Source organism: Trachemys scripta, chromosome 7 (genome assembly GCF_013100865.1).
Source record: "Trachemys scripta elegans isolate TJP31775 chromosome 7, CAS_Tse_1.0, whole genome shotgun sequence".
In the NCBI taxonomy this organism is placed as follows: domain Eukaryota; kingdom Metazoa; phylum Chordata; order Testudines; family Emydidae; genus Trachemys; species Trachemys scripta.
In genome coordinates this window covers 93,209,771-93,280,481 of record NC_048304.1, presented here as the reverse complement: position 1 = coordinate 93,280,481, position 70,711 = coordinate 93,209,771, and the positions used below count along the sequence as shown (strand labels likewise).

The following is a 70,711-nucleotide window of genomic DNA, read 5'->3' as shown; positions in this document are numbered from 1 at the left end:
GCGGAGGCCGGGGCAGCTTTCTGTGGGCAAGGGGCAGCACCCACGTTAATGCTGCTTCCTGCCCCTACCTGGGGATTCCTTCCCTTGCCGATCCCTGGGTTCGGGATGCTGAACCCCCAGTGCATCAGCCGCAGAGGCACATTTCAAAGAAACTCAGAAAGGTGAATCTCAGAGTTTCTGACCCCCTCAAGCCCCCTCCATAGATGCCTCCCCAGGAGGGGATAACCTGGCTCTTTAGCTACACTGTAGCTCGGTATATAGATATTTTGTGGAGGTGGAATCCTTTTCCGAAACGAAGTTGAAACAGAAGACCTGGTGGTGGGCTCCTTGTTTGCTGGAAAGAACAGCACTGTAGCCACTAGATGGAGCAGCTATATTAAACTGAATGATTACCAATGAAATTATTTAAGGCATCAACGGAGCATTGACAATGACAAGAAAAGGGGAAAATGGGTTTTTAAAACTCCTCATTTTCTGATCGGTTACATTTGAAATGTAATCGACGTTGTTTATAAATAACTATACATTTGGCTTACATACACTATTCATGCATTTTAATCTCTGTTAGTGAACCTCACCCTCAAACCAGGATTCACATTCAGGGAAAATATCAGACAAGTTCTAGTGGTTGAACATTTAAAGAAAGTAGGGGGGACCTAGATGGTCATGTAGGTACCTAGATTAATAGGCAACTAGTTAACTACATATTTTCAACACAAAAGAGTCAGGGTTGCATTTAGTTTAAGTTTTGGGTGAAATAATTATTTTATTTGTACCAGTTAATGCATCTCTCATTATAACTGCCTAGATATACTGCTCTTTCTAATACCAGTGCTTTAGTTCTCTTATTACTTAATCTTAAAGGCTCCTTCCTGGGTTATCCTAAATGTATCTGTTGCAATTATCACTCATTCAGTACAACCTATCGCTGTTGTAACTATGCACACAACATCGATTATACAAACAATGGGAGAGAGTGAGTGAGCCAGCATTTCTTCTTCTCAGGGTCTTTGGAGACTGCTATGGTGAAAATATGTATCTTACAGTTGGAATGGAAAACATCAATACTGGGACACTTCTTTACTTCCTTTATGAGAAAATACCAGAGCCTAGGGATGGCTGTAGAGAAGTCTTTATTTCCTGCTACTGCAGACTTATATCTGGACTTAAGATGGATGGAATTTGGTATTTGGGTGTCAAGAGTCAGTTATGAGTCCAACATGACCCAAAAAGCTGCAGTTTTCTTAACTGCTAGGGGAAAATGATGGTGTCAGTCAAGGAGAAGGTGAGGTGATCTCCAGCCCTTGAAGAATTCCTTCTCTCAACTAGCACCTCTTAGGTCTTGGTTCAGGTTGAGCCAACTATCCTTTTTCCAGGTGCCAGTCTCCTTGATACACTGGAATAAATAGCACCGTTGCACTGAATGAAAAAGAAACGGAGTTATGTGTCATTGGCAATATTTCTTGCACTGCAGCCTGTCCGTTTTACAGTGTCCTGTAATGGTAATACACAGGTGTTAAATAGGAGCAGCAATAACAGAAGGAATTTATGCATCACAACTGTTGGAGAGGGGAAGCAGCTGCCCATCGTGACTCTAAAAGGAATAAGAATAGCCAGCTTAGTGCCATTTTGTTGACTCCTGCCACAAGAAGTAGCTGAATCAACATTACTTCATGTTTGACAATTTTGAAGGTGGATGACAGATGAGAAAGTATCAATATCATAGTTTGCTTCTGTATGTTGCCATAAGAGGTCTGTCCAACAGTATAGCCAGTGCTATTGGTGTGCCAATCAGATGCAGTCCTGAAAGATGTTTTAAGGAATTTCCTTTGACATAGCTGAACATGGAAAAGCTGTAGGTATTATTTCAGGTTTTCTTGAGCTAAGTTTAGGGCTGAATTTGGTTTAGTTTTTCTTCTTGCATTTGTGATGAATTCAAGACTTGCTTTTTAATTATTGAGTATTCATATTGTGGTAATGCTCAGAGGCCCGTCAGGATCTGGGCCCTATTGTGCTAGGTGCTGTACAATGCATAAAGACAGTCCTTGTCCTGAGACACTTACATACAATGTAAAGCCCTGATCAGGTAAACTGATCTGTATTTGTAGCCCCACTGACTTTAATGGGGCTTTGCTTTCTGGAGCAACTTGCAGGGTCAGGGCCATAAACCATGGCCCAGATCCTCAGAGGTATTTAGGTGCGGGGGGGGGAGGGGCAAGTAGGGCAATTTGCCCCGGGCCCCACAGGGGCCCCCCGAGAATATAGTATTCTATAGTATTGCAACTTTTTTTTTATGGAAGGGGCCCCCGAAATTGCTTTGCCCCAGGCCCCCTGAATCCTCTGGGTGGCCCTGTTTAGGTGCGCAACTTCTATTGATTTTAACTGGCTCTGTGTGAGAAAACCTATGCCTCTGGATGGAGCCTCATTTTGTATGTTGCTTAGGCCTTGATCCTACAACTGCTTTTGTTTGGACAGACCCCAGTCTCTGTTAAAACACTTGTGTTCCAGCACTGTTAGCCAAAAACCTCTAATGTGTCCTGCTTCCACCCTTACCGACCCTAAATCCCTCCTGGTGAAGCCACGTTTCCCTTCAGCTAAATTAGTTTTTGTGATCTCAATACTGAGCATAGTTTGGGCCAGGTAGTGCATTTGTCTGGGACTCTCCATGCAGATTCCGAGGGTGCTCACATCCAGCCACGTACCCTGAATTGTGCTGGTGCACTTTCAACAGACAGCTCATGGCAGCTAATGTGAGACTTGCCATAGCTCTGAGTTTAACCCTTCTGGCCGAGCATTTCTTATTAAGTACTCCTATCTCAGTAATTCACTAATTTCATGCTCCTGTTCACCATAGCAGTGCCCTTGCTTGTTTTTGTTGGTGCAGGATGAATTTTTTGTGGTGGTAGAACTTGTCTCCCAGAGATATAGCACCTTCACCATAAGTTTTGCCTTTTCTTGTTTTCAGGTGAGATGCCTCCATAACAGTTTCTGGGTAACTGCACCTGTGTTCTCCCATCCCCACTGTGTAGTTTACTTCAGGGGTTCCCAGTCAAGTCTCAGCTCTCATCTGTCGCTGGGCAGGAACCCTAGTCCCACTCCCTTCTGACCAGATGGTTTTAAGGCTGCACTTACACTGTGATATTCCCAGCAAACCAGTCTGTCTAAAGGCTACCGCCTGTGCTTTGCTTTCTCGTCAAGGGCTATGACCAGGGTATTGCAGCCATCACAAGTTACCACACAGCTCTTTCTAAGCAAGCCATGGTGGATAGAAATCAATGATTTAAAAAAACTTGATTTTTTAAATTTAAATCAGATTTTTTTGATAAAATGTGTCTTGAGGGAAAAACCTATCTAAAGATAGACACATTATAGCTCAAAGATATCTCAGCATGGAATAGGGATTATCAATTCCAATTCTATAGTATGAGACAATATATTCATGCAATGTTTAAGAAAAAATTTGTAAACGAGTTCCAATAGTTCATGGATTAGGGACCCAATCTAATGGGGTTCCAGGGGTTTCTGTATAGATTATTTAGGTTAATCTTTCTATCTACCCAATGGGACTAAGTGCTCAGTCTAGAACAGGGCTCAGCAATCTATGGCACAAAGGCAGCACGCGAGATGATTTTGAGTGGCACTCACACTGCCCAGGTCCCGGCCACCAGTCCCGGGGGCTCTGCTGCCATCCTGGTGTCCTGGACGCTGGCCCCCTGTGACACGGGGTCCTGTCCGTTGGCCCCATTCAGCCCGCTGTCGGCCCCGGGTCCTGGCCACCGGTCCCAGGAGCTCTGCTGCTAGCCTGGGGTCCTACCGCCAGCCCCCTGCCACCCGGGGTCCTGTCTGCCGGCCCCGCTCAGCCTGCTGCTGAGTCCCAGGGGCTCTGCTGCCATCCTGGGGTCCCGTCCGCCGGCCCGGGGCTCTGCTCCTGGCCTCAGCTTGGGGCTCTGCAGCTGACCCCAGCTGCCTGGGGCAGTGAGGGATGCAGACAGGGGCAAGAGGGGGCTCAGTTTAGCACCCCACCTTAAAAATTGTTCCAGTGCCACTATACTGGGATATTTTTAAGTCCTGATTTGCTGCTTACATCACTATCACGTCACGTGTAACAGTGCCGTCTGCCGCATTTATTTTTCCACTGTAAGTTGAGGGGTACATTTGACAAAAGCAAAGTTAGATGTCTGTTCATTTCAGCCTTCTTGGACAGACACATTTGGATTTATTCAAAAGAAGGACCGTGCTGTTTGTGCTTTCTGTTGTGAAATTGTTGTTTGTCGCACATCAAGTGTTTGATGACATTTACAAACGAAGCACGGGCAAACTTTTCTTGACAAAGCAGACAAGACTGAATCGATCAAAAAGGCAGTAGCAAGATATGAGAAGCAAAGCAGTGATTTTAAATGCTTAAGTGTAAGTAAAAATCAAGCCACAGAAGGAAGTTATAAGATTGCACAGGTTTCAGAGTAGCAGCCGTGTTAGTCTGTATCGGCAAAAAGAAGAACAGGAGTACTTGTGGCACCTTAGAGACTAACAAATTTATTAGAACATAAGCTTATATGCATCCGAAGAAGTGGGCTGTAGTCCACGAAAGCTTATGCTCTAATAAATTTGTTAGTCTCTAAGGTGCCATAAGATTGCACAGTGCAGTGCAAAAAAATGGAAAGCCGTTTACAGATAGGGAATATATAAAATAATTTTTTCTCAGAAATTCTGAGGTTTTGTTCAATGATTTGCCAATAAAGATGCGTAACTAAAATAAAAGAACTGCTTGTCTCTGCCAGAACAGTTGAGAGATGCGTAAGTGAAATGGCAGAAAACATTAATGAAAAGCAGACGACTGCATTAAAAGATACAACAGTGTTTAGCATTGCAGTTGATGAGAGGGTGGATATAAATGATGTCCCACATTTTGCAGTTGTTGCCAGATATTGTGCTTCCGATGAAATCCAAGAGGAACTTTGTTGCCTAAAACCCCTGCATGGCACTACAAAGGGGGAAGATATAGGGAAACTTTTGTAAACCATTTTGAAGAATGAGGAGTTGACATCAGAAAAATATTTTGTATGACAACAGATGGTGCTTCTGCCATGGTCGGAAAACAGAAGGGATTTGTAAAGTTACTTGAAGATCAGATTGGCCGCCTGACAGTCAAATTTCACTGTATCATCATCAAGAAAACCTGTGTGCTAAAATTTCAAATTCAGAGCTTAATAATGTGATGAATACAGTGGTGCAAATTGTAAATGTCCTTGTTGCTCAATCTGCTTTGACTTACAGTTTCAAGCACTGCTAGAAGAGATGGACAGTGCTTATAATTCCACTTCACAGCAACATTTGGTGGCTAAGTCGTGACAAGGTTTTGGTGCGCTTTGTAAACTGTTTTGATGCAATCAAGGCCTTTTTGTCGGAAAAAGGACAAAACTACCTTGAACTGGATGATGACAAATGGCTGTGTAAGCTCATGTTTCTAACACCGCTCACCTAAACGAACACAACCTACATCTCCAGGGTGCAGGGCAATCGGTTCTGGATCTTTATGAAACCTGGAAGGCATTTGTTGTAAAACTTGCAGTTTTTTCTCGGGATATTTGAACTTCGACCTTCCGCTACTTCCAACACATAAAAGAGCTATCGAGACGTTGCACCGTCAATGTCGATGATTGGAATGTACATGCAAGAACTGGAATCAGAATTTTCTGACAGATTTCAAGATTTCCAGTGATTTGGCCCGAAGCTTTCTTTTCTAATTAAACCTGAAAAGTTCAACGGAAGCGACTTGGATTTGTCTTTATTTCAGTGGATGGGTGTTGAAGATTTAGAAATGCAGCTCATTCCGTTAAAAAGCTCAGAATTGTGGGCATCAAAGTTTGGAGATCTGCTGAGTGCACTTGAAGCTACCGAGAGAGATCATGGGGCCTCTGTTATGACCTGCTGGACATCCCTGCCAGTGAAATTTAACTGTTTGAAGAAAATTGCGTTTGCAATGCTTTCAGCATTTGGATCCACATACCTGTGTGAACAGGTATTTTCACACATGAAATCTATCCTCTGTCCTTCTTGGAGCCCGTTAACAACTGATCACTCAGAAGTCTGTGTGCATCTTAAAGTATCCAAATATGTGCCAGACATTGGAAAACTCAGCAAGGAAAAGCAAGGGCAAGGATCACACTAAAATTCATATGCTTGTTTTGTTAAAGCATTATATGTTTGCTGTTGAAGAAAAAAATCCAGAATACATAATGTTGTTGTTTTAGTTGAATAAAACAATTTAAATGTCTGTCTGGTGATGTTCTCCTCCTAATACAGCACAAGAAAATCCTCCAAATATTAATGATTAACCTGCTGAATTGGAGATAGTTCACCTCCCAATGACTTCATAAATATCAGCTTCAGTTACATTTGGTGAATGAAATAATCAAACAATCATTCATTTTCTGATATAGCTGTAAAACTAATTTTTCAAATTTGTTTTCAAAATAAATCACTTTAAAAAGGTATAGTGTGTACCTTCTAAAAATGAAACCTACATCTATCTGAGTTGTGAAGAATATGTATTAAGATTATAACAACCAACAAGAATGCACTTTTATGTAGAAATCCATGATTAAATCGAGTCTTCCTGACTAGTGATTTAAATCAAATCCATCCTGAAGCAAGCCCATTTATTCTTAAGGTAAAAGTATTACAGAGAAAACATCTGAAAACAATAAACAGATTTAAACATACATTAAAGATACCAGGAGTCACCTATCATTCTTAGGGGCCCTAGTAGGCCAAAGACTTTCCAACCCTTCCACAATGGGTGGGGCCCCTCTAGGACAGAAGGTCTTGTCCATTTGCTGGAGTAGAAAAGATCTGGTAACAATTCAGGCTCATCCTTTTATACCAAAAGACCTTTCTTTATTTCTTAGTCTCTAGAAAACCCACTTGAACTAGCTGTTTAGTTTGTGATTGACTTTAATAACCCCCCTTCCCGACACACACATTATTTTTAGTTCCTGGAGGACCTGTGGTTACCCTCTTCCTGGAGAAAAACACAATCATACTCATATATAAACCATTCATAAATTAAATACAATGGCCCCTAAAGATACTGAATGGGGATGTGATATCTGTCACAGCTGTGCTGCCTGCTGCAGTCAGTATATGTAATGTAGTCATCAAAAAAGTGAAAAATTCATTTCACATTTGTTTAAGTTTAGCAGATGCTAACATTTATTTTGAGAAGAAGAAAAGAAACACCAAAGAAATGAATGTTTACCACTCTGTTTTACTACCACAAAGTGGTGGTGATTTATTTTCACAAAGCCAGTAAAGAAAATTGCAGCTGCAACATCTCTGCTACAAGTCAAACAGAAACACGATGTGCTAAATACTACATGCTGGGAATAGAAATCCAGGTTCAAATAATAGTTAGCTTCAGAATGTAATTCAGATGGTGGTAAAATATGTTCAACATGTTTACAACATATCCTCCACAGGCTGGAGGGACATTTACCTATATCTTATTTATTATTCCCAGCACGCGAATGTTCAAAGCAGCAATAACTTACCAGACCTTTATGGGCACCAACGGAAAGGAGATGCTGATTTTGAAAGGAGAAAGAGTTGAAAGGAAAGAATAAAGAAAGAGAGAAAAGAATAGGTAAACAAACATGATATGAAGATGGACAGAATGGATCAGACATGGAAGGAAAGGAAAAAAGGGATAAAGAAATAGAAGGGAAAAAGCAAGAAAAATTTTCTGTTAATCGTACTTTTATTTTTTTGTACATCCCTGACACCATCCTGTATTTAAGTTTGGGGGGGGGGGAGTGGGATGGTGATTATTTTGTGCATTTTTGTCAATTTGGTTGCCCCTTTGCTTCAAGTGGTTAGCCAGTATTCAAGGCCTTATTGGGTTGTTTCCATTAGAAGGAGAAATTGATGATATGCATCAAATATTTCTTTGGTGCAAATCTGTTTATTTACAAAGAACAGCTGTCAGTTTCCTTGCTCTCAAATTCCAAACCTGCCTTTTCAGCCAGTCCTGTGCCCCAAGGACCCCTGCTCGCTGTCAGGGCCACTCGTACCCTGCATCTCTAGCTTTCTGCCTCTCAGATATAGTCACTTGCAGCTGCAATTAGTCATTCCCTCAGCCTCTGCATTTCAATCATTCCCAGGAAACTTCTTGGATGTTGTGGCTTCACTGTGCTCAGGTTTTTCCATGCGGCCCAGTGCCTTGGGTGGTAACGTCCTATTGTTTCTAGTTATCTCACTCCGTAAAGGGGTTTAATTGCTTCTTCCACTTAGCCTGAAAAAAAGGTGGTTAGCCTACCCATCAGCTTTAATTAGGTATGTGATTGTCTATTGATTAAAGAGTCTCTTGATGGCAGCCATTAACATCTTCCATCATAGCAATATTAATCCTGCTGGCTCCTCTGTATTCTTTAGTTGTCAAGTAAATGCAGAAAAAGACAACAGCTTTGATTCTCATTGGATGGAGTGGAGAGTAGGGGGCCACAGGGAGCCAGGGTTGGCTGCCTGATTCATAGACGCCCAGCCCTGGCACAAGACAGGGCAGCAACATATATTATTGGTGTGAGATCCTCAGGGACCTTACACCAGTGGAGGATCAGCTGTGGCAGAACTCTGTCCCACCATGCCCATACCCCTTCCTTCTCTTTACACTGGGAGTCAGGGCAGCTAGTGCAGAGGCAATGGAATCTCCTCTAGTGACTTTCCACTGGCAGAGAGTTCCTCTTTCCTCCACATTTTATTGTTTTTAACTTATTTAATTCTGTCAGATCTCAGTATCATAATCATCTAGTTGAGTCAGGCTTGGCACTACTGAGGGGAAAAGGGGACATTGCCCCCCCTCCCCCCATGATCTTCAAGGGGCCCCAAAGCTATTGTCAGAAAGGCCAAAATGTGCACAAAGTTATCCAATGTTAAGCAGCAGAACGACAGCATATTGCAGAGGCTTCATCCTTTACATATAAGCCCCTTTGTTTTCAGTTTAAATCAATTTTTACTGAAAAAATCCTGGTTTTTACAAAAAGTATTCATTTTTTTCTGATTTTCACCCTACTGTTGTATCATTCAAATATATAAAAAAATTACTTATTTTGTTAGGAAAATACAATACATTGCATGAGATAAATGTATTACAATAATTCATTAGTCTGTGTGTATATGCAAAGCTGCCTGTTGAAGTAAGGCTTAGCCTATTAGTCTAGTGTATTAGTCTAGAAGATACACACAAACGGGCAGACATGCAAGCTCTGAAGCACATGCGCATCTGAATGTACTGATGAATCTCATGGCCATCACGTACACATTTCAAGTAATTAGCAGATAATGGTTTAAAGATCTGACACACTAAAATGGGAAGAAAACAAAAATCTGTACCAGAATACATTTCAGAACACAAGGAAGTAGCTAAAAGTTCTAAAAAGACCCCAAAATGGAAGAAAAGAAGTTGAGTAAATGCACTGCAAATGGTGTTGCCCAGTTATTAAATGTAAATATTTATAGGCTAATAGTTCTAAGTCTACAACAGTAAATGTTTATTCAAATGAAAAGTTTTATTTGGGGATTAGAGAGATATTGTTTTCTTAAACTCAGAGGTAGCATTGTGTTTGGAGTTCTGTTTTAATTCTGCAGCAAACCACATTGAATTCCATTAATCAAAGCATTAATCTACTGAATACTTCCCCCCATCCCGTCCTTCTGTCCACCAAAATAAACGCTGATATTTACCCAGAAAAATTATAAATAGTTTTTGCCACTGATTTTCACCTGTTTTTGTTGTAGCAATAAATACTGATACATTTCTGGGAAAAATTAAATAAAATAAAACCCCCAAACCAAAGTACCTATTTATATATTATAAATCACACCAAAATACTGACATCGTAGCCAAATTTTACTTTTTAAACCCAAGATTTTCCAGGGGTCTAACTAGTCTCTGGACTCCTGGAAGGTTAGTTGTTTTTTAAATAGTGACATCCAAGGCCCCAACATACCCACTTGCGCCTCCCAGTAATGGGACCCTAGAACTGGCCCTGAGGTCAGTCAAAACAGTGAGAAACTTCCTTTTACAATGTAGAATCACACCAATGACTACTAAACTCTTGCTGGATAAGCAGCCTGCAAGAACTTAACTCTTCTCTGGGTGCAACTGTAAAGAGGGCCACCACAGCACAGAAGCATTGCTGCTGAATGGATCCATCACTAGGCTGGGCTCAACACAGCTCACATTTCATCAGGAGAGAAAGAAACACACTATGACAGTGATTTCAACCCCGTGGGGGTCCACAGACTATATCTAAGATATCCAAAGGGGGTCATTCAAAAGTTTAGGGGTCTGCAAATGCAATACTGCATGAGGCCATCCCCAGCTATTTAGTGAAAATGAATGGAGCAGGAATTCCTTCAGACTCTGGTCAAATGAATCAGCCTTCAAGCAAATTAGGAAAGAAAGGCTAGCAACGGATAGAGTTCCTATGAGGCACAGGCAAGCTCAAATTCAATGATAAATCTGCTGCAAGAGACGTTGCTAATGATATTTCTTGTTAGCTTCTCAGGTTAACTTTGCTCTTCACCTCACAATGCGCATCCCACAGGAATCTCAGCCCTCAGAGTACAGGGTACATCAGCCCTCCCAACACGCCTGGGTCCTGCTATTTCAAATAAATGAGCTCCTTAAGATTCTTCTTCCTTCTGCGAAACCTCGTGGGAGTGCAAAGCCTGGCTCTCCACATCCCCACGTCCTCCCGGGACTGTGATTTCAGAGGTCCCCTGGTCCCACACGGAGCATACCACAGTCTCAGTGCCAGTCTGGGGCTAGGGCTAGGATGCGGGCAGTTACTCATCCCAGCCTGCAGTCCTAAGGGCCCCCTCCTTTTCCTCCCACTCTCCCCTCGTCTCCTCCTACCCCCTTTCATCGCCTTCCGGCCCCTTCCCCCAAGCAAGGGTGGCGGGGGACGGCGCAGAGGGGGGCATGCCCAGGACGGGTCCATAGCTGCCGGGGTCGCGGGCAGAGCTGTGGGCAGACCCCTGTGTGACCTTGCTCTGCTCCGGCTCGACTCGACCCTCCCGCCCCAGTTCAGAGGGGCAGGCTACTGAAGCCCAGAGGCAGCTGCGAGCGGCTGCAGGCGGGCGAGGGGCGGAGCAGCCAGGGAGACTCAAACTTCCCTCCCCGCAGCTCCCGCAGCAGGTAGCTAGGCTGGGCGGGGGCCGGCGCGGCTGTGGAGGCGGCAGCTGCGGGCGAAGAGCAGGCAGCCTCCCGGGTCAGGAGGGAGCAGCGGGCGCTGTGGGGCGCGGCCTCCCCGACGGCAGCGCTCAGGGCAGGCTGACCCCATGGCGAGATGCCCGCCCCCGCGGAGCGCGGCCAGCGGCGCGGAGCCGGCGAGCGCAGCGGGGCATGGGGAAGTTGAGGCACCCGCCCCACCTCTGGTGGCAATGATCAGCTAACCGGGCTGAGGCGCTTCTCCCGCGGACTGTCGAGCGAGCCCCTGCCCGGGTCGCGGGGCGAGCCCCGGAGAGCTGGGGGCTGAGCGGGCTCGGGGACCCTCCCCAGGACCCAGCGTGTTGGGAGCCGGCGGCTTCATGGGCAGCACCCGTCAAGATGGTTATGGACATCAACAGCAGTCACGTGTCCGGCCCCCTCCGAGCCTTCGCCCTGGAGGCTCCCCGCGAGCTGAGCAGCAGTGGGATGGTGGCTGGCTCCCTGCACCCCCGCTGGCTGAGGATCATCCAGGATGTCACCGCCAGCCCCAGCCCCGCTTCCAGCCTGGCGGCCGACAATGACACTCGCTGCGGGGAGCAGATCCTCAGCTACGGCAACATGGAGAAAGTTGTTATCGGGGCCATTCTCTCCCTCATCACGCTGCTGACCATCGCGGGCAATTGCCTGGTGGTGATCTCCGTGTGCTTTGTAAAGAAACTCCGGCAGCCCTCCAACTATCTCATTGTCTCCCTGGCTTTGGCCGATCTCTCGGTAGCGCTGGCCGTCATGCCCTTTGTCAGCGTAACGGACCTCATTGGCGGAGAGTGGATCTTTGGCCACGTTTTCTGTAATGTCTTCATTGCTATGGATGTGATGTGTTGCACTGCTTCCATTATGACTTTGTGTGTGATAAGTATTGACAGGTGAGTGCAAAAGCGGAGATGCCAACATCTCGTGTGTACTTGTGCTGTGTGTCTCTTTCTCTCTTTGTCTGGAGCTGAGACAAGCAAACCGAGTGAATGCCCCCGTTTGAACACTACAGTGGCTAGGAGAAAAGTACAGAGTAGAAACATGACTCAAAGTTATTTAGCTTGATAAGTTAGCAGAGAAGAATCTTGAATGCTGACTGCAGCTGGCAGATATGTTGTATGGCAATTCCACCAGGGGTCTCTTTTGCTTGCTTATTTTTCCTTGGGAAATAACAGATATTCTCAGAGGAAAAATTGATGGCATTTTTAAAAAGAAAAAAATCAGTTCAATCATAGACTAACCTATTTTACACCCGCAGCCTATCGTTGCTAACCTACACACAGGCAAATACATGTGAAAAATGTGGACACTAAAACCGGGAGAGGGTATGTACTGACTGCACGACAGCTTACTAGTAATTTGTTTCCAATGTTTAAATCAAGTTTATGAGTTCGATTCACCCCGAAGCTGAGGGAAAGGCAGCTTCAGGGAGCCTGCTGTGACTCCCTTTTTCTGCACTGGGCCAGCCCTGACATAAGTTACAGCAGGCTATAAGCTGTTGAAATTTATGCCTGTGGAGGATCGACACAGTAGGACCAGCCTCACCCCCACCAAACTCCCTCCCTCAGTATGCTGCCTGTGTGGGGCAGCAGTTGGCTCCAGCAACTTTACACCAGCTGGGATTTCCTCTCCACCCAGTGGTTTTGCCAATGGCCATTTACAGCCCTTGTGCTATCTGAGTAGTGCAAAGGGGTTAGAGCAAAGGAGAGGATCTGGCCCGAAGATATTTCATAATTTTATTTAAACTATTGGGAATTTTGCTGCTATTGTCAACAAAAACATAGCAATTTGAAACCTTGAATTAAAAGCCAGTGGATTTTATTAATCAATATATATCAGTAATAATTGCTAGCATGGATAGAGCCATAGGAACTGCCTTTTTGAAACAGAGAAGTGGTCCATTTATTTCTGTGTCCTGTCCACCCGACAGGGGGTGGCAAAGGGGCAATTGCCCAGGGACCCGGGTGATTTAAAAGGGCAAATTGCCTGGGCAGGCAGCAGGACTCCTAGGTACACACGACCGCTCCGGAGCCGGGCCCCACACTTTGGGGGGCCCTCCGGGCCGGCGCGGGGTCGGTCCTGGAGGTAATGGATTCATCACTTCCAGGCCCTGCTGCCCCTAAGGACGGTCCTGGCCCTGGGGCCCGGAATTCCTGTCAGCGGGCCTGGTCCTGTCTGACAGTGTACCAGCTGTTTCAGAGGAAAGTGCAAGAATCCTGCAATAGACATGTATGGATAACCTGCCCTCAGGAAAGTTTTCCTCTTGACCTCCAACAATCAGAGGTTGTCTTATAACCTGAAGCATGAAGGTTTATATCTCATTCAAAACTCTTGTTTATTAATATTTGCTGTTACAATTGTGTATATTCTTGCTAACGCTGTATTGACCAATCCTTAGTAGAGTCCTCCTAAGCTCTTGAATTCAATTATATCTTGTAGAAATGAGTTCCACATACTCTTTAATGTTGAACAAAAAAGTATTTCCTTTCATCATTTTTAAACTTGCCATCTTTAAATTTAATTCTTGTGTTATGAGAATGGGTGAACAGCAGTGGCTGACTTAACCCCCCCCCCTTTTTTTTTTACTATTCATTGCTTTGTATATCCTTTTATCCATTTCTGTGGCAAAGAGTCCCAATTTTTAAGTTTTTTCATGACTCTAATAATTCTTGTTGCCCATCTCTGAACCTCACATGCCAAGTAAGGCTGTACCATTGATATACATAATTGCACTGTGATATTTTCAGTATTATTCTTTATCCTGTTTCTTATACATCCTAACATTTTTGTTTGCTATTTTTGGCCAGTGCTGGGTATTGGGCAGAGGTCTTCATTGAGCTATCCACAAAGATACTCAGGTCTTTTCCCTGAGTTGTTATAGTTACCCTAGTGATAGTGTTATAGTTAAACCAATGATAGAAGTTATACACATGTATCAAGGGGATAATATATCCTTTTAAGATAGAATCTGGAACTAGAATTACAAAGTGATTGATTTTTAATGGACAAAACAATGAAAATATTCTCTCATTTTTTACTTTGCTTATTCCTTGTTTTGTATATTAATAAACAAATACTTGTATTAAAGCAGGATCTTTTGGTTCTTAAGGAGTTCATACTTTCCTGCCGCTTATTTCGAACTTAAAATTATAATTCTCTGTGAAGCCTGATGCCTTAACCTCTGTTTACTTCAAATCTGTTATACAATCATGAGTTGTGATGCTGTAAACTAAGGTTGATGTCAGGTAAGGAACAGCTGCAGATAAATCCTTAGTGAAATCTTACTAAATGTTTAGTAACAACTGAGAAAAGAGAAATAAAGAGATGAGCTAGAGTAATTATTTTTAATGGAGTTACACTGGCATAGAAATGGATTAACAGTGGTGAATCAGGTGCAGGTTTTTTCAAGGTAACCATGAGATATTAGCGACTTTTTGGAGATGTGACGATGCATAGAATATTTTCAGCAACTAGTAATGACCAAAATTTTAATTTGAACAGCAAACTATCACCCTGATACCACTGATCTCATGCTATCTCATTTACAGTAGAATTACCCTTTTTCATTTGTGTAAGTAGAAAGCCCTTCATTTTTGGGTGAGAGGTGCATATCACTGAGTAAAACTCTATGTGTATAGTTGCAACTTGCAAATCACATGGTATGCATTATTTAAGTGAGTCAAAGAACTTTCACAAAGAACAATGGATTTGATGGAAGTGCCTGTATATTTGACCTTGCTTTAGAGGAAAAAAGCCTTCCATCCTACCCCAAAAACCTGCTCTGTGGAACAGTGTAGGGAGCATACACAGTAATCCAATTAGCTTCCCCTTGTGGGAAAAGCAAGAAGCAGGGCTTGGAGACAAAACTAACATGTTGGGCATATCATTTTTGCTTTTCTTTGTTAGAACTCTAAGCAGAAATAGCTCTTCCTGCAGCAAGTCATCTTTCCCAGAGATGAGAATCACTATCAGTCCAAGGAAAATCTTGAAAGAACTTAAGTATTTAATGAAAGTAAAAACCACAGTTTCAAACAAGCCATCCTTTTCAGTGAGACCCAGGGGACAAGGTTTGCAGTATGTGTGTGAAATTCACTCCACACACAGGGTCAGCACAATCTTCTGTACCATTTAAATCTCACTGAAAGCCCTTGTGTGCTTAGGCCTCATTTTCAGTTGTGTTAAGCAAAAGCCCTGCGAGATGCAGTCTAACACTTTTAAAGTCCTGTTGTAGCCTAGTGTGGAGCCTACACCATGGCCAGCTAACATGGCTTCAAACTGGTTAGCCTGCATTGTAATGCCTCTTTTCAATCTGTTAAGCTAATTCAGTTGAAAAACACACCCTTTTTGCCTATCGAGAAATACCCTCTGCGTGTGGTGTTCCACAGCACCATGCAAAATCCTGAAGTGTTCATTCCACAGGACCACAATGCCTTTCAAGTGATGGCATTTTATAATACCTAGCTCAATGTATTTGCATAATACTTTACTGACATTCAGAGACAGTTTGTTGAAGGAGAGTTTTGATGCATATCAAATAGAAGGCTAAAAGGAAATATAACTGAAAAGGTGATGGAATAATAGACCTATATGCACTTCAGTGATAGGCAATTTGCCTGTCTTACTAAAGATATGCAAGGACCGTATCCAATGCAAGATATAGTATCCAATTTGTTTTTCCACCCTCTGGACCCACTTTTCAAATATAAGGATGTCCATACTCGCCCTGGCTACTCAAATTGACACATGAGCACATAAAATGGGTATTTATTTCCCTAAGTGCTGCTTTTAGAATTCAGATACAGGATTTAATGATGCTCCATGCGGTTACTGAGCATCTAAAATGAAACCCAGACTTTGTCTGAAGTACCTGAATAAAACAGCTGGTAAATGTTTATGCTCTAGGTTGTATTAATGCATCCTATATTAAGACTGTGCAAAGCACTTATTAAAATGTTAGTATAGTGATCACTGACACTTTACAGGCTCCACAGGGACTAGGTCAAATTAGGAAAAGCACACTCTGGTGAGTATCTATACAGGACTGAACTTAATGGAGAATCTAAGGTAATATCCTTGACAATATCAAACATTGGAATTTTAGGCTTTTTGCAGGCCGTATCATCTCTTCTACCTTCATAGGATGAAAACCCCAGAGATCCTCATCAGGGAGTGCAAAAGTGGGCAGTGCCACCTCTATGGCATCCACCCTATATCTTGTGGAAGCTCTTCTGTAGGAATAGGTATCTGCCTATAGGATGGGGTGGGCTGGGTCAGAGGTGGTGTAGGGTGGAACTGGGGAAGTCAAGCATCATTCTTCCACCACTAGCCCTATGGAGATTCCAGAGCTAACTTAATATACTCACAGAGTCAATGTTAACTTTGCTAAGCACCGCATCTGTGATGTAGGAACCTGTCTGAGTGGGAGTTTTGGGGGAAGGTATGGGCTGCAGAGACTTGGCAGCATGGTTGTCCTGCAGTAAGAGGTAACCTTCCTTAAATAATACCTCTTATTAGTTGCTTTCCCCCTAATGTCTTCTCTTCTGGATTTTTAGCATATAGATTACACAAATTTATATTCCCTCAGATTCAAAAGTGAGCAAAATTCAGACGTGATGTGTAAGAGGTATAGGCTACACCTCATTAACTGGGTACGCGTCTAAGGGGAGTTTAAGTTGGTGTGGCTCAGGCTGAGGTGCCCAGTGAATTTTGCCCAATATAGCTGCACAAACCTAATTTGGGAGACAGTTAACTAAATATCTACATAAGAAGCAGCAACTTTTAGTCCAATTGAAAACCCACTCAGTTGGTTCCTTTCTAGAACTACTCTGGCTTCATGATTCTTTAGAAGTTAAATAAATACTATCATACAAGAAGAACTGTAATATTTTAACCAAACCTGCTTCAGTCATGCATGCTTTCTGGAAGACCTTTCCAATCTTTATGCTTCATCCAGCATACCATGAGTATTCTAAACTTCCTTTAAGTCACTGGGAATTTGGGGTATGCAAGTAATGCAGAATTGGGTTTTTTATTGTCACCAATATATTTATACTTGAATAGAAAAATCTCTCCTTTCTAACAGAATTCTGTTCCTTCCTGATTCATTCATTAACACTATAAACAGATATATGTGATTTTGCAGTTACTAAGGCCACGTCTATACTAAAAAATTAGATCGACTCAGCTACATCGCTCTGGGGTCTGAAAAATCCACACCCCTGAGCGATGTAGTTAAGCTGACCTAAGACCCAGAAGAATTTTTCCATCAACCTCACAACTGCCTGTCAGGGAGGTGGATTAACTACAGCAATGGGAGAACCCCTCCTGTCACTGTACTAAGTGTCTATACTGAAGCACTACAGTGGCACAGATGCAGCTGTGCTGCTGTAGTGTTTTAAGTGTAGACATAGCACCTTGGAGGACTGAGACCTAAGGTTGAGTGTCCTCAAATCCCACTGCAATCAAGTTGCCTTAGAGAAGAATGTGGATTTGCAGCCATTCAGCATGTCGGATAGCTCAGTGGTTTGAGCATTAGCCTGTTAAACCTGGGGTTGTGAGTTCAGCCCTTGAGGGAGCCATTTGGGGATTTAGTTGGGGATTGGTCCCGCTTTGAGCAGCGGGTTGGACTAGATGACCTCCTGAGGTCCCTTCTAACTCTGATATTCTATGATGTCCCCGGAACCCCATCATGCCTGGCAGGATCAGGCACAAGTATGGGAAGAGCAATATCACTTCCATTTACACTGAAATTCCTGAGAGATCAATAACAATGTGAAAGGAATTAAAGAAAAAGTATATGATGGAGTAATTTCAATTATGGTATATATTTCAGCAGAATCAACTCAAAGAATTAGCTTTATCCTAAACATTATTACCATCATAAGGGCTATTCTTTCCATTTCTAAATCCTTTAAGGAACTTACTGGTTCTGAGTCTGTAAATAATTTATTATCTAGCTGATTAAATATACGGCAGTGATGTCATGCCTTAAATGGAAAAGCAGCTAGACATTTCCTCTTTACTTTTGCCATGTAGTTTACAATTTTGTTTTTTCTAATGTAGTCAATTTAAACAGAGCCACTATCGTTCTTTCTCTTCCAAGTTGTTTTATTTCTTTTTAAGCAGAATTGGTAGGGTACTGTTTAGAAACAATCTATGCCTGTTCTATTGTTTATGCTGAAAAGACAGAGCTCTCATCATGTTCTGTGCAACACCTGTGAACTATTAGATGAAGAAACTAAATTTGAGTCTGAGAGATGTGATTACTTAGACTGTAAGCTCTTTGTGGCAGCATCTGTCTTTTTGTTATCTGTTTGTACAGTGCCATTGTGATTCATGAGTGGAGTTCCTAGGTGCCACTGGACAACATATTAATAATAACGTGAAGCAGATAAACTGGTAAACAAATGCTCAGTTTCGTGAATGATGCCTTTCAAACTTCTGAGGTAACTGCACCACCTCACAGAATGGCACCAGTATATGCAATTCATCCCAGCGGGTGGTACTTCTCTTGATTTGTTTACTGGTCCCAAGATCTGCAATAAATTCTCCCGCCTCAATGATTTGAGTTCCTGAATGGGGCTTAGTAACAATCCCTAGCCAGCCATAATACAGTCCCTCACAAATATGCAGATAACCTCATTCCTGAAGTGTCATTGTAACATATATGACAAACACAGGCATATCTTTAAGAATAAGGTTGAGATCCTACTCCTACTGAAGCCCCCAGAAGTTTAGTCAATGACTCTGTTGGGAGCAGCATTGGGCCCTAAAGCATAATCTGTGTCTTGTGATTGCACAGGGGAAGGTGAGAAAAAAATTAGGGATTAGGGATGCTTAGTAGCTATTCTTGTCACCTGTCAGCTACATTTAAGTACATTAGTTACTATAAAAAAAACAGACTACTCAGAATAGGGAAAGCTGCAAATTTTCCTGCACTTAGAGTCAAAAGATTATTGGGAAGGCTTGAATGCTGCAAAGTAGGTGGGATTATTGGATCAATTGCTAATGGACATTTTCAACGACATAAATTTTGGATCTCTACTTTTCATTGAAATCAGTTTGTTGCATTTTCCATCTGAAAGTAACTACTGATGCTTGCTCCCACATGGATATATATTGTGGCTTAAATTTTAACAAGTGATTAGTGATATCAGGTGCCCAATTTTTGGGTGTCCACTTCAAAAAGGGCCTGGTGTTCAGCACGTGGGTACTGTGCATTTCTCACAATCAGGCTCCTTTTAAAGTGGCTGAAGCTGAGCCCACAAAATTACCTTGTCATTTTTGAAAATTTAAGCTTATGCATATTAAAAAAAAAAAGTTTGTTCCCCAGTTCTTTTACCAGTCTGAGAGAAGGGAAGATTCCAACTGTTGCTCAGTGCCCAGAAATTACTTTGATGTTAAAAAGAGGAATATATTTCCAAATAAAAAAAAATTGCACAACTTATTTCAAATGTCAGTCAATTTAAAGAATGTGTGTAATTCCCGGAGACATTGGAAATGGACTCCCCTCTTGGTAGTCATAGTAAAGGTTTCCATGAAGACAGACTGAACGTTTTCTGACTTGACAAAAAGGCTGTGATTCTATAGAAAGCTTTTGGGTTTTATTCTTTTTAAAATATTTTAAAGTGTAGCACAGACATGTCTTTTGGAGCCTAAGCATCAGATGGAGACTTCCATAAATACAGGCACTGAAAATGCAGGAAATATTCAGATGTGTATAATGAAATTAATCGGTACATTTGCATTGATCTGTATTTTCTTACAGTCCAGTAAGTGTTTCTTTAACTGAATCAATATTATTATGGTATGGAATATCAAGCCATTTCTATGTTTGTCAGTTTATGAACGGCAAAGTGATTATCTTCTATGAGGTTTGTATAGGATAGAAAAAATTGCTACAGTTACCAATGGTGAACTGCTCTATCACAGTGTCTTACACAGAAACAGAAGTATTTCCACAAGGAAATAGTTATAAAGCTTTTATTGAATAATTTTCTACAAAGACATGACTAGTATTCATGTGGAATTTGGAAGTTAGGTATGGTGATAAATGTTTTACCCCTTTAAAGGAGTTCACTGGTATTGTTAGGATTATTCTTGCAAATGCCACATTGTACCATGGAACTTTATTGTGGTAACTTCAGTGAGATCCAAGTAATAGAAAATCCAGTATAAACAGCATCTTGGTATTGTATATGTGAATGTGTTCTTCAGATACAATGTGTTAAAATCCTGAGGTTTGTGGTAGGTTACTTTGGGCCCAATCCTGCATTCTTATGTACCTGCAAATTCTCAAACTGTGCAAGGAGTACAGGATCAGGGCCTTAATGATAATAGATATTATTGGGACTCCAGGCATATTTTAAAAGGAACAGTTTCCTTATGGCGTGTACAGGGAGGTTTCTAACAGCAGTTAGTGCCAGTATCATATTGCACGCTTGACGTTACTATGGGTCAGATTTTGCCACCTTAGTCCATGACTAATTGTAGTACTACTTATTAATTAATGCCCAACCTTATTACACAGGAGGGCCACATAAACCTAAGTACAACCTTGTGTAGGCAGCACAGATTCTGCACATTTTAGTAAGATTTAAAGTCACCTGTATTGATTTATATTTTAAGTTCATCTTGTTTCATATGTATTTAGACATACTGTACATAGAAACAACCTATTTACACACTTGTGTAAACATGACAAAATGCTAATGAATCAGCCATTAGTATATTTTGTTGAAGCAGGCCGTGGGTCTTATGAAATACTCTGTTGGGCCGTGTACAGCCTGTGGGCTATAGGTCGAGCACCCCTGATAATGTGTTAGAGCCTAACTCCAGCGGGAGGAGTTCTAGGAGTTCTACCTACAGGCAGTAACTAGGTTGATGGAAGAATTCTTCCATCGACCTACCACTGGCTATATGGGTGTGTGTGTGTGTGGGGGGGGGAGTGGTTAGATCAACTGAAAGTGTGGATTTTTCACACCCCTGAGTTACACAGCTGGGTAGACCTAACTTTTTAGTGTAGACCTGGCCTAAATACCACAAGCTGGTTGGGTCCCACTGAGCTAAGCGTTCTACAAACATATAATAAATGACAGTCCCTGCCTCAGAGACCAATTTAAAAATGCACGCAGTAAGATAATATCCATAGTATCCAAATAAGGAGGCACATTCTGTCTCTGTATATTTGTTACATCACCTGTGACAGCTTTTCTGATGGATGCCATTTATTTTGTCATAAACAGCTATTTGAAACAGCTCTAAACTGACGGAAATCAGTAAGCAACAATGGGCCTGACTCCATCTGCTCTGTGCTGCTGAGCAGTGGAAAGCTGCACTAAAGGAACAACCAAAGATTCCTCCAACAGAGGGAAATCGCGGGCTAGTTTTGTGCCACCCACTTCTCACCACTCTTTGTAGGGGGCTAGTTAGAGGTGAAGAGGACCAAGGAGAAGGTGGTATACACAGAGTATGTGGTGCTCCACCTGATCGCTGACTAGCACAATGGTTCCAAAGGATTGCTGCAGCTGGTATAATTTAGAGCAGCCCTTAGGCTGCCCTAAATTACCCCAGGAGCTGATTTGGTTCCAGCATGGCCCAGAATCTGGGTAGTGGAAAAGGTAGTTTAGAACCACCTCTCCCCCACTGTGCTAAGTTAGGATCTTGCCTGCTATGTTTGAGTTTGGGGATCTCTGAAAAACATTTTGCAGCTAAAGGAAAAGCTACACATTGAATCTTTCACTTTAATATTAAAGGAGGCACTTCAGTGAGTGTAACCTGTCAAAAGGCAATTGCTACTTAGGGAAAAGTCTGAAATGTGATTACAAAGACTGAAGTCTGTACAATCAGTTTACAAAGTGTGCAAATTCTAAAGCATTGCTAAACTTTTGTAATTAAAAAAAAATAACGACAAGTGTTTAGGAAAGTGAAAACAAAAAATTCACCAGTTGTAAAAGCTGCTACTTCTACTTTCTCCTATAACTTCAGAAAGCAGCAATGTGTTTCAATGATGATTGTTTTGTAATAGGCCTGTGTCTACATAATATAAACAAACATATATATCATCACATACTGTCAGGAGTAGAGAATGCTCAGGCAGCTCAAAACCTTAGTGAAAGTTCTTGCTATTATGATAGAGAACTCCCCACTAGAGAGAAAGTTAGATATGTCAGGACTCAACACTTGGAGGTAGTGCCTTGTAGAAGATCTCACATTTTGCACTTAAATACTGTTTTAGCTGATTACTAGATGTGATCTACCCTTCTCGTAATGTGCTGGAGCTGATGAGCTGCAAACAGATTTCTGTTTCAAATGTTACAGAGATGGTCCTTTTACAAATGCTTAGAGATTGATAGGTAACTGAACAGGTTAGGGGACTTCCGATTGCTGTTTGGAAGTGCTTGAATAGGGCAAATAAGAATTCTGATATATGTACCCAACAGTCAAAATTAGCAGAACTATTAACAATCTCTCAGCACAAAGATTAAACCTTCCCCATGATTTAAAGCTGACACACTAACTTTTGACCCACATTTGGACAGATTACAGAAACTAGACACAGCTACATTGGGGTAATAGTATCTTGACTCCATTTTGACGGGAGTGTGTGTATTTAGATATCATACCACATGTGGGAATTATTTACAATGAACTTGACTCACCAAAACCAAACACAATGAAAGTTCAGTCAGAGGAGTGAGTGTACCCAAACCCATCTCTGTTTTGGAGCTCCTGAGATTTCACGGGAGTATTGGCCATCCCAAGTATTTGAGGAGGATGGCTGATGTAGATTGGTTCAATTCAACTCACCGTTCCCTTCAGTCCATTCTCTCCTTTGTCCTTTTGAGACAAAGATTTTGGAGCTGGCTGTCAAGGCCATAGGAACTGTCCATTTTCTTGCATCTCCTCAGAGGAGGGAAAATGGGGACTTTTCTTTCCAGAAGAGAAAGAGTTAAACCAAGATTCTTATTCACTCTCCTCTTCCATAAATGTCTCAGGCCACTAAGCAGTCAGCAGAATAAATAGTAATTCTGATCATTCTACTTGCCAGTCCACAGTTGGCACATCCAAGAGAATGGCTGCCTGTCTGGCAAGTTCTCAGTGTCCCAGTCCAGGCCTGCGTGATCCCATGGTAATGCTTAATCCTTTATAGCAATGTTGCAAATCTGAATAGAGAAGAGGCTGCTGGCTGTGCATTTAGGCCCAGCACAAGTACAAATTGTGCTCATGGGAAGGAGGCAGAGAGGGAGTGGAGCCAGAGTTGGACCAGAGACAGAGGGGGAAGGAAAAGTCTGACATATTTCTAATGGAGCGCCAACATCAGGTCAGCAAGAAGTGCCAATAGGGCATATTGGCTATATCAGTTTAATTCAGTCCCTGAGACTTAGAGCTAGATCACAAACCTCATGTGAATATTTGCTCTCCAAGACAATAACAGAGATAATGCAGAACATCTAATTTTCCTTCTGTGTGCTGCAGGGAAAGCTAGATTTAGTAAAAGAAGAGAATTTCAGCCACCAGAGATGGGCAGAAAGGATTAGGTACCTATGTTTTACTTGTCTCTGTAATTCTGAGGACTCCTGTGAAAGCAGTCTATAGGCTTTCTGATACATATTGCTAAATAAGTCAACCTTTGAGTTTTGAAACTGAACAGTTTTCATTTTCTACAACCATTTGAAATGATTTTGCCAAAATTAAAAGTCTCCCTTTGTACATAAAACTAGTATCATCATAAAGCCCTGAGTGAAAAATTAAACAGATAGAGCGGTAAAGTTACAAGATCACTTACAGCTGATTATCACTAACAATTAAATAAGGAGTCAAATTTCACCTTAACACACACAACTCCTGTTGACTTTAGTGGGAGCTGCAGGCACATATCTGAGGGAAGAATTTGGCTCTGTCCGGTTAAAATATGTCAAAGGCTTTGGTTGTTTTGTCAGAAAATTTCACACAGGACATCAATTGTCCGGTACTCTTTGTATCTGTACATGCAAAGATAATTAATCATTTCCACCACTAAAAAGTTCCCTTGGTGAGGAATCCATAGAGATAAAATTACAAGCAGTTGCAGAAATATTAAAATAGAAAGATAAATCAGAAAGTGAGTCATATCTCAGCAATAACCCACATTCCTTGGCTGGTGTTCAAGCAAGACTGAAAGTGCTAATAGCTGCAGTAGTGCTAATATACAGAACTGACATCTTAAGAGCATTTTAAGGAAAGATAAATCAGTGGATCTAATCACAAGGAACTGCTGCATGTAGACAATCAAACTGCCTTGGAGCAGAGGGATAAGATTCATGAAACTATTACAATTATGCATTGATATATTGCAATTTAACTGAATCAAACAGTTTTACTACCTGAAGAGATGAGTACTCAAACAATAATAATTACTAGTATTTGACTTAGAAAAGTTTGCAAATAACTACCTTTGGGCTGGATAATGAACTATAAGCCACAAGCAAGGAGTAGTGCATCGTTCTGTTGTCTCTGGAGCAGACTGGGAGGCAGACAGTTCTTGAGTCATATTCTACCACTTCCTACTGGTCTCCCCTGCTACAAGGGGGAAATGCCCAGCCCTAGGCCTAAACCTAGCACAGCCTACTTCCCCTAGTGCACTAGTGTAACTCTGCAAGTCGGCACATTGTGTGAGGCAAAGCCAAGGCTCTGCTCTGTCCCTAACCACTCCCGCCCATGAGCAGGGGAATGTGGCAGGTCTGCAGAGCCTACTCTCCTTTTTTTGTACCTGTGGAATAAAGAGTCATCACAAGGGAATCAGGAGGTGATATACACCCAGTGCTTAATTTGTGCCAGCACTTGCCAGGGCTGAACCCCAGCACTTCAAGCCTTGGCAGTTCACAGCCCCAGCATCTCTGGGCTTGCTGTGTCAGTTATGAAAGTAAAAAATTGCTTGAGCTCTGGCCTCTCTTTTATGACAAATTAAGCACTGCTTTCACCCACTTATTCCACTGTGTAAGCCAGGCCACAATTTAGCCCACTATGTCGAAAAAAGACAGTGGCTAGAGCTATGGCATGCAGGGCCGGCTCCAGCACCAGTTCAGCAAGCAGGTGCTTGGGGCGGCCAACGGAGAGGGGCGGCAAGTCCGGCTCTTCGGCAATTCGGCGGCGGGTCCCTCATTCCCTCTTGGAGTGAAGGACCTGCCACCAAATTGCAGTCGAAGAATGAAGTGGCGGCAGTGGAGCTGCTGCAGATTGCAATCGCGCCTTTTTTTTTTTTTTTTTTTTTTTTTTTTGCTGCTTGGGCTGGCAAAAACCCTGGAGCCGTGCTTGATGGCATGGAAGAAATCTGTATCCGAGCTTTCTTCATTACAACAGTTGTGTTAAGGCAAATTAAGCACTGGTCATGGCAGTAGTTACAGTGGATCAAGAGAAGAAGGAGTGCTCATCTCCCACCGATGGGACATCCGAGAGACCAAAAGCTCCCTAGGGAGGCCCCAGCTGCTCTCACTTCAGATTCTTCCATCTGCTTAATCCTCATTTCACCAGCCAGTGAAGACGCAGAAGAGAGGGAACTGAACTTCAGAAGCCTGCTGTGATCTACACCAGCCTGGGCCTTAGGCATACAACTGATCCAAGAACCAGGAACCACAATCAGCTTTGTAGCTGCCCCCTCTGTGAGCCACACCCAGCTATCACTGGGCACTGCTCTGGAGATAGGCCCCAGTGTTACATAGTCTGGGGAGAGAACAGTTGCAAATAATGAATATTTTTAACACAGCTTTTAATGGGATATTTTAAGATAAAAAACTTATTGTTAAAGCACAGGATATTTTGGTGAAACCTTTTGTTATTCTGAGCCATGAAAATGCTCCTAAGATTCAACCTGGGAGATACACCATAGTTTCCTTGAGGTGATTTCTTTGTTGCCAGAAGCCTTAGCATTGAAGCTGTTTAAATATATGAAGCATAAGCTAATGTATAACTTTTAACCCAATTCTACCACCCTTCTTCCCATTGAGTAGTACTTGCATCTGGTGGCTTCTTGAGACTAAGGATGGCAGGGCTTGGCAGAATGAGAAAATATTTTCTTTAACATTTTTTGTCAACTGCATCTACTTAAGTAGCTGCATTCTGTGGTATGGCTGATTGAAAACTGCAAGACTGAGGATCAATCCAAAAAGCGCAGCTTTCTTTAATGGATAAACAGATCCTCAAAACTATTTACCTACAAAAGTTTTATTGGCCTTTTGATTTCCAGGGGATTTACTTTAGTAACTGCAATTTACACAAAAGGGTGTTATGCATGAAAATCATCTACATATCAATGGAAGAAACTCCCCCCAAAATGATCTTTGTCCTCATTTTTCAACTGATTTTAAAAGCTATTAAAAGTACACTATACTGCATATTCCTTTGAGACAGCTGAAATTCATATAATTAATTGTCTAATGCCATGTGCTTGAAAAGGAAGTTTGCACAATGAACAGAAGTGCATGCTGTTATATTTCAGTTTATAATGAAACTTGCAACGTGCTGTCACCATATTAAAAATGTAAACCTTCAAATCATGGTGTGACTGTTGCTAAATATTGTGTATCTGGCAGCAACATATGCCAGCAGGATTCTCCAAAAACAACAGTCCTCCTTTAATTGGGTTTCTAAGTAATTTTTAATGCCTTGTTTGTTGGTAGTAGAACTAGACAATTAAATGGGTTGAGAAATGGAGAATAGTGCAGAGAAAATAGATGATCCATGATCAGTTGTTCATCTGTGCAGGGAATTACATGGGAATACATATGCCTGAACCAAGAACAGCTGGTGGTGTTATTTTGATGCAAAGCGCTTCTTTAGTAGCCTATTAAGGTGTTGTTTTGATATTACAAACAATATGGCTCCTGCGGTTGTAAAGATGCACTTTTTGCGTTAAGTTCCGGAACATTAGTTTTCATTTTAAAAAATGTCTTTGCAGTTGGAGAAACCCATTTTTAGCACAAGTTGCTTTAGCAACAAGACTAATTGCAAAATGCCGTTGTCCTGAGTAGAACAGCTTTATTATTTGCTACATTAGTTTGGTCACTAGCACAAAACAAGCTTCATTTCTTCAGAGATTATGTAATTTTCTAAGCGAATTAAGATGACCTCAGAATATTCATCTACACATAAGAAAACATAAGAACTAGGGTCAACATTTCCAAACCTGGGTACTTAATGTTAGGCTCCCAAGCTCATAGTTAGACACCTAAATAAAAGTGGCTTAGTTGTCAAAAGATGTTGAGCACCAGAAGCTCCCATTGAATGCAATTAGATTTGTGGGTGCTCAGCTGTTATGAATATCAGGCCACATGAGTGCCTAAATATGAATTTAGGAGCATAACTTATGATACCCAGGTTTTGAACTTCTGTCCTAAAACTATGAGGGGAACTATTGAGAACTGAAAGTACAGTTGCCTTTTACTCCTGCATAGCCAGTGCCATCAAGGCCAACAGCTCCTGAAGATTGCCAGCCCAGAATAGGAAGAGAGAGGACCCACACCCACTGCTTATCAGTGTGATATGCAACCACCTGTGGTGGGGGGAAGGTGGGCAGCCTTCTGCTGATCCTCTATCTACCCCTATTGCACCCATGAAGGTTGCTGCAGCAGTAGCCCTCACAAGACAGGTAAGAAAAGAGATGGGAGAACTGGGATTCTGGGCCCTTAAAATCCCAGTTATCTTTGAGGACATTGTAGGGCAGGCTCTCGATCTTCAGTTGCTCACAAAAGGCCTTTCCTCTTGCAACTGACAGCTCAATTTTAGAAATGTCAGCTTGCTGCATCACTTGTGCAACCCATCCCACCTACTCTTCCTGGTGATCACTCAGTCAGTGGAAACCTGTCCCTAACCTTTCTCATATGGATGTCATTCCTCAGGGCCCTCAGCTAGGGTAGGGCAGATTCTCAGATGCTGCCTAAGGAAAGAAGTCAGTGGCTATATAGCACCCCTGCTCACACTCAGGCTATGACTAGTGTTTGTGGGCACAGAGCATGGATGGCCTGGAGCCCAGCAACCTCTGTCACATGGAGCTGGCCCACATACAGTTCAGTAGTAGTCTAAATTATCATTTTGCACAACTGGAGTCACAACATGGGGCCAAAACCTATCCGCCTATGTGCAAGCCCCAGTCCTACAAGATTTAAAGCAAAAAAGCAGCTCTCTGCTCCCAGGGCCGGCTCCAGGCACCAGCCCACCAAGCTTGTGCTTGGGGCGGCACCTGGAGGGGGGCGGCGTGGCGCGGCACTCCGGCCGCCGGGGAGAGCGGAGCCACCGTGGGTTCGCTGCCTTCCCCCGGCGCTCTGGCTGCCGGGGAGAGCGGGGCTGCGACTGGGCTCGCCGCCCTCCCCGTGACGCTCCGGCCGCCGGGGAGAGCGGAGCCGCAGCAGGCTCGCTGCCCTCCCCCCGGCGCTCTGACCGCTGGGGAGAGCGGAGCCCCGGCCGGGCTCTCCGCCCTCCTCCCAGCGTTCTGGACGCCGGGGAGAGCGGAGCCCCGGCCGTGCTCTCCGCCCTCCTCCCGGTGCTCTGGACGCCGGGGAGAGCGGAGCCCCGGCCAGGCTCTCCGCCCTCCTCCCGGGGCTCTGGCCACCAGCGGAGCCGTGGCGGGCTCACTGCCTTCCCCCCGGCGCTCCGGCCAGTTGGGGAGAGTGGCCCGCGGATGGGCTCGGCGCCCTCCCCTGCCGCGCTCCGGGGGGCGGTGGGAGGCTTTTTTGCCTGGGGCGGCAAAAAAGCCAGAGCTGGCCCTGTCTGCTCCCCTACGAGAGAGGCCTTGGCTACATTTGCGAGTTACAGCGCAATAAAGTCACCCACAGCACCGTACCTCACTCCCCATCCACACTGGCAAGGCACGTACAGCGCTGTGTCTCCCTGGCTACAGCGCTGCAGGTTCTCCACCGCCCCGAGAGGAATAAGAGATGCAGCGTAGTGGCTACAACTCCCAGGTGTCAGTGTGAACGAGGAGTTAACTTGCTGCGCTGTGATAATCCTCTTATCAAGTGGCCACTCTTTTCATTGTTGTGATCGGCTCCAGGAAGTACCAGAGAGAAAAAGCAAACATTTTGCTGTTTTCTTTGAGTGAGTGAATGAGAAGCAGGGGGGCAGGGGGGTTGGAACTTGCAAGGCAGCGTGCTGACACACTCTCAGCACCCCAAAACCCACTCTCTCTCCCCCCACACTCCCTGTCACACTCCACCCCCCCTTTTGAAAAGCACGTTGCAGCCACATGAATGCTGGGATAACTGCCCATAATGCATCGCTCCCAATGCAGCTGCAAACGCTGCAAATGTGGCCATGCCAGTGCGCTGTCAGCTGTCAGTGTGGACAGACTGCAGCGCTTTCCCTACTCAGCTGTACAAAGGCAGGTTTAACTCACAGCGCTGTACAGCTGCAAGTGTAGCCATACCCAGAGGGGGAAGCCAGCTCTGGTAAGCTTCAGGTACATACTATGATTTCACCTCTGTGCAGTTCTGTATAGTGTCATGTTGTATTGTGGCATTTGGGTTCTTTTGGAAAATGATTCCAAGTGTAAATATATGTAGGAAAAGGAACCTGGGGAAAGGAGTTCACCCTGAGCTGTCAAGTAGTGGACCCTAACTGTGTAGGAGCCCAAATTCAACAAGAGAAGCAGAAACTTGAGCAGAGACCAGAGACTGCTGGAGAGAGCAGAGACCCTGGACCAGAGTCTTGCTTTTCCTTTAGGTTTCTTCCCCAGATTTGCAGCTTGTGTGGAGCTGACTTTGTAGAACTTGACCTGGCAGTGGTAGGCCTAGGGGTGTGTACTTCCCTTGCCTGCCGCAGACGGGCTAAGAAGAGCTGTCTCAAGGTGCTCACTTGGCCATTCTGAATCTAAATGGATTTGTGAATGAGATGTAGATGGGTGGGGGGATTGTTTTGTGAATAAGCATTCTGGGCGGTAACAATCTGGGCAATTAATAACTGGAACTGTAGGGTTGGCTGTATCTCCAAACACAGTGCTTGGGGTTTGCTTATGTTGTCATTAGATGTTTATCTTGTTTCTCCCAAATAAAAGGAGTTGCCTAAGGATTCCTGTGTGCTTGCAAGCAGGAAAGAAACAGCTGTAGAGGTGACCAGGCAGGATCAAATGTGAAGTTCCTAAAAGCTGGGAGCAGAAAAGGTTTCATATGGGAACTTGATCCAGTCATTTCATTTATTTTAAATGGAACTCCTAGGGTACGTCTATATGTACAGTGCTGCAGCGGCGCAGCTGTCCTGTTGCTCTCCTGTTGGCATAAAAAAATCACCTCCACGAGCAGCATAAGCTATATCAGTGGGAGAAGCTCTCCTGCCACCATAGCACTGCGCACACGAATGCTTATGCCAGTGTAACTTATGTCGCTCAGTGGGGTAGAATATTCACACCCCTGAGCAACATAAGTTTTGCCGACTGGCTGTAGTGATGGGCTATGTTTACACTACAGCCTTAGACTACATTGAATGTGGCCCTTCCTACTATTAACAGTACCCAGGAGAAGGGCTACACACTGAAGTCATTTAGGTTATATAGGTGTAAGTGAAGGGAGAACTACGTGTAAGCATATTGCACGTGAACACAGGGCCGCCCAGAGGATTCAGGGGGCCTGGGGTCTTCGGCGGCGGGTCCCGGGGCGGAAGGACCCCCCGCCGCGGGTTTTCAGGGCACTTTGGCAGGGGTCCCGGAGCGGAAGGACGCCCCGCCGCCGAGTTGCCGCCGAAGACCGGAGCGGAAGAAGCTCCGGGGGCCTGGGGCCCACAAGAGTTTTCCGGGGCCCCCGGAGTGAGTGAAGGACCCTGCTCTAGGGGCACTGAAAAACTCTTGTGGGGGTCCCTGCAGGTCCCAGGGCCTGGGGCAAATTGCCCCACTTGCCCCCTCCCCCCTCCCCGGGCGGCCCTGAGTGAACAGCTGTGTAAAAGTAATAAGTGATAGGGAAATAAAGTGAGGTTTGCTTCAGAGATGCCATGGAGGTGGTAGGTACATGCTTATGTTGATACTGAAAATTATCTGATCAAGTATGACCTTACCTTTGCAGCATTCTGCACCACATCTGTAGCATGAAAGAGGACCTCCCTGCCTCCTCCCCTACCGTCATCAAAACATCAGTGGGAGAATAAATAAAATAAGATCTGTAAATGGAAAAAAAAGTTGCTTAACTGAGCTACAGAGGAGGAGGAGATGGCTTATAATCTTCTCATCAGTTCCCAGCGAAGGATTTTACAATTGAAAGTACTGTAGGTAAATAGTGGTTGGAAGGTCTTAAATTGCTGCTGCACAGGCAGCCTGACATCTTAAAACTGTCACTTTTCCTCCCTCAATGCCTCTCTTCCCTCCCGCCCATTGCTCTTTATTTCTTTCTTGGATTAATATTCCCCCACTCCACTGGTTTATTATAACATGTAGGGATTTGTTATTGCTGTTGTAATTCAGTGGTTGGTCCTGGTTGAGTTAGGAGCTGACTTGCAGTTGTAACAGCATAGAATATCAGAGTTGGAAGGGATCTCAGGAGGTCATCTAGTCCAACCCCCTGCTCAAAGCAGGACCAATCCCCGACAGATTTTTGCCCCTAAATGGCCCCCTCAAGGATTGAACTCATAACCCTGGGTTTAGCAGGCCAATGCTCAAACCACTGAGCTATCCCTCCCAAAAAGGCTTAAAGCTGATCACAGAAACTTCAGCTGAACCACATTCCACTTGGACATGTTTTGACATTTTCAGAATGAAAATATTTCAACATCTTGTTTTGAAAAGACAATGTAATACTTTTTATTTTAATATAACAAGTCAAAATTGAAATAAAACATCTAAATCAACCTGAAGCAAAAGTTTGTTTGAATTTTCTAGAGGAAATTTTCAGTTTTTGCTCATATTTGGAACAAAGCCAATTTTTAAAAATCCACCATGAAACAGAGCTTCTGTCCTCTGCACTCTGACAAACCCAATCAGACTATGCCTTTGGTTAAAGTATGTATCTACACTTCAAGCTGGAGCTGTAATTTCCAGCTCCAGGAGACATATAGAGCTAGTGCACTTTCTTGAGTGGGGCCCATGGCTGTGTCTATGTGCTGGGGTGTGATTCCCAGTTTGCATAGGCAAACTCTCCTTGAGCTAGCACACTAACAATAGTAGTGTAGCTGCAGTAGCATGGACACAGTGAGCAGAAGCACAGGCTAGCTGCCCCAAGTACATACCTGCCCGGACCCTATGGATATGTACTTGGGGCGGCCAGCCTGTATTGCTGCTTGCCGCTGCCTCTGCTACCACAGCTGTACAGTGGGGCTTCAGGCTCGGTGCTTCTCCCTGCTACTATAATTCAATTAATAACAACACCTTTAAAACAAAGGTATGGAAACAGATATACCCTATCACTGCTGCCATCTTCCCCTCCTTCCCACAGCCAGGGAGGGGCCGTCGTTCACTTTTGAAAGAAGAGAGATTTTCTAATTTTGAAAGTGAGGCTGTGACTCATATCCCAGCTCCCCTCTCTGCAGCCCAGGAACGACTACTTCTTTTGTGTGCCAAGGTAGATGATTAGCAACGTTTGAGGAACCAAGTCCAGATTAGTGAGCCAGTGGGTAGCTTCAGGAGTGATTTGGAGATGCCACTGGCAAATGACCGAAGCGGACATGGATTTATAACGTGGTCCATAGTTTGCAACTAATGTCCACATTGACAAGATGCATTGTCTCATCTTCCAAAGGTGTAAGAAATGACAGCATCTGTCATGCAGTGTTCTAAAACGATTCAGCGTATGCCATTGTTTCCTGGGTAGGTTGAAGCCTGGAAGTTCATTGATCAGGTGTTTGTCTGGGACATTTGCATTATCCCAGAATACTTTTCAGTGTGTCCCAAGACTGAATGAGGACAATTTAAGAGCCTTAGCCTGATCCCGAAGAGATTTGTGAGATTTCAGATGTGTCTTTAGAACCTTCTGGAAGTCCTCATGAATTGGTAAGTTCAGGTTGGCCATGGTTTGATTGTACGCATGAGCTGTGTGTCTCTCTGGATCGTGAGAGTGGGGCTGGGGGTGGAGAGAGTCTATGTGCCAGAGTGGACAACCTTTGAACAGGAACCACCAGTGGGAATGAGGCTTTCAAAGGCTTTGCCTCCCTTATAGGGAAGGACCCTCAACTATGCTCCTCCAGCCTTCACTGCCATCTTCTGTTCAGGTTGACATTTTACAGCTGTAACTCTCACACACTACTCATTAGTAATACTATTGCCTGCCTCGCCCCCAAAGCAGGAAATGGAACACACACACAGTTGCCTGATGCCATTGATACCCCTGTTTTCTTGTACTCAACCCTACCTAGTATTATTGTTACTATTATAATTATTTTCATTGTTATGCCACAATGCTTCCAGCACATCCATGACTACAGGAACAGACTATTCCAGCTCTGTCCATCCCTGGGACTCAGCTAGGTCATATTACCAAAGGGGTCCAACAGGTACGTCTTGCTCATGGAATTTGGCGAACCAGACAACCTTTCCTCTATTCAGAGCATCCCATGACACAACACACTACTTCACCTATCACAGTCCAAATAGGGAGGAACTGTCCAAGAAGACAGCAGAGTAGATATAAGAAACTGGCTACCAGACATCTACTACCTATCCATTACACAGGACCATTATCTAGGTAAGGGCCCAAAAAAGGCAGCACAAAGCTACCTGAACTAAAACAGATGCTGATCAAGAAAGACCTTTTGCCATCAAACAATACATGACATTCTCAGTGATGATGAATCTGATGTAGTATGTATCACAGAAACCTACTTGATGACACCACAAGTCCTGTGCCAGGCCCACCTTGTCTACCAGGATACTCTGTTCATCCCAGACCCCGTTTTGTCCCCTAGACGACCATTTTAGGCTGTCATGTGGCATAAAGCAGCTGCAGTGAAAAGGAGAATCAAGCCCCTTGTTTCTGTTTCAGATCCATGACAAAACTTTGCCTCTTTCTTCATGACTATGTAGTTTTCTGAATAGTCTCTTGGGAGGGACTTTGTCAACTTACTTGGGCTTTCAAAAAGCCTTTATGTCAGCTGGTTTCCCTGTATCTGCTGTTTTGATGACATGGTCAAATCTTTTTAATAGGTTATATATATATATACTCTTATTATATGTTCCATTCTATGCATCCGATGAAGTGGGCTGTAGCCCACGAAAGCTTATGCTCAAATAAATTTGTTAGTCTCTAAGGTGCCACAAGTACTCCTGTTCTCCTCCCAACAGGGACAGAGCAGCAGCAGCAGGAACCAGTTCCAACCAGCTGCATCAGCCTTTAGGAAATTCCAACTAGTAGAGGCAGCTGCAGCACATCTCAGCAACATCTCAGGCAGGGCCGGCTCTAGGCACCAGCAAAACAAGCTGGTGCTTGGGGCGGCACATTTTTAGGGGCGGCATTCTGTCGTGGGCCATGCCGCCCCTAAAAGTTTTCCCCAGCCGCCCTAACTCACCTCTGCTGCTGCTGCTTGCGCACCGCTGCTCGCCCTCCCTCCCAGGCTCTCAAACCTGGGAGGGAGGGGGAGACCCCGAGTGGCCGCGGCGCGCGAAACAGCTGATTCACGCGCCGCGGCCGCTCGAGATCTCCCCCTCCCTCCTGGGTTTGAGAGCCTGGTCTCAGGAGTACATCAGACTTGTCCTCTGCTCCCTACACTGGCTTCCCATTGCATATCGAGTCAAGATCTACATCCTTATCTTTAAGTTGCTCAATGGCCTTGGCCTCACATATCTAAAAGATCACTTAAAGCTCTGGGACGAAGATCATGGCTGACAACTGTGCATCTCAGGCATGATGGATCTCTACCATCAGGGTACAGGTCATCTGTGCAGGAGACAGAATTTTTGTGGGGGTTCAGTCAGACTGTGCAATGAACTCCCCCAGGTTGCTGAAGTGTTATGTCTGGAGGCTAAGAATTGAGCAGGGAGGGGTGACAGGCAAATTGGGCTGACAGGAAAAGGGAAAATAAAGGCAAAAGTGAGCTGGACTGGGAAAGCACATCTGCCAAGATTGGGGTAAAAATGAATGAGATTTCAGAAATTATGTGAGAGATAATAAAAATCAAATGAAAACACACTGCAGTACCTTTATTCTCAGGAGATTATAAATTGCCTTAGAATGAAAGCAGAATGAATGTCTCCAAAGGAAGTGGAACGGTAGGTCTGCAGACAGAAATGAAGAGGGAAACATACAGAGATAAAAAAAGAAGAAATATAAATAGAAATACAGGACCAGCAAGAGACTGAAATGAAAATGGAATGAAAGAGATAAAGGAAGAATGAAAAATGAGTTAAAGTGAAGCATATACAGAACATACAATGCAAAAAATATAAAGCAGTAACTGCTTTCAGAAAAGAGTAGAAGGAGGACTAGAAAAAAAAGAATAGAAACAAATAGAAAATAACACAGAAAAACTCGGAAATGGAAGAGAGGGAAAGAACCATAAGAAAGCTGTAAATATGTGAAGAGAAATTTTATTTAGTATTAACATAAAATATTTATATTTATTGATTTATTTAAAAAAGTTTCTATCAGTAAAGGTTTACATTTCTTTGGATTCTGTCAGAACTAACCAGAACCTCAAGATTGGATGTTGGGAATAAAGAGTCGGAACTTTGTCAGTCTCTCTCAGTTTTGGTGCTTGCATATTAGTAACAAATCTATCCCACTTCTGGCACTGGGAGTGAGCGATTTTTCTGGGAATAAACTCCCCTTTGTTTTCAAAAGGAAAGATGCTTAGGCTCCATTTGCAATCTAGAAGAGTAAATGAAAATGTTCACCTTGGTACAGAGAATCACAATTGTTCACAAATATTTAATTTTCTCCATGCTTCACAATGAAAAATTATCACTTAATATTTTAGCATGAGACTAGTAAAGACTTGTACATAAAGTGCACAATATATAAAGTCTAAACTGTTATACGTGGTGAATAATGAGCTATAACACTTTTTGTAGTAAAACTAAGCACTTTCATGACACCTGACATTTAGCAGGAAGAAAAATTAAAGGATTAGGTTAAGTAATGTAATTAGGGTACAGAATTAGGCCGGTACTTTAGAGTTTGGGATTTTCACAGACTACCTCTAATTCACTACATAAAAAAGATTGTTTAACTACAGGGAATATGAAATCAGAAAGTTTTAGCTTTAGCAATGAGTACAGTACTCTGATTTTGGCTAAAGAACCAACCTTACTAGCCTGACATTGCAAACATTTACCAATATTTAGTCTGAGTTTTTAAAGTCATGCAGTACCTACAGTTTAACCAGCAAAATGCCCCCTTTCTAGGAAGGAGAGTAGAATTTCATTCTTTACTTCCTTTGGTTCCACATTATTCTCTTCCTCTTCCGCCATGAGCGGACAGGGTAGTTATGTGGTTTGCTAGGCTACAGCCAGACTGGCCTCAAGATTCAGCCAGTGTGTGTTGCAAAGAGACTTATGAATCAATACTGTAAAACTAGAAATCAAGCCAATTCCTTTCCACATCCCATCATCCTATTTATCCCCCTCCCTCAAGCTCATTCTAATTTATGTACATGTGTTAGCACTGAATGTGGTAAAAATGCCTGTGTAGTACATGGGTACTGCTATTACTGTTAATGAGCTTATGTGACTAATTGAATGCAAATCAAAGATGCAGTGTTATCCTGTGGTTTGTGCATGGGTATAGAGATCCAAAGACTTAGGTTCATTACCAAGTTCTGCCACTGACTTCAATAAGCTTCAGCAAGTAACACATCTGTGCCTCAGTTTCCTTTTCTGAAAAAAAATGGGTAAATTAATGCTCACCCACCTTTTGTAAAGCTTTTGGGATCTTTGCATGAAAAGCACAGCGTAAGTACACAATACTATTATTTTTTAAATAAGAAATTTGAAGGCACCAGCATTTAATAAATAAAAGGTGGTCTTGTAGGATACAGCAAATGTGGATTCAGTTCCTGGTTTAGCTACAGACTTCCTGTGTGACCTTGAGTAAGTCATGTTTGCTCTCTTTCTGCCTCAATTCTTCATCTATAAAATGGGGGTAATACTTCCCTGCTCCCCTCCTTTGTCTCTCACATCTACCTAAACATAAGCTCTTTGGGGCAGGGAGTTCTCTGTTACTATGTGCATGTACAGCAGCTAGTACAGGGGTGGGCAAACTACGGCCCAGGGGCCGCATCTGGCCCTCCGGACGTTTTAATCTGGCCCTCGAGCTCCCAGTGGGGAGTGGGTTCAGGGGCTTGCCCCACTTTGGCACTCAAGCCACTTGCTAGCCCACCCCTGATCTAGTATAACAGGCCTCAGTTTTGATCAAGGCCCTTAGTTGCTACTGTAATAGAAATACTAAATAGATTTCGTGGTCACTTTTACATTATTAGTTATGTGTTATTTAAGTAGTGGAGCATTACAATTAAATAAAATATATTAATGAAGAGGCAAAAATTGTTCTAGACATCAAATATAGGTCATGTAGTAGGGAGAAGGTTTGTAAATGCTCGACAGCTTCTAAGAATCTCTATTAAGTTTTGTTATGTCCTAGTCCTATACTTGTCTTAATACTGCATTGAATTCAATAGAAAATTAACGATAGATTATTAAGAGATTATGGCAGCTCTGCAGATGGAGTGAACGATCCACAGCACAACGTTAAAGACAACCAAGCCCTTAAGTTAGCATCATTCTTTAAAATAATTTATTCTGGTCTGTGAACAGATTTGAAAGGCCCAAATATGGTGAGATGAATATCTAATTCCTGACACATTACAAAAGGAAGTATATCAGGTTTTGTTATTCTTAGAAAAGATTAAAAATAAATAAAGGCAAACATTTATATTAATCTTTTAAAATATAACAAAAGCTGAGATCTTGGAACTAAACACAAGTGCAAGCAGGGCTGGCCTTACCATGAAGTGAACTGAGGCGGCCGCCTCCGGTGCCAGACTGTGGGGGGGGGCGCCACTAGGATCCAGAGTGTAGAAAATGGTGTCTGCTGCTGGTGCATATGTATTCTCTCTGCTCTAGATGCACAGAGATGGTGGAGTGCTGTGCTGGAGGAAGGAGGGCACAAGAGACATAACAGACAGGCAGGAGAAAAGGTGAGAGGGAATAATAGAAAGCAGCAGGAGCTGCAGGGAGAGAGAGGAGGAGGAGCCTCTTATGTATCTCTCTAGCACCCTCAGGAGCTTGGACTGATTAACAGCAGCTTCTCAGGGAACTTCCTGTTTCCTGCTGCTTCCCTGAACCCACTTGAGGAGAACAGGCAGTCAACGGAAGTAGTAAGAGCCAGTTAGGCCCTTAAGATGCTGATATCTTCCCTCACTCAGGCCATGCTACCAGCCTGCTTATTTGTCCACTTCAATTGAGTGTTGAGAGCCACTATAGCTGGCACAGAACAGCAGTCATGAGTGAAAGAAGAAAACGCCCCTCTCGGGCAGCATTCAGAAAAAGAAAGCAAGCAAAGGAAGCTTTTCTATCTAAGCAGGAAGGAGCTCTCCTGAGATACATAGACACAAATGTTCACGGTGAGCCTTCTGGCCCCAGTGAGGATGTGAGTGGTGAGGAGATGTCTGATCTTCCAGTTAGTCAGAGTGCAGGTGACCTGGCACCTACTGCAGCATTCATATCTCCATCTCAAATGGATGTAACCATGCACATTCCTGAAGAAAAGTGTAGATCAGAGAAGAGTGTGGTGGAGGCACAAGAAACAGCTGCTGCTGAGTTTAGTTCCTTAAGTCTAGATGATCGAGGACTGTGGACCCACTTGAGCAGTAGCCTGAGGGACTTCCTTGTACTGCATGGGCCACAGCAAGTGAAAAACAAAAACAATGAAAATAGAAGTTTCCATCCAACACATTACTGGCGTGAAATCCCCAATGGTGACAAAGTGGAGAGGCCATGGCTTATGTACTCAAAAACCCAGAATGCTGCATACCGTTTTTGTTACAAACTCTTCCAGTCTAATGTTCCAGCCACATTGGGTTCTACAGGAACAAAGGACTGGAAAAATCTAGCTAGAAATCTGGCATGCCATGAGAAGGCAGCAAATCATCAGAGAGCATTCCATAGGTGGAAAGAGCTTGAAAGAAGACTAGGGTTAAAGGCCACCATAGCTGATCAGCATCAAGAGAAGATTGCATCAGAGTCTCTTTACTGGCAAAATGTTCTGACAAGGCTCATTGCCATTGTGAGAATGCTTGCTACCCAAAACCTAGCACTGCGTGGCACTTCAGATCAGCTGTATGTGCCAAACAATGGAAACTTCCTTAAAATTGTGGAGCTGATGGCTGAGTTTGATGCTGTACTCCAGGAGCATCTAAGAAGAGTCACCACCCAAGAAATGTACACACACCACTACCTTGGAAAAACAATTCAAAATGAGATTCTATAGTTACAGGCAACAAAAGTCAAACAGAAGATTGTGGCAGATCTGAAGTCAGCAAAATATTACTGTTATTCTGGACTGCACACCTGACAGCCATACAGAACAAATGACTTTAATGGTGTGTTTTGTAACAACAATAGAACCTGCAGTGGTGACTGTCAGAAAGCATTGTCTAGAATTTATTGACATTGATGATACTACAGGAGCTGATATGACAAAGGTGCTTCTTAAAAAGCTGGAAGATATGGGAATTTCGATAGCTGACTTGAGAGGTCAGGGCAACGATAATGGTGCAAAATGAGAGGAAAGAACAGAGGAGTGCAGACACGGATGTGAGAGTTAAACCCTTGAGCTTTTTTTGTCCCATGCAATTCTCATTCATTGAACTTGGTGGTCAGTGATGCAGCATCAGCTTCTAGTGAGGCTGTTGAATTTTTTAATGTAATTCAAAGCATCTATGTATTTTTCTCTGCATCAGCTCATTGATGGCAAATTTTGAAGCAACATCTGGGAACATCCTCTCTGACACTGAAACCACTGAGTGCCACACGATGAGAAAGTTGAGTGGAGGCGATAAAGCTTATCAAACACCAAATTGGGAAGATAGATGATGCCATAGTTGCCATTATGGAGGATAGTGCTTTGACAGGAACTGTTCATGGGAGAACAGTGGCAGAGGAAAATGGAATCACCAGAAACGTACATAACTTCAAATTTCTGTGCAGCTTAGTGTTTGAAGTAAATGTTGTAAGCAAGAGACTCCAAGGTGTTGACCTTGATATATCTGGAGCAATGGAACAACTGGGCAAAGCAAAGTCATACCTACAGTCTTATTGGTCAGATGAGGAATTTCAAAACGTTCTGAAGAGTGCATAGAAGTTGGCAGAAGAACTTCACACTGAAGCTATTTTCCCACCCATTCAAGAATACAAGGGTCATCGAAGAAGAAGATATTTTGATTACAAGGCACAGGATAATCCCATAAGAGACCCCAAACAACAATTCAAAGTTGAATTCTTTAACCAGGTGCCAGATTGTGCAATACAGTCAGTTGAAGAACGTTTCATGCAGCTCGAGGAACACAGCAGTACATTTGGGATGTTGTATGATATTCCAAAACTCCTCGCTATACTTGAAGAAGACCTACACCAGCAATGCAGGACACTAGAGACAGTTTTGACACATGATGACATGCGCGATATTGATGCGAGTGATTTAGGTGATGAACTGAAAGCCCTTTCAAGATACATTTCAGCAGGATCAACTCCAAAGACTGTTCTGGAATATATGTGCACAAATAAGATGACCACCCTCTTTCCAAATGCTTTTGTTGCTCTGCGCATACTTCTAACACTTCCTGTAACAGTTGCCAGTGGAGAACGCAGCTTCTCCAAGCTGAAGTTAATAAAAACACATCTACGCTCCACAATGACACAGGAGAGGCTGGTCGGCCTTGCAACCATCTCAATAGAGCATGAGCTGGTCCAGACTGTGGACCTTCCGTGCCTTCTTTGCAACCAAGAAGGCACAGAAAGCACCACTTTGATTATTCAAACAGATAAAAATGCCAGTGTTTACTATGCAGACAAGAAAAGTAACATTTGCTGTTCAGGCATTTGAAAGTTAAGTGTTACTTAAAATTTTTGAACAAGGCATTTTAAGTTGTTAGTTCTCCTTTATTGGGGTAGGTAGCAGACCAGTACCATGAGAGGAGTAAAACAGGAAGAAGGCAGAATTGAGACCTTTCAAAGTTTTGGCCCAAGCGAGGGGACATGGGGGTGTCATTTGAGCTCCCCGCCTCAGGTGCCAAAATGTTGTGGGCCGGCCCTGATGGCAAGCCAAACCCTATTCAAGATTTAAGTAGTAACTAAACAAAATATGTGGATTCCAAGTAGCATTTGTCTTCTGCAGTTTTTCCATTTTTACTCCATACTCATCCATTCATCCTCATGAAAGAAAAGCCTTGGCAACTGTGGTTGGAGGTTGAGTCAACGGCTTCTGTTACACACATGGAACAGTCATATGCTTCAAGCACAAATGCAGGGACATTCAGAGAGATGTAGTGAGAAAGTTCTGAAAAGCCTGCCACATCTGTGATAGATGGGTGTCTACAGGCACTCACTTCTGTACTGCTGTAGATGAAATAGCCTCCGCACCATTTTATGGTTTCAAGGACTCAAAGATCTCCATACTGACCATAAATACTATATAGTTTATTATTTGTATTATAGAAGCACCTAGAGACCCCAATTGAGATCAAGGCCCTGTTGCACTAGTTGCTGAACAAGCACATAGTGAGAGAGACAGTCCTTGGCCCAAAAAACTTGCAATGTAAATAGACAAAAACCAACAAAGGGTGGGAGGGGAAAAAGAGGCACAGAGAAGTAAAGTGACTTGCCCAAGTTTACATCCTAGGTCAGGTCCAGAACTCTGCTTTTGGGAGTGCCTGTCCAGTGCCCTATCCTCTAGATCATGCTGCTTTCTCTGTGCATGTTATAGCCCAAAGCACTTGCTATAGCTTTCTGTAGTTTAACACACTGTAGTAAGTGAGGTGGTTGTGTGATTTGTAGTTAATATGAAAGCACAGGGAATATATTAGCATTGTTAGATATAGACCATTTTCTATAGTCATTGTAGTTTATCAATGGTATATCAAAAAAGCCAAAATGTAAAAAATAATGTTCCCCAAGAACTGTAACCCACAGTGAAAATAAATATCCTTAACAATACGGTAAATATTACAAAAGAATATTAGGTCACACTGAGCTGGAGTTTTACTAATAGTATTGAGTAAGGTCTCTTTTCTTTGTAAGTATCTTCTCTATTATTGTTATTCAGTAGAGACCTGATGTTTATTAATGGGTAAATGTGAAAAGTGGTGACCGAATGTTCAAGTTCACTAGTTATAGTTGCTGAAAGCAATAACATTTGAAACAGTTTTACTGTCAGATCCAAGTCTGTTATTTATTTTTAGGAGAAAACATCCATAAATGGAAGAAACAATGAATGTTTATAATATTGCTGTAAAGAATCAGAGTCAGATGGTACATTCTTCTGCTGCTGCTGGTATTGTGGCTTGACATTATGTGGTATTTAAATCTCTAGGTCAAGACCCTAGGGAACATACTTATCTAGAGAAGCCAGCTACTACAAGTGTGACTATCACTCTTCTCCTCATGGAGAAGCAGGTCTGCCAACAGGGTAGGGGCAAAGAGTGCAGTTGCCCAGGGGCCTAGGTGATTTAAAAGGGTCTGGGGGCCCCCAGCTGCCGCTGGCAATGCAGTAGGGCTAAGGCAGGCTTCCTGCCCAACCTCGCTCCACTTGAATCCGGATTCCAGAAGTGGCTAATGTCCCTGCGGCCCCTGGGAGGGATGCAGGCGGTCTCTGTGCGCTACCCCCACCCCAAGCACCTACGCCGCAAATCCCATTGGCCAGGAACTGGGGCCAATGGGAGCTGCAGGGGCGGTGCCTGTGGGCAGCAGTCCGCAGAGACCCCCTGGGACCCCCGCCTAGAAGCTGCTGCCAGAGGTGTGTGCTGGTCACTTTTGGGAGCCACCCAAGGTAAGCACCGACCCCCTGGCCCCCTCCTGCACCCCAACCCCCTGCCCCAGCCTAGAGCCCACACCCAGCACCCAAACTCCCTCCCAGAGCCCAACCCTGCACCCCGTCCTACACCAAAACTTCCTCCTAGAGCCCAACCCCGCACCCCGTCCTACACCCAAACTCCCTCCTAGAGCCCGACCCCACACCCCCTCCTGTGCCCAAACTCCCTCCAAGAGTCTGCACCCCTCCAGCACCCAAACTCCTTCCCAGAGCCCATACCCCTCCCACACCCAAACTCCCTCCCAGAACCCACACCCCAACCCCCTGCCCCAGCCTGGTGAAAGTGAGTGAGGGTCGGGGAGAGCGAGCAACGGAGGGAGGGGGGATGGAGTGAGCAGGGGGAGGGGCCTCGGAGAAGGGGCAGGACATGGGCATGATCTCAGGAAAGGGATGTGGCAGGGGAAAGGGCAAGGGTCTTTGGGTTTGCGCGATTAGACAGTTGGCAACCCTACCGGGGGGGGGCATGTGGAAGCCCTGGCCATGCCGGCAGCTCTCTGAGCACCAGCAGCACAGTCGACAGCTCTCTGGGCACCAGCCAGCACAGGCGCAGCACCTCCCAAATGTCAGGTGGACCGCGACGGCAGCTTGTGTGTGCGTGGGGGCCCATTGACTATTCTGCCCTGGGGCCCAGAATTGCTGTCGGCAGGCCTGTGGAGAAGGGAGCTGTCTTTTTTAAAGTCTGGTGCCACATTGTAGGGTCTAGTTCACTACTGATTATAGTCCCCATCACACTTTTGGGGGCTGTTACATCATAATAAATTACTGGGATTATTTGTTTTCGTAGCCACCCTGCAGGGTTGCTGTCAGTTCCAGTCTGTCTCACTTTTCTATGTACCTCAACAGCCCTTATCGGTTTTGGAAAAGAAAGAGAATACCATTTATTTGATAGGTTCCATTGCTAGTAGTGTGAATATATTCAACAGGGGGTGGGATAGCTCAGTGGTTTGAGCATTGGCCTGCTAAACCCAGGGTTATGAGTTCAACCTTGAGGGGGCCATTTAGGGATCTGGGGCAAAAATCTGTCTGGGGATTGGTCCTGCTTTGAGCAGGGGATTAGACTAGATGACCTCCTAAGTTCTCTGCCAACCCTGATATTCTATGAACAGTATGTAAATAGGCCAAATTCAATGTGGGTTTATGCCTGCTGGGACTCTGTGATTAGTGGGCTTGCATAGGGTGTTAATTTTAAATTTAACCCACTAGGACCAGTAATTAAGATAATGGTATGAGATCAATACTTATGATTTTGTGTTCTTATATATATATATATATATAAGACATTGCTTGGAGGCCCCAGTTTAGTTGAAACTCCATTGTGCTTGGCACTGCATGTATGCATAACAAGAGACAGATTTCAGGGAAGGGGCTTACAGAGTTAAATAGACAAGACAAAGAGTGTGGAAAAGGAAATATTATTAGCCTCATTTTTCAGGTTGGAACTCAGGCTCAGAGATTTGCCCAAGATAACATAGGATGTCTTTGGTAGAGCCAAAAAATGAATCCCAATCTCCTGAGTCTCAGCCCAGTACCTTAAAGATCATCCTTCCTCTTCCTTGTAGTAAGGATTCTGAGAAACCAATAATCCGACAGGAAGTTTGGACAATGCAACCTCTTTGCTTCCATGTCAGCAAGGCCTCAAGAGGTTACAGACTCCTTGGATGCTGCTTTTGTCCAAACAGTATCTGAAAGCAATTGCTTCCTATCAGGAGCACCATTTCAGATTGGGGAGGCACAACTCCCGGCTGGTGAGGGGTGAGGAGCAAGCGGCAGCGGGAGGGGTCGCTCCCAGCCTGTGGTACGAAACTCCGGGAGAGGCAGGGGGCTGGTGCCCCCTGCCCTCTCTAAATGGCACTGCTCCTTCCTACTCAGTAATTTTTGGAAGGTAATAATAATAATACTGACCGTATTAGAGAACCTACTTTCTGCTACTCAATAGTGACACAATAGTTCAGAAAGGCATGAGTTTTTGTTAAACCATTCTGTAATCTCCAGCATATTATACAGTGGCAATGATTAACGTTATATTAAGGTTGTATCTAAATTTTCAAGGTTAATGGAATTTATGCACTCAGATAAGAGATGTGAAGGTTACTTGATTTATGCCTGTTTAGTTTTTCCAGCCCATTACATTTAACAGAAGTAGATAGGGTAGAAAGGAAACCAGTGTGTTTTTATGTAAATTAGTTCATTTTAATTTCTAATAGAATACATTGTGGGACTCAGCTTTACACTGACACCACATTTTACTAATGCATTTTAATTCATATGGATATATATTTGCTTACATTAACTTTTTTGGTTACATTAGGAGGTGTTACATTGCAGCACTGGGCATTCCTAAAACCAACATGTATAATGCACAAATTTGTCTTTCACTGAAACTTAGTTTAATCCCTCAAGCTATATACCCTTGGCCCTCATCATCATAGCCTGATTGTTTTCCATGATAAAGTTGGACATATATAGTATGAAATAGTTGGACATATATAGTACTATGCATCCCAGGAACACGTGTCTGCTGCTATTGCTCATGCCCTTCAGGTACGAAACTCTCAAAGGACCATATCCTGTGTTGATTTCTGTAAAGCTATGTCTGCCTGACAATATTCTGTAATGTCCTGAGTGAACTTTATTGAATTAAGTTAAACCTTGTTGAAGTAGTTTTAATACCTTTGGGATCCATTGTATTTAAAATGCAGTTCTCTGTGTGTTACTGTGGAATTGCATGTGTATATCTTCTATAAGAGATTAATACAATCGCTGGAAGGTATTAGGAACTTCAAAGGGCTTTTTTTTTTTTAATAATACTCATGAAGTGGATTTCCTAGGAAAGTGCCTGTGGGCAAGGGGAATGCAAATGACTCTCTTCGCATCCACATTTTTGAAGCCAGGTCCTCCCTGGGGAAGAAAAACCCATTGTATACTAATTACCTGCTCCTGGAAACTCCAGATCAAAGACCCCTGAACTGTATAAAGGGTGGACAAAATGTGTTCTGACCATGCTTGTTCTGAACTGAAACTGTTATGAGATTGTCATCAGAAAGGAAACCCCTTGGGTGGGGCACTGAAGAGCTGCTCCTTCCAAAGCCCATGCTAGAGTTGGGTTAATCTCTGGCAAGCTTATTAGCATGCATGCAGTTTCTTAATATGCTTTCTCTGTAATGGTTTTTAGTTTAAGAATAAAATAGGCCTGCCTAGAAAGAACTGTATGGGAACTTAAAACTGTAGACAATCACTCTGCTAACCATCTAGGAAGAGAAAGCAAGCAGGTATGCTTGGGCAGCCTGTCTCTGCTGGGAATAAGACAGTGAAGGCAGGGAACTGTCCAGCCTGGAAATACCCTAGTCCAGGGGTCGGCAACCTTTCAGAAGTGGTGTGCCAAGTCTTCATTTAATTACTCTAATTTAAGGTTTTGCGTGCCAGTAATACATGTTAACGTTTTTAGAAGGACTCTCTCTCTAAGTCATTATTATATAACTAAACTATTGTTGTATGTAAAGTAAATAAAGGTTTTTAAAATGTTTAAGAAGCTTCATTTAAAATTAAATTAAAATGCAGATCTTATCAGTTTAGTGTGATCTTTGCCTTTGCTTTTCCTTGCTGAGTTTTCCAATGTCTGGCACGTATTTGGATACTTTAAGATGCACACAGGCTTCTGAGTGATCGGTTGTTAACCCACTCCGAGGGGGACAGAAAACAGATTTCATGTGTGAAAATGCCTGTTCACACAGGTATGTGGATCCAAATGCTGAAAGCATTGTAAACGCAATTTTCTTCAAACAGTTAAATTTTACTGGCAGGGACGTCCAGCAGGTCAGAATAGAGGCCCCATGATCTCTCTCAGTAGCTTCAAGTGCAGATCTCCAAACTTTGATGCCCACAGTTCTGAGCTTTTTAACTGAATGAGCTGCATTTCGAAATCTTCAACACCCATCCAGTGAAATACAGACAAATCCAAGTCGCTTTCGTTGAACTTTTCAGGTCTAATTAGAAAAGAAAGCTTTGGGCCAAATTGCTGGAAATCTTGAAATCTGTCAGAAAATTCTGATTCCAGTTCTTGCATGTACATTCCAATCTCATTGACACTGACATTCCAACGTGTCGATAGCTCTTTTATGTGTTGGAAGTAGCGGAGAGTTGAAGTTCGAATACCCTGAGAAAAAACTGCTAGTTTTACAACAAATGTCTTCCAGGCTTCATAAAGATCCAGAACCATTTGGCCTGCACCCTGGAGACAGAGGTTTAGTTCGTTTAGGTGAGTGGAGATGTCAGTTAGAAACATGAGCTTATACAGCCATTTGTCATCCAGTTCGGGGTAGTTTTGTCCTTTTTCCGACAAAAAGGCCTTGATTGCATCAAAACAGTTTACAAAGTGCACCAAAACCTTGCCACAACTTAGCCACCAAATGTTGCTGTGAAGTGGAATGTCATTATAAGGACTGTCCATCTCTTCTAGCAGTGCTTGAAACTGTAAGTCAAAGCAGATCGAGCAACAAGGAAATTCACAATTTATATGTTCATATTCATCACATTATTAAGCTCTGAATTAGAAATTTTAGCACATAGGTTTTCTTGATGGATGATACAGTGAAATTTGACTGTCGGGTGGCCAATTTGATCTTCAAGTAACTTTACAAATCCCTTCTGTTTTCCAACCATTGCAGGAGCACCATGTGTTGTGTCACAAAATATTTTTCTGATGTCAAATCCTCGTTCTTCAAAATGGTTTACAAAACTTTCCACTCTATCTTCTCCCTTTGTTGTGCCATGCAGGGATTTTAGGCAACAAAGTTCCTCTTGGATTTCACCGGAAGCAATATTTTGCAACAGCTGCCAAACATGGAACGTCGTTTATATCCACGCTCTCATCAATTGCAACGCTAAACACTGCTGTGTCTTTTAATGCAGTTGTCTGCTTTTCGTTAAGGTTTTCTGCCATTTCGCTTATGTGCCTCTCAACTGTTCTGGCAGAGACAGGCAGTTCTTTTATTCTAGATACGATTGTATCTTTATTTGGCAAATCATTGAACAAAACCTCAGAATTTCTGAGAAAAACTTCTTTTATATATTCCCCACCTGTAAACGGCTTTCCATTTTTTGCAATGCACTGTGCAATCTTGTAACTTTCTTCTGTGGCTTGATTTTTACTTACACTTAAGCATTTAAAAACATTGCTTTGCTTCTCATATCCTGCTACTGCCTTTTTGATCGATTCAGTCTTGTCTGCTTTGTCAAGAAAGGTTTTCTTGTGCTTCATTTGAAAATGTCGAACACTTGATGTGCGACAAACAACATTTTCAAAACAGAAAGCACAAACAGCATAGTCGTTCTGTTGAATGAATCCAAATGTCTGTCCAAGAAGGCTGAAATGAACAGATATCTAACTTTGCTTTCTTAGGAGCTGACATTTTGTCAAATGTACCCCTCAAATCACAGTGGGGAAAAAAAATCGCGACAGATGGGACGCACAACATCAAACGCAGTGCACTGTTCCATGTGGCATGATAGTGATATAAGCAGCAAATCAGGACTTAAAAATATCCCGGTGGTGCCGGAACAATTTTTAAGGTGGAGGTGCTGAGTTGCACCCCCTCTTGCCCCTGTCCGCACCCCTCACTGCCCCAGCCTGGAGTCAGTGGGCCACAGCTGGGGGTGGCTGCAGAGCGCCAGGCCGAGGCCAGGAGCTGAGCCCCGGACTGGCGTCCGGGACCCCAGGCCAGCAGCGGAGCCACCCAGACTGGTGGCTGAGACCCGGGGCTGGTAGACAGAACACCGGCTGGCAGGGGGCCGTCGGACAGAACCGCAGGCCGGCAGCAGAGCCCCGAGGCTGGCGGCCAGGACCTGGGCAGTGTGAGTGCCACTGAAAATCAGCTCTCGTGCTGCCTTTGGCACGTGTGCCTATGGCACATAGGTTGCTGACCCCTGCCCTAGTCAGAACTCCACCCAAGAAAGGCAACAGCTGGAAGCCTGAGTGTGGGTGCCACTGCTGAACCACTGAATGGAAATACAGGTTCAGTTGCCCTGAACTGTGAAACTGCTTTACAAGTGACTTTTAATTAATGCTCAATCATGCTAGTAATTTAACTCTTTTGGGATTAAATCCTGCTAGCCTCAACTAAGTATTCCCATTAGCTTAATTGTGAGTGTGAGGTGTTGTACCTCACCCATTTATAGTACCAACACAAACCTTAAAATGCTTCAGCTAATAAATAGACATTTTGAAGGCTCCTCAGTCAGGCACTTTCTGTCCTGTGACAATTGAACTCCAGACCTTTCCAGTATGAACTCTGATTTTTACATCTTGGAATGCCCTGGGGAACTTTCTGTTCATCATGGTGGCACAATCTCCAGTCAGTGATTTCACAGAATAGAATTCTCCATGACATCTACAGCTTGTCTCCAGGACTCCAAGACTTAGCAGAAGATAATATTCTAATGCAAAAGGTGAGAGAGAATGAAAACAACAAAAATACTATAACTTTTATAGTATCTATGTTACAATATGCGATCACTTATCATGGAGGTGCAATTCCAGCCAACCACAATAACCATTCTCAGCCCACTCCTGACCCAGACTTCAGAAGTACAGAATGATTTGACTAGAAGCTCACTGTAACTGGCCAGTCCAGGCTGTGAAGGATATGGCACAGTTACCAAAGTCTACCTTTCACACTCCTGTCATGCCAGTGATGCTTAACGTCAGTGATGTTGCTGAGTGATTGTTGCCACTGGATTCTTACTTAAAGAAGTAGCATTAGCCATAATTTGCTACCTTGCAATTAGGACACCAGTGTGGCACTTTACAATAGTCTCACCATCTAAATGGAACTTGAGTCATAAAAGTTTCTTAGAATAAAATATTTGTATTCTAAGTTCAAGAACTAACATTTAAGAAATATTTACAACATGGAAACCTGTCAGTAGACTGCATTTTATTCATAAACTCTATGACAAACCCTATTGTTTCTATAGCACTTATGTAATTTGTTTTCTTAGTCTTTTGTAATCCTAAATGTAATAACTTTTATCAGTTATAGCTAGATGCCTTTGTTCTCAAGCATTGTTGAATTGAAAGTTGTAATGTATTTTAATTTTGTTTAGTTAATAAACACTTGATGTGAGTGTTGAAGAAATGGCATTTCTTTCTAATTATGTAATCATAAAACGTATTATAATGTACTACTAAAATGATCGAATCATGGAATACAATTGCAAAGTCTGTTGTTTCTCTTGGAAGCACAAAGGTAAGAGTAAAACAATGTATCCTATCCAGTTTAGTGGCGTGGATCTATACACTTTATTTATAGAATACCTCTTGTACAATCACTTATATTGCTCTAAGCACAGTGATAAGTCAAAATGTGAAAGAGTAATTGCTTCTTTGGGTGAATTGTAGACTATGTACCAAGGGTTAAATTCCAGACATTAGCTAAGTAAAAACCCAACTTTCAGAATCTTTTATAAAAAACTTTTGTAAGCAAAAAATGATACCGTCTTTACATAATTAGAAAGATTCTACATCTGGGGTGAAATCCTGGCCCCACTGAAGTGAATGGGAGTTTTGCCATTGACTTCAATGGCAACAGGATTTTACCCTAGGAGAATAACTGTCTCTACAGGAAAGCAGGTTCTGCCTATCCTAAAGGTGATTAAGTTGACATGAATTAACTGCAAGTTTGAAAAAGTGCAGAAGACAGGAATAGAGAATGTAAAATAAAATCTAAAATATTTATTCAATCTCTTTATGGCAGGCACATGAAATAGTTTACCCATAAATCAATGAACCATGTAGTAACTCTACTTTATCGTTCTAGGTACCTTGGAATAACAAGACCACTTACATATCCTGTGAGGCAGAATGGAAAATGTATGGCTAAAATGATCTTGTGTGTATGGCTCCTCTCTGCCTCTATCACCATACCACCACTTTTTGGTTGGGCCCAAAATGTGAACGATGAAAAAGTTTGTTTAATCAGTCAAGACTTTGGTTACACAATTTACTCCACTGCAGTTGCATTTTATATCCCGATGTCAGTGATGCTTTTCATGTACTATCAGATTTACAAGGCTGCTAAGAGGAGTGCTGCTAAACACAAGTTTGCTGGTTTCCCACGGCCAGAAGAAAATGAAGGCATGGTTTCTGTGAATGGAGTTATAAAGCTACACAAGGAATCAGAAGAATGTACAAATTTTTCACGACTCCTTAAACATGATAGAAAAAACATTTCCATCTTCAAGAGAGAACAAAAAGCTGCCACTACCCTGGGAATTATTGTTGGGGCCTTTACTGTGTGCTGGTTGCCATTTTTCATCCTTTCAACTGCCAGACCCTTTATCTGTGGTACAGCATGCAGCTGCATCCCATTTTGGGTTGAAAGAACATTTCTATGGTTGGGTTATGCAAACTCTCTCATTAACCCCTTTATATATGCCTTCTTCAATCGGGACCTGAGGACAACCTATCGCAATCTACTACAATGCAGATATAGGAATATCAACCGGAAACTATCGGCTGCAGGGATGCACGAGGCTCTGAAGCTTGCAGAAAAGCCAGAATTTGTGCTGTAAGGTCACTTATCCCTTTTTACAATAATTCCCTATTTTATATACATTTTCTTTCAACTCTGAAGAGAAAGCTAATCAGAGAAACTGCCCCGATGAAATCATTAACTATCTGTAAGACACAGCTCCTAAACTTAGTCCTAAGCTCCACAGTTTTTTGCTGTAGTAAGGACTGGGCCCTAGAGTATTTGGGATTTTAGCATACACCAACCCTTTCCACTTTATACTATTATAAAAGGAAACAATGTTAGACAAAATTGGACTGGGGAAATTGTATCATTTGGGATTATTATTATTTATATGTTTCAGAATGGTAGCCATGTTAGTCTGTATCAGCAAAAACAATGAGGAATCCTTGTGGCACCTTAGAGACTAACAAATTTATTTGGGCATAATCTTTCATGGGCTAAAACCCATTTCATCAGATGCATGGAGTGGAACATACAGTAGGGAGGTATAAATACACATTGGCCAAACCAGACAGTCTCTACGCCAAAGAATAAATGGACACAAATCTGACATCAGGAATTATAACATTCAAAAACTAGTAGGAGAACACTTCAATCTCCCTGGTCACTCAATAATAGACTTAAAAGTGGCAATTCTTCAACAAAAAAAACTTCAGAAACAGACTCCAATGAGAAATTGCAGAACTGGAATTAATTTGCAAACTGGACACCATCAAATTAGGCCTGAATAAAGACTGGGAGTGGATAGGTCAAAACTAAATAAATTTGTTAGTCTCTAAGATGCCACAAGTACTCCTTGTTGTTTTTATAAAAACTAATTTCCCCTTGCTAAATACTCACACCTTCTTGTCAACTGTTTGAAATGGGCCACCTTGTTTACATTGGCCTCATTAGCACTACAAAAGTGATTTCCACCCCTTCTTGTCAACTGTTGAGAAGCCCACATCCAACTTAATTGAATTGGCTTGTTAGCACTGACCCCCCACTTGGTAAGGCAATGCCCGTCTTTTCATGTGCTGTATATTTATACCACCCTACTGTATGTTCCACTCCATGCATCTGATGAAGTGGGTTTTAGCCCATGAAAGCTTATGCCCAAATACATTTGTTAGTCTCTAAAGTGCCACAAGGACTCCTCGTTGTTTTTATTATTTATATGTAATAATTTTATTCACTTGATTACCTGTGAATGAACATTAGTGAAGGTTACTATCACTTTTGTATACCTTCCAATGAAACAGCATTTATCGCTATGAAAAAATACACATTGATTATATGAACGAGATCATCTGCTGGTATAATCTGGTGAAGCTTCAATGGTGCCATGTTGATTTATGCCAGCTGAGGATCTCGTCCCACATCTCTAACTTAACATAGGAAACTGGTATATAACCTATTTTAAGACCAGGAAAAGGCAATCTGGCCCTTACCTGACCCTGCTTAATCTAAGTCTTCTGATTTTATCAGCTGAGCCCACCTTCTCTAATTTACACTTGAACTTTCCCAGACTCAGATCTAGTGTTCTGTTGGCCTTGATATTCTTTGCTCAACAACAGTAGTGAATTGTCTGAGTTTATCGCAGTTTTCTACTTTCTAGAGCCCATCTGCTAGTTTGTGAACCACTCTTCTGTATCAAATATAAAACTCGATACCTAAGAAATCATCTTTTGGTCACTACTCATATGATTATCTAATCTTTTTTCAAAATTATTAAGTCTTTTTCAGTAATGCATTCAACCTTGCCTAAAAACTTGGACAATTGTTCTATTTGTTGCCCTGCGCAGCAGCCTCTCTAAGGGCTTGATCCTGCTCTCATTGAAATCAATGGCAAAATTCCAACTGACTTGCATGGAGCAGGATCAAGCCTTTTATCAATAATATACTTTCTGTGGAATGATGCTCAGTACTGTGCACCATATTCCAGGTAATACTCAACAAGTTACAGTTCAGTAATGGTCTCAGGGTGTCAGATCATTCATTTTGCTTTCTGTCCCTTGCTAACATACATGTAGTTTGCTCTATTTATTAGAGCTGTGCACTTAGGCTATAGATGTTCAGTTTTACCCCAAATAACTCCCAAATCCTTTCCTTATCATTGTGTTGGATGACTGTTCTATTTGGCGCCTATTTCTTATCTTGATCTCTTCTTCCAGGTTAACTATTTTAAAGTTGTCTACAGTGGTCACCTTTGCCATCTGCTGATCCAGTCACCTAACACTGGAGGATTCCCTTCTTCTTACTGATCTCTTTGAGTTCACATATGAATGAATATTAGAAACCACTTCACCAATTGGTGTTCCTACATTTTGCAAATGTTAAGCTTAAGAAAGGAAAACTTGGAGGTTTTGTAAAAGAAATCTCAGGAATAGCTAATATTGCATCATTGCCAATTAAACCCTTTCTATTATTTCACAGTTTTAATACTCCCAATTTTTTTTTAGAGAAAGATAATTTCTGAGGAGAAAGCATACTCATTACAAAGTAGTCTCCCTCACTATAAGTTAGCAATAAGGTCATCTCATACATTCTATTATCTTATCATGCCAAAATGTATTCTGGGCTAAATTCTGCACTAACATTCACATTAAACTAACTTTAAATGAATTCAGTGGTGTTACTTGAGACATACACCAATGCAGAATTTGTCCCAGTCTTCTTGTATAGAGTTTGTAAAATCACTGGAAGTGCACAAGGTTGCAGGCAGTAGCTGATGTTTACCAGATACATAGATGTGTACCAATATTCCCTCACTACCTTGCTCACATGCATCACTGTGCACCCTGCTGGCAGGCTTCATGCACAGTTACATTTGAGCCATTCAAGAGACCTTTATTTGCCAGGAGGCATCTGCTTCCTGCTGGAAGAAGGGGCTTAAGGGCTCCCACTCCACCTACTGTCTTCTGTCTGAAGTAAGGGTGTCCCAAGGCACCCCGTCCTCCCACGGAAAGAGTGAAAGTAGTGAATGATAGTGGTATATATGTGAGTGAGAGAGATATGTCTCTACTGTGGTGATAAACATTAGTACAAAACCCTAAAACAGATTACATCTGTCTCTCAGACAGACAGAAAGTTAAGGGAGGTTATACAGGATGGAGAGAGGAAAAGGGAAATGAAAGGGGGCAAGGAGCGTACCAGGAATGTAAGTTATAAGAGAAATATATGAGGAAAGACAGCTAGTAAATGGACGGGAAGGAAGATGAAAAAATATGTGAATGATAAATAAGATGAACAGAAAGGGAAGCAGCGTAGCCTGGGGGAGAAAATGGGGGTGGGAGAGATTGGACTCCTGGGTTTTAAATTTAAGCTCTAGTTGTTTTTGTTCCTCATACGGAAAAAAAAATTAGAGGCAACCTGGGCAGCCCCCATGAATCTGAGGACAGAGACATGAACTGATCTAATTTGCATCCCGGTGAAATGAATGGAGCTGCACGGGTGCTGAGAGCAGAATTTGGCCCAGAATGGTACTGGGGCTGGTGTTGCCATAAATAAATTTTTATATCTAACATGAAATGAATTATTTTGACATCAGAGGTCACCCATCTGCCCAGACATATGTTTTAAGATTACACAATTTAAGGCCAGTTTATTTTTAACTGGGGAGTGCCTAAAGTTAAGTACCTAAATCAATATACTGAAGTCAATGGGAGCTGCAGGTGTCTTTAGTATCCAGCTTTATGTCCCCACATCTGAGAATTATGGCTTAAGTTTTTTCAGCAATCTGATCCTCAGGTGTGGGGATTCTTGCTGGATCTGGGAGGTATTTAGAAAGCTTCTTGTTAATCAGAAAGGCTGAAAGACTTCTGAAATACCAAGTAAAAAGCTAATTTTGTTGGTGTTTTGGAATCTTTACAAAATATTTTTATATTTGATACTAAAGGTTCAATCTTGTCCTCTGGAGCACAGGGCAGCATAAGCTGGAGAGGAGAAAAGTACAGAAGGAGCCCTTTCACTCACGTAAGCACTCAGTCAGTATTTCTACAGAGAGGTGTGGCCACTTTATCAAGCAGGTCCATGCGTTCCATCTCAAAAGGGTTGAGGTCTGCCATTAGAAGTTGCATCTAGCCCTTGCTCCACAGCTGACTAGTATATATATTGCCACTGACAGCATATTTTAGCTGAACAAATGGTAGATGTACACATCTGCAACTTGGAAGAACAAAAGTGTAACCTACAATGGGGATGTTCCCACTAGGTAGGAAAGATTTTAAAATGTTCCTAATGTAAACACTCCCACTATAGGATATACTTGTCTCTTACCAATACCCATACTATTGAACCAGCTATGCAGCAACAGGAGTTATTTGGCTGGGGAAGTTCCAAACAGCATCCGTTTACTCCTTGTGGCCAAATATTTCTTCTTAGAAAGCTCATTCGCTTCCCTGTATTTCCTGGAATATTCTCTTTCCCATATTTATATTCACACTCCTAGGGCTCCAGAATTCCTTCCTAGTTAAAATTATATAATCTCTGGCTGTAAGGAAAAGTTGGCCAAATTCTGCCCTCTTTTACACCGAGGTATCTGGTATAACAGAGCAGAATGTGGTCCATGGTTTTGGAATTTGGCTGAAACAAAGATATGCTTTCCTTCTCCTGAGAATGCTCTCTCACTATCTTTACTGCTTTTAACTAACTAGCTTTGTGAAAAAGATATCTAGTAAATCACAAGGTTCCAAAAATCCCAGAGGAAATGATAACCTTAATTAACAACTTAGATATCTCTTCAGTGCCTGTTGAGGCAACATATTAGTGTAGTTTCTGTTTAGTTAACACTAAAGTTGTGTAAGTAATGGGAATCTTTATCCACAAATATTTACTTAAATTTGAAAGTGAAAGTGCTTTGTTTGTAAACCACTCTTGTGTTTACTTTCCATGTGCATTCCAGCAAATGAGTTTTACTTGCAAGAATGTGTGCAGGAACTACATTTTAAGCTCAAAAGCTGGAGTATATAGATAGTTGATATGGAATTCTGCTTGAGGTTCAGGTTTTCCAGGTCCCATTACCAAAGCCCAGGTACATAGGCAATTCATGTATTATTGTATCCAGCAACAAATTCTGACTTGCTTGCTCCCAGAACTGTTCAGTCTCCTTCATTCTCCATGGCTCCTGCCTAATGGACAGGGGCTTGTACATCCTGATCTGGAAAGCAGGGGAGTCACTCTAGGTTGCATTTCTATGCTTAGGGTTGATCTGTGCAGGTTCTCTATGGTTAGACTTTCTCAGGACTCACAGGGTATGTCTACACTGCAATATAAGCCCAGGGTTCAAACTCAGGCTCAAGTCTAACCCCCCTTCCAGTCACATACAAATTGTGCTAGCTCTGTCTCTGGCCCAGGATCCCATGGGGTGGAGGGTCCGAGCCTCAGTCAAGCCAGGTACCAGGGATCAAACCCTATGGCTTTCAAGTATCAGGGGGTAGCCGTGTTAGTCCGTATCTACAAAAACAACAAGGAGTCTGGTGGCCCCTTAAAGACTAACAGATTTATTTGGGCATAAGCTTTCATGGGTAAAAACTTCACTTCTTCGGATGCATCAACAAGTTATATGCATCCGAAGAAGTGAGGTTTTTACCTATGGCTTTGCTCTTTGGATGCAGCCCCACTGGACTCGTGCTCTGGGAGTCTCCACAAGTGTCCTACACTTGGACTGTCAAGTTTTCCAACACTGCACCACAAACAGGGCTACAGCAGCCACATTTTGGGAGGGTGCTAGGAAGTCTGGGATATGGCTGGTTGGAGTCGGGCCCACATAATGCAGTGTAGACACTGGAGACTCAGGGTGGGACCCAGGATTCAACAATTCTTAACCTAGGGTTACAAATGTGCATAGACACTCAAGCCCTAGGTTTACAAACCCAGACTCTGCTAACTCAAGTTCTACTAACCCTGGGCTTACATTGCGGTGTAGCTCTATCCCCAGAAACCCAACCAGACATTGAGCCTGAGGCACAGTCCTTCATGGCCAAAAACTTGGAACAACAATTAGAGTGCTCTAGCAATAACTAGGGATCATTAAGTAGCCAGGACCACCCCCACCTGAGCCAGGGCCAACTGGGAAACACCAAGATCCCACTCGTTTCGATTTCCTCCCACCTCCAGCAGCCCACCAGAACCTGGGTTTGGTGAGTGTCAGAGCACAATATAAGACCTATTTGTTTAACCACTCTTCTGATTAACTGATGGATTCAATTAATAGCAGAAAGTGGAGATCTGTTGTTGAGCCTTTGAAATGAAAGAATTATAATTTGTTTTTTTTTCCAAGTTATTTTTAACAGTTTAAAGCCAGGATCAATCTATCATTTTATGGTCATTTGATCAAAATAAAAATAATTTCTCATTTTCTCTTCCTATCCAGATATTATTTTATTATCCAATACCACACAGAGCCATAGATGTGCCAAATAATCTGAAATAAATGTACTGCAGACAGTTATTGAGTTAAGGGTGTCTATGAGTAAATCTATACTGCAAAGTTTTATCTCTTTGCTCCCTTTTCATGTTCTAGCTTTGTGGTGTATAACAAGCATCGAGTATATATAAAAGAACATGGTACTATTTTTACTATTCAACATAGCATTGCTAGAGCACTGTTGAGGTAAATTTAGAGATGTTCAACTAAGATTCTAAAATGCAGGACACAGAATACCAAGGAATCTTGAAAATGACGCCAATTATTTTGTGCACAGCTACCATCTTAACTTTCTATTTGATTTTTCTTGTCTTTCAGGAAAAACTGCTCAAGAGATAAACTTCTCTCAGGGAAAGCAAAGAAAAAAATTATCAGCAGATCCTGTTCATAGCTCACCGTAGATCTTAGGTTCTTTTCTTGTTCTTTAAAAAGAAAATCTCTCTTTGTCTATTGGTTTTTGTACAAGAAGTACATGCTAATAGTATCTTTATTGCTGTTATCTTGATTTTTTTTCTCTAAATAGTCATTGCCACACATGAGTTTGGTACATTTTTTGTCCTCTCATGTATTGAAAATGTATTGAAATTTGTTTATAATTTTTTTCAATGTTCATTTTCTATATATCTTAATAATGGTAGACTAGTAGCTCTTAACCTTTTTCAAACCAGGAACTCCTTCAGCCCCTCTCCCAAATAACCAAGACCCTTTCGCATTGAGCAGTATGGGAAGTACAGAGTGTTTGCAATCCCATGACACATGTTCACAACCCCCAGACTGACATCCCTCACTGTAGACAAAAGGCAGTCTGATTTTTTGCTTTCTTGTGGATGCTGATATATATATATATATATATAGACAAGGTAGGAAACATTTTAAGACTTAGTGAAGCTATGACTTTTTAAATTAGTATTATCATTATTTATCATTTATGATAGATTTACATATAGTTCTAATTGAATAAATAATGCCAGAATCAGAAATACATATTGAAATACCTAAGTTTCCAGAAGAGAGAAAGCCCACTGAGAGGAAACCTACTATATTGTTATAAACTATTGACATACCAGACTGGATAAATATTTTGCTCTTAGTTTTACATCTACTCAGTCAATAAAATATCAAAAATTCTCTTTTAATAGCGCAGATGTGTGGGCTTTCCTTATGTGTGGTCTTGTTAGTTCCAGAAAATGGTGTTTACAGTATGTTTAACTTTTTCTTTCTACATAAGAGAGAGCCACTGTAACACACTTGTTCTCTTATTTCTAAGAGCGCAAGTATTAAAGTCTGTCATGAATTAACAGAATGCAAATGACTAGACTCAGTAACTTAAAACACAGAATAATTTAGCCCCGTCTGTAAAAAAGGGATAATGGTACTGATTCCCTTTGTAAAGAGCTTTGGGATCTGCAGATGAAAAGTGCTTTATAAGAGCTAGGTATCAGTAGTTGTATAATGGAGCCAAGCAGCATTTTAAAAGAGGACTCTCATACCGTAATAGGGATCATTCAGTCACAAGAAAAATACATACAAAATGGGAACAAACATATGCTTGATACACATACTAAGGAAAAAAGTTATTTTGTGGTATCTCAGCCTTATAGAACATGGCGAGTAAATAGAGATCATAGAAAGGTAGGAATGGAAGGGACCTCGATAGATCATCTAGTCCTGCACTGAGGCAGGACTAAGTATTATCTAGACCAGTCCTGACAAGTATTTGCCTAAAAATCTCTAATGATGGCGATTCCCCAACCTCCCTAACTAATTTATTCCACTGCTTAACTACGCTTGTTGTTAGGAAGTTTTTCCTAATCCTCCTCTTTATGTCCCCCAATTAGTCTTCTCTTCTCCAAACTAAAATCACCCATTTTTTTCAGTCTTTCCTCTTAGGTCTGGAGTTCTAGACCTTTAATCATTTTTGTTGCTGTCCTCTGGACTTTCTCCAATTTGTCCACATCTTTCCTGACATGCGGTGCCCAGAATTGGACACAATACTCCAGTGGCACCCTTATCAGTGCTGAGTAGAGTGGAAGAATTACTTCTTGTATCTTGCTTACTATACTCTGAATACACCCCAGAATGAGGTTTGTTTTTTTTGCAACAGTATTACATTGCTGACTCATATTTAGTTTGTGATCCACTAGCACTCCCAGATCCTTTTCTGCAGTAATGCTTCCTAGGCAGTCGTTTCCCATTTGTGCAATTGATGATTCCTTCCTAAGTGCAGTAATTTGTATTTGTCCTTGTTGAATTTCATCCTATTTATTTCATAGAATTTCTCCAGACTATTTCTCCAGTTTGTCAAAATCATCCTGTCCTTCAACTGCTCCCAGCTTGGTATTATCCACGGACTTTATTAGTGTACTCTCTAGGCCATTATCTAATGATTTACAAAGACATTAAATAGACCCAGGACAGATCTTTGCAGGACCCCAGTCAATATGCCCTTCCAACTTGACTGTGAACCATTGATAAAACTACTCCAAGGACAGTTTTCCAACCAGTTGTGCACCCACTTTAGAATAGGTATGTCTAGACCAGTGGTTCTCAATGACTGGTGCATGGGCCAGCAACATTCCCTGAGATTTCCCTGACACAGTTGGGAAGGCAGCAAGCTAGTCCCTGGTATCAAAAAGGTTGAGAAACACTGGCCTAGGCTATATTTCCCTAGTTTGTTTTTGAGACTGTCACATGAGACGATATCCAAAGCCTTACTAAAGTCAATATGTCATACTGCTTCCCCCTTAACCACAAGGCTGGTTACCCTGTAAAGAAGGATATTAGTTTGGTTTGACATGATTTGTTCTTGACAAATCCATGTTCACTGTTACTTATCACCTTATTATCTTCTAGGTGCTTACACATTGATTGATTGAATATTTGCTCCATTATCTTTCTGGGTATCAAAGTTAATTATACTGCTCTATAAGTCCCTGAGTTATCCTATTCCCCTTTTTTGATAGGCCCTTTTCCAGTCCTCTGGGATCTCTCATGTCCTCCATGCCTTCTCAAAGATAATCGCTAATAGCTCAGAGAGCTCTTCAGCCAGTTCCTTAAATATTCTGGGATATATTTTGTCAGGCCCTAACTTGTCTAAGTAATTCTTATCTTGTTCTTTTCCTATTTTAGCCTCAGATCCTACCCCATTTACACTTATGTTCCCTATGTTAGTTATCTGATCACTACTAACCTTTTTGGCGAAAATTGAAACAAAAAAGGCATTTAAAATTTCTGACATTGCGGCATTTTCTGTTATTGTCTTTCCCATGTCATTGAGTAATGGGCCTACCTTGTCCTTGGTCTTCCTCTTGCAGCTAATGTATTTGTCAAATGTTTTCTTGTTACCTTTATGCCTCTAGCTAGTTTAATCTCATTTTGTGCCTTGGCCTTTCTAATTTTGTCCCTATATGCTTATGTTTATTTTTTTTAATATATTCATCCTTCGTAATTTGACCTAGTTTCCATTTTTTGTAGGACTTTTTTTGTTTCACATCATTGAAGATCTCCTGGATAAGTCATGGTGGTCTCTAACCATACTTCCTATCTTTCCTCTGCACTAGGGTAGTTTGCTCTTGTGTCCTTAATAATGTCTCTTTAAAAAACTGCCAACTCTCCTGATCTCTTTTTTCCCCTGGACTTGCTTCCCAAGGATCATCCCTACCAGTTCTCTGAGTTTGCTAAAGTTTACCATCTTGAAGTCCATTGTCTTTTTTCTGCTGTTTTCCCTCCTACCATTCCTTAGAATTATGAACTCTTATCTTTTCATGATCACTTTCATGTAAGCTCCCTTCCATTTTCAAATTCTCAACCAGGTCCTCCTTATCTGTTAGAATCAAATGTAGAACAGCCTTTCCTCTTGGTTTTTTCTCCACCTTCTGCAATAAAAAGTTATCTTGAATGCATTCCAAGAACTTGTTGGATAATCTCTTTTCTGCTGTATTATCTTTTCAACAGATGTCTGCGTAGTTGAAGTCCCCAATAACCACCGAGTCCTGTGCTTTGGATGATTTTGTTTTAGTTGTTTTTTAAAAAAAAGCCTTATCCACCTCTTCTTCCTGGCTAGGTGATCTATAGTAGATCCATATCCATGACATCAATCTTGTTTTTATGCCTTTTATCCTTACCCAGACACTTTCAACAGGTCTGCCTCCCACTTTTGTCTCAGTGCAAGTTTATATGTCTTCGATATACAAGCCAACACTTCCTCCCCTTTTTTTTCCTGTCTGTCCTTCCTGAACAAGCTGTACCCTTCTATACCAGTATTCCAATCATGTGAATTATCCCAAGTCTCTAAGTATTACAGTGATTGGACACTATATAGAAATATAGAGGTGGATACACACAAGGGAACAATTGTCCTTTCCTGGAAAGCATGTAAATACTACAGCTACACACCTACCTATGATAAATAGATTGATTTGCCTCCACTAGAGAAAAGATTTTTTTGTTTATGGAGATAAACCTAAACCTATCTCATAGAACTGGAAGGGACCCTGAAAGGTCATCGAGTCCAGCCCTCTGCCTTCACTAGCAGGACCAAGTACTGATTTTGCCCTAGATCCCTAAGTGGCCCCCTCAAGGATTGAACTCACAACCCTGGGTTTAGCAGGCCAATGCTCAAACCACTGAGCTATCCCTCCTCCCCCCTTGATTTTGTTAGTGAAGACTGATTAGTTAAAGTATGCTTAATGGAAGCCTGGCAGTCACTATGGTTTAGTAGTCTACTAAGAGATTTGGGAATTTTCTGTAGAATCTTACCTTAGCATGAATTTATCCCGAGGAGTGATTTGTCTTGAATGGTTGGGATTGATTCTCTAGGGCCTACACAAGTTCTTTGCTGCCCCTCTTAAGGGTTGCACCTGGGAGGCCTGATATCAACACTGATAGGTTAGGACTTTAAACATGTCATGGAAGTCAAACAGCATGAGAGAGAACTTACGGATCACTGATTGTATACATAGAATTGGCAGATCCCATTATTCATTAACCATTGGAGTTCTTTTCAGCTAGGCATGGATTGCAGGACTGTTTCATACACAGACATTGATTTAGATTTCTCTTTTTAAAAACTGCCATAAACAGGCATTTAATATAGCAAACACTATGAAAGTACCGATAAGGGTTTCTAACTTTCAACCATAAAATCAAATTTAGAATTAGGAGAGTCAATCTACAGTATCTTTGTTATTCCAGATTTTCTCTCTGTTTCACACAGAGCATATATAACTTACTCCAAATTTTCTCTCTCTCTCTCACCCACCATATCCACAAATAAAGATCAACAGAACCAGGAATATCTGAAGTCACTCCTATTGACTTAAGTGAGTGTGCATCTCTGAGGGCAAATATTTGGTCCTACAAGTTGTATTCATTTCAGATTTATGCAATATATAAGCAGATAAAAAATAGAAAACTTCCTTAGGCATGTGAATTCAACTAAAGCAGACCCTGAATATTATTTTTATTTAAATATATAGAGATATATAAATAAATGAAACTTAACCTATTTTTGATTATTTCATTCCTCCATATCTAGTTTTGACCTTGGATATGATTATCTGGTTAGTCTTTACAATTAATTGCTTATGTCTTCTCATTTTAACTAACAATGGGAATAAACTTGTTTGAAATCTATTTTTGCATTGTATCCCACTGTAAAATTGCTTTTCTTGTGTTATCCTTTGTTGGTCTCCAGGAAGTGCCTCCTTTTGTTCAATTTATTTCCTGTTTGCTAGGGTGGGTTCATGTGCTGAAATACTTGAGAGTTAATGAAATGATTGACTGTTAAAGGCCTGCTCCTGCAGCCTGTGCTGATGTGAATAATCCCATTGATTTCAGTAGGAGTAGTCACATGAAAAAGGGCTCTGCTCAGGCTCAAAGGTACCACTATGCCTATGGCATGCTGAGGGAGTTGAGTTTAGGCTGTCATGCAAACTAAACTCAGAAATTCTCAGCTGTTTCAGTTTTTAATTTTCAGCCTTACTGTTGAACTCATGTTTTTTGTTTGTTTGTTTGTTTTTTTGCATTAGTGCCAAATCCTGGATCTCAACACAATGTCTAAGGGGCTGAGGAAAGACTCATCCTGTGGGACAGAATGATTGGTGGATCTATGTAGTCACAGATCTGCTACCATTCTCCACAAAGAACTTGATTTTGAATTCAGTGAAATTACTCATCTGATTAAGTTTCAGGGCCAGAGAGCTCAGCATCTTGCAGGGTCAAGCCCCCAAATCCTTGCTGGCTGGGGTGCAGGAAGCCCCCATGGAACAGAACTCTGATATGTGCAGAGACTGATGACCCCCGCTTCCTTTTCCATAGCAGAACAGCACTAGTTCCACTGGGTTGAGTTTCTCTACAGCATCAGAGGAGGGAGCAGGATTTGGCTCCAATGATCATTAATGGGACAATGTTGCAGCTAAGATAAAATGTGACATTATTTTGTCGACAAATGTTGGGTGTGAAGTTGTTTTTGCAGAAGTTATGTGGATAAAGGTCACTGTGCAAAATCAAGGGAGGGATTCTCCATCCTGCTATGGCCCCTTTACTCAGCTTTTGTGCCTGGGAAATTCTCCTGTCATAAGAACTGAGCCAGGACAACCACAGGTTATCTTATGAGACCCCCTCCACAAGTCCTGACATAGGCTGTGGGGCTTGGTGTATGACCAGAGAGTAGAGGGGTAGGCCAGGGGAGGGCTTTAGCAGATGCTGCTTCATTAGTTTTTGGGCTGCTGTACCTTAGGGTTGTCCAAATTATGCTAAGGGCCTTTTTAGCCCTCATAGAAGCCTGGAATTGGGCAAGCACAAAGGTGACCTTAGCCACCCACTTCTTTGGGCCTCAAGTTTTGTGCTGAACTTCTGGGAAAGAGCTCTAATTCTTTATAAGCCTAATCCAGTTCCCATCAAGGTCAACAGGAGGCTTTCCGTTGATTTAAATGGGAGTTGGATCAGGCCCTGTAGGGGATGCTGTTACAGTTTCCTATCTAATTCATTGTGGGTTGTGTATTTTTTCTTAAAACAGGAAAAACTCTGATTACTCAAGAAAAAAGAGTCATGACTTATGACCAAATGCACAGCGAAGTAATCAGATATGGCCAAGGCACGACTGGGGAAGGAAAAGTAATGAAGATTTAGCCTGAGAAGAAATGGAGGGGTTATGAAATGCACTTAAACTTCTTTGAATGGGAATGCTTAAAAAATAAAATAAAAATCAATGAGCTTGATGCATTGTATTTAATGTATTTCTCATGGAAATGGTGACATCTCTCATTTATTAGTGGGACAATTGCTATTGTGTACAAATGAAAATAGTTTTCTGTTTGAGAAAGCCAAATCATTTTAGCAATAAGCAGTTTGACGCTTGAGGGGAGAGAAATCAACTGAAATCCAGAAAGACAAGACATTGTACAGATCTGCACCTTTATCAATCAATGTAAACAGAAGAGAGCATTCATTTATGTTTCTCATGCTTGTGGGTTACAACATTGCTATTAATAATCAGGGATCACCGGTGATACAGAATGTATTTTGTTTTACTACAAAAAGATATTTTTCAAGCAAATGGTAGCAATGTAGATGCTTTCAAGCCTTGTGTTGAAAATGTTCTGTGTGTCTGAGCTAAAATCCAGAAAGGCAACAATAAAAGGCTGATTTTTTTAAAAAGTGGCCCTTTGGTACTAAATGGCGAAAGCCTTGTCTAGTTCTATATCTTTGACACAGGTGGTGGTTGGTCTTTAAGATAAAAATGGAGCATAATTTGTTGGTTGTCTCAGACCTTTCAGTAAAAATGCATCTCATGGATTTTATTATGACTAAATCCAAGAGACAAGAGCAGGATGTATATATTTTACACAACAAAAGGTTAATTTATGTCCTTTCTAAGTGGTGATTTTTGATGTATCAGAATATATATCGAAACTAGGATCTCTCTTCATTCAATTAACTGCATAAAAGGTGGGAGGATTTCAACAGTCTCTTGTGTGCTATCTGTTTCCGAAGAATATATATAAAAGCACCCTTGTTACTTTGAATCGCATCTGTTCAGTTGAATTTCATGGGGGCGTATGCTGTTGTACTGATGATAATCAATTACCAGAGTAGCCATTGTCACTGTATTAAAAGTCACCAGGACTCCATTCAGTACCTCATCAATAGGATTATTAGTCACTGTGAACCCCACATTTTAAATAAAATAAGTGCCTTTGGTAATTCACTTGGATTTCCCAAGAGGTACATAGTGAGAACAAATAGATCTGTACAAAATTCAAACATGTCAGTGATAAAAGTTTTGTTAATCCTTAAATATTTAATGTGAGAAAGTTTATTGTAAGTACTCAATGGACCAAATTCTGATCAGTTACAATGGTATCGATTTCAGTGGAATTACTCTGATTAAAGTCAGATCAGAACAGGGTGCAACAGATAGAACTAAGGATAGAAGATTTAAGGGAGAAGAGGGACTCACATAAGTGACAGTAAAAGCAAAAGCCTGAAGATTATTTTTTCTTCAGTAAATGCAAAACAGAATGCAAAAGGACATCTGTAATATTCTAAAGCTAGTTTTTAACTCTGATGTGTTTAGCTACTTCACAGACACTGAAGCACCTGTATTCAGAACAAAGTGGAATGTCACGCTTTCCTTTTAGATAAAGTCGTACCAAAACCTTAACTTCAGATTTAATAGAATAATTGTACATTATTAGATCTATTATTTAAATGAATTTTTGTAATATGTACTAGTATTACAATTTTCTGTGAAATTCATTGTAAATATTGTGACATTAAATTTAATCAAAAATATATTCTATTTGTAAATGTTGTAAGAGAAATGTTATCTGAGGGGTAAGAAGCAAGGAATGCTTCAACAAACTGGTGGATGGGGAGCTACAATGAGGGAATAGGTGCTAAATGCTTTTGGACCAACATTGCCCGTGAAAACACAAGCAGTACAAATCTATAATATCATTGTGTTGCTTCAGCCAATGATTTTGTTCTCATTTTGTCTAACAGATTTTAAGAGGCTGAAATGACAGGCACCTGCCTAACAGCCATTAGTGCTTTTAAAAATCCAGCCTGAATTTCCATCTCTTTCTTAAATTAGAACAATGATCCCTTAGAAAAATAATGTAGGTCATACTACTGGTATTTATTCTAAGAAGAAGAATATCAAATAGAGTACGTACAGTGAGCCAAGTTTGGCATTTCCCTATCCCCAGCATGGGAGAGCTGGTGGAGAGTATTGCGTCATAGTAGGTTACAGTTCCACACCTTATCATTATCATCATCACCATCCAACAACAGTCAATCAACTAAACAATACATCTGGGTTACTGGAAATCATAATATACTGATATTTTATCATGCAATACAGAGCTCATTATTCCAGCTGTGGCCTTCCTACAATCCCATCTCCTGCCATACTGAGCAGTAGATGGCAGAGCTTACTTTGCTAAGGAGTGATCAAGGCTTCCCTTAAGTACCTACACACCTAGAATACATTAATTAAATCATGTGCACAACATGCGACAGGGTAAGAAAAGGAGTGTACAAAAATGCCAATGGGTAATTTGATCATCTGCATAAAATGACACTTGGCACTTCTCTGATGCCTTCCATCTGCAGTTCTCCAAGTGCTTTACAAACATTAAATTAAGCCTCATGTAAGGTGGGCTGGTATTATCCTCATTTGCCACATGAGTAGAGTAAGGGTTTAAGTGATCTGTCCAAGGCTGTAGCAAAGCCAGAAATAGAACTCAGGGTTTCTGGCTCCAACATCTGTGCCTTAACAAAAAAGGAGTCTTTGCTGCTTTTCCTTTCTCATATTAGTATTTCACCTTCTAATATTAGCTCTAGATAGGGTGGCCAGACAGCAAATGTGAAAAATCAGGACTGGGGTGGGTGGTAATAGGAGCCTATATTAAAAAAAGACCCCAAAATTGGGACTGTCCCAATAAAATCGGGACATCTGGTCACCCTAGCTCTAGATAACTTGTAAAATAGCTGAAGTTTAGTGTAGAGTATAATTATTCTGTTAGTTTTTGTGGTCATGGATGATTTGTGGAGTAATGGTCCGAATTTGAATTCTGAGAGGTTACACTGATATGTGTGGGTGAACTTAAGCCACCTTAAAGGGGCCTGATTTTCAAAAATGCTGAGCACTTGCACTATGAAAATTAGCAAAAAGAACAGGAGTACTTGTGGCACCTTAGAGACTAACAAATTTATTAGAGCATAAGCTTTCGTGGATGCATCCGAAGAAGTGGGCTGTAGTCCACGAAAGCTTATGCTCTAATAAATTTGTTAGTCTCTAAGGTGCCACAAGTACTCCTGTTCTTTTTGCGGATACAGACTAACATGGCTGCTACTCTGAAACCTATGAAAATTAGGTTCTTTTTCGATGTCTGAAGTTGGGCACACACACAAAAATGGGAGGAACTCATGGTCAGTAGTCACTTTTGGATATGCCAAAAATACAAATGAACCAACAAATAAGGTTGGGGTTTTCAAAGGCATCTAGGGGAGTTAAGTAACCAAATCCTCATAAATATTAATTTGATTAGAGTGCCTAACTCCCTTAGGCTTCTGGGAGAACTCCCAGTTTAAGTACATACAAAAAATATAAGATGTTACGATGCAATGTTAGGCTCATGCCTCTTTCAATTTCTTTCCCATCTAAAAAAAAGCCCCTTTACACTTTCACCCACAACTATTTCACATTTGGGGACAATGTCTACCTTCAAGTCAGCAGCACTGCTATGGGTACCCGCATGGCCCCATAGTATACCATCATTTTTATGGCTGACTTAGAACAACGCTTCTTCAGCTCTCGTCCCTTAACGCTCCTACTCTACTTGCGCTACATTGATGATATCTTCATCATCTGGACCCATGGAAAAGAAGCCCTTGAGGAATTCCACCATGATTTCAACTATTTCCATTCCACCATCAACCTCAGCCTGGACCAGTCCACACAAGAGATCCACTTCCGGGACACTACAGTGCTAATAAGCGATGGTCACATAAACACTATCCTATACCGGAAGCCTGCACATCTACCAATGTGATATATGCCATCATGTGCCAGCAATGCCCCTCTGCCATGTACATTGTTTAAAACCAGACAGTCTCTATGCAAAAGAATAAATGGACACAAATCTGCCGTCAAGAATTATAACATTCAAAAATCAGCCGGAGAAGACTTCAACCTCCCTGGTCACACAATTACAGATCTCAAAGTCGCAATACTCCAACAAAAAAACTTCAAAACCAGACTCCAACAAGAAACTGCAGAATTGGAATTAATCTGCAAACTAGACACCATTAAATTAGGCTTGAATAAAGACTGGGATTGGATGGGTCATTACATAAAGTAAAAACTGTTTCCCCATGATAATTTTTTCCCCTACTGTTACTCACACCTTCTTGTCAACTGCTGGAAATGGGCCATCCTGATTATCACTACAAAAGTTTTTTTTTCTCCTGCTGATAATAGCTCACCTAATAGCTCACCTTAATTAATTACTCTCATTACAGTTTGTATGGCAACACCCATTTTTTCATGTTCTCTGTGTATATATATCTTCCTACTGTATTTTCCACTGCATGCATCCGATGAAGTGGGTTTTAGCCCACGAAAGCTTATACTCAAATAAATTTGTTAATCTCTAAGGTGCAACAAGTACTTCTCATTCCCTTTACACTTATATCTGTTCTCCATTTTGCTTGAATAAGTGATATACTGAACCCATATTTCCTCAAACTACAATTTGTGCAATACTTTCTTTTCTGTTGCTAAATTAGATGAGGCTCATGTCCATTCTGCAGCAGAGAATTCCAGTTTTTTAAACATCTTTGGTTTTTTACAAGTCTACGGAGACCCACCAACATCACGCTTCCTGAACCACCACAGCTGTGTTTGAGTTTACAGGATATTTTTCACCATGCTATTTTACATTTAACTTCCTTCCCCCCCCCCCGCCCGCCCCAGACAAGAGAGTATGACTTTCTTTCATCTTTCTACCTAATTATATTGCACTCTTCACTGTTGCATCTAAGCACTTTTCAAAATTACATAAATCCAGACAAGTGGCATATGAACAGACCCAGTAGTATTCACTGTCATTTCCTTCTGTCAAAGAAAAGGAAAAACAAAAGGTTTTTAATATTTATTAATATAATTATCATGTTTTTAATATTAGGATGGAAAATCTATGGGAAAGAGGAGAGTTGCATTTTGTCTTGAAAACAATCAGGTTTGTGATCATTCTTGTGGAAGGCACTGGTGGGAGGGAGTTTAACAGAAGTTGGCTAGCTACTAAGGGCAGGTCTTCACTACGGGGGGGGGTCGATTTAAGATACGCAAATTCAGCTATGTGAATAGCGTAGCTGAATTCGACCTATCAGAGCCGACTTACCCCACTGTGAGGACGGCGACAAAATCGACCTCCGCGGCTCCCCGTTGACGGCGCTTATTCCCACCTCCGCTGGTGGAGTAAGAACATCGATTCGGGGATCGATTGTCGCGTCCCGACGAGACGCGATAATTCGATCCCCGAGAGATCGATTTCTACCCACCGAT

The 70,711-nt window shown here is 42.0% G+C and overlaps 1 protein-coding gene across 3 annotated transcripts; it reads left to right on the top strand.

The window, feature by feature from the left end:
- The first annotated feature begins 11,135 nt into the window (after nucleotides 1–11,135).
- On the top strand, nucleotides 11,136–66,935 carry HTR7 (5-hydroxytryptamine receptor 7). 3 transcript variants are annotated; one of them, XM_034777210.1, is made up of 4 exons: nucleotides 11,137–12,132; nucleotides 51,015–51,764; nucleotides 63,674–63,698; nucleotides 65,156–66,935. In XM_034777210.1, exons 1-4 carry the CDS (start codon nucleotides 11,609–11,611, stop codon nucleotides 65,165–65,167), a joined length of 1,311 nt encoding a protein of 436 aa, XP_034633101.1. In that variant the 5' UTR covers nucleotides 11,137–11,608; the 3' UTR covers nucleotides 65,168–66,935. The 3 variants fall into 3 exon arrangements, with proteins under 3 accessions (XP_034633099.1, XP_034633101.1, XP_034633100.1); XM_034777208.1 differs by lacking the exons at nucleotides 63,674–63,698; nucleotides 65,156–66,935 and adding an exon at nucleotides 58,456–58,973 and having other exon boundaries at nucleotides 11,136–12,132; XM_034777209.1 differs by lacking the exon at nucleotides 63,674–63,698 and having other exon boundaries at nucleotides 11,140–12,132.
- Nucleotides 66,936–70,711: the final 3,776 nt, after the last annotated feature.

Coding starts and splice junctions, on each gene's coding strand:
- HTR7 (XM_034777208.1), top strand. CDS start 11,609: ATGGTTATGGACATCAACAGCAGTCACGTGTCCGGCCCCCTCCGAGCC. Junction 12,133..51,014: donor TGTGTGATAAGTATTGACAG/GTGAGTGCAAAA, acceptor TTATCGTTCTAG/GTACCTTGGAATAACAAGAC. Junction 51,765..58,455: donor GAAAAGCCAGAATTTGTGCT/GTAAGGTCACTT, acceptor CTTGTCTTTCAG/GAAAAACTGCTCAAGAGATA.